Here is a 72,089-nt window from a genome sequence, read left to right as displayed (position 1 = left end):
TATGCCATATTTCTGACATTTACAAATATATATATTTTTCCAATATATATTTTTACAGTACAGTCATCAAGGATCATACCAATTAGGGCACCTATCATATAAGGGTACATACATCTTACTTTAGTGCTTTTTCATTTTCATTTTTATTTACATTTTTGACTTGTATCTTGAATTATTCTCCTCCCCTTACCCTCCTACCCTGTCCTCCAAAACACAATATACAGGGTCTATATAGTACCAAAATTAGCCTAAGTACACTATATCAATTAAATATCCATGATACCATTGTACATACTTTAGAATTATTCATCTGGTAGATAGGGGTTTAAACTAACATCATGTGTATTTGGAGCATTAATTATTATGTGGTAAATCACACTATACTTTTATGGCGTACCTTGCAGTATTTTATACATTTTCTATTTATATATTTTCTATGTAATCTGTGTGGTCTATATGGCCAGTGTCTTTAACACTAATATCATCAACTAATGTTGGCTTTGAGATTATACTACTTTGTAAATGTATTTACTTGCAAATGTATACACATGTGTTGTTTCAGATCCAGGGAATTAAGGGTTAACTCCTTTTCTACCTGTGGAGTGTGGGCGTACTTTGAATTTGTATTTTTGTCCAATCAGATTTTATCACCACCTTTTTAAGTATGTACTCACCTGCATGACACCTATGGCTATGATTACGGCTGCTGGCCGAAACATGTAAGCCCTGGTGTCACGCTCACACACCTTTCCTGTTTTTTCAGTTTGTGCTGCCTGTTTGGCGTTTTAACCAAGCCTAATAAAATTGGATTTTATTTCACTCAAAAGCTGGATCCTGCCTTCTTTGTGATTGTATGTTTTTACAAGAGACACATTGGTTAGCGTCAACCCAGACTCCATACAGGACCCCAGAATATCCTGTAGTGGTCCTAGCTTCTCATACTGAGAAATCTAGAGGAGTAGCGATTGCCATACATAAATCTTTACATTTCGAACATATCCACGCAGAGAGAGATAGCCAAGGGCGATTCCTATTGCTTAACTGTAAACTAAATAGTATACTATTCACTCTGGTTAACATTTATGCCCCAAACCAATTGCAGTCTAAGTTCCTGAAAGGTGCACTGTCTAACATTGAGAAACACAAAACTGGGATGATAATTCTAGGAGGGGACTTTAATATGATATGGGACCCCCTACTAGACAAGAAGGTTCAAAGTGGGAAAACCATAGACGCCTACTCTATAACTACTGCCAATAAGTTCCGGCAACACATTATCCAACACAATCTATATGATATTTGGAGGGCACTACATCACAATGACAGGGACTATACATATTTCTCTAGACCCCATAATTCCTACTCGAGGCTCGACCACTTCTTCACTGACTCATGGACACTCAATAGAGTCCTAACGTCACATATTAGGGTCTGCCCATGGTCGGATCACGATATACTGATGTTCACTCTCTCTACTGACCTAACCACAGAGTCTAGACCTAGCTGGAAATTCCCAAAACAAATGCTCCAAGATAAAGCTTTCAGAACCTCCCTCCAAGCCTCTATTGTAGAGTTTTTGAGAATAAATGACACCCCAGATGTGTCCTCCCAAACAATATGGGCCGCTTTGAAAGCATACATAAGAGGTATATGCATTCGGAGAAAAGCAATGCTACGGCGTCAAGCAGGTCTGCCCCTAGGCCTTCTCATGGCTGAACTGCGCTCTGTAGAACAAGAGAATAAAGACTCTCCAACTACAAGCCTAGCTGACAAAATTAAGGAACTAAGAACACAATTGGCAGATAGAGAACTGCAAATAGTTAAAGACTCCTATGCTAAATTCAGGAAGCTGATGTATTGCCATGGCAATAAGGCCTCCACTCTCCTTGCCCATAAACTAAGGAGCAGGACAGCGGCAGCTAGAATCTTATCTCTTCAAAGAGGTAACACCTCGGTCTCCTCACCCAAGGAAATTGGAGAGACGTTTGCGGCCTATTACTCTGACCTGTACAGCCCTAAGCCCTCGATGGCTACCAAAGAGTCCTCTTCACGTGAAGTAGTAGACTTTTTACAGGCGCTAGGCTTACCAATCCTCCCAGACGAAGATAGAGAAGCACTTAAAGCCCCTTTCTCCTCAAATGAGCTTAGTCTAGCCATTAAACATACCCATAATAACAAGGCTCCGGGTCCTGATGGATACCCGACAGCCTTCTATAAACTGTTTAAAACAGAATTAAACAGGATCCTCCTTAAGGTCTTTGCTGAAGCTAGAGAGGCAGGTTCATTCCACAAAGAATTTTTACAAGCAATAATTCTGCCCATTCCTAAGCCAAACAAAGATCCTTCACAATGTACAAGCTACAGACCAATTTCCCTGATAAACGGGGATGTAAAGCTAAATGCCAAGCTATGGGCTAATCACCTCAATAGCCTGCTCCCGAAGGTGATAAATACAGATCAGGTCGGATTCACGTTTGGCAGGGAGGGCCCAGACAATTCCCGAAAAGTGCTAAACATACTTACTGAAGCTTCCCGTCTGAAGCTTCCCATGCTGGCCCTGTCATTGGATGCAGAAAAAGCGTTTGACAGGGTCAGATGGGAATACGTATGGCACACACTTGCCCAATTTGGCATACCAGAGGTTGTGATTACAGCAATTCGAGCCCTATATTCCTGCCCCTCTGCAGTAGTTAAAGGTCTGAGTTTCGCCTCCCCGGAAATATGTATTACTAACGGCATCAGACAAGGATGCCCCCTGTCACCTCTAATCTTTTCCATGGCCATTGAACCCCTAGCCCAGGCTATCAGGCAATCACACATAATACGAGGTGTCCAACTTGCCGACACGACTGCGAAGATTGCACTATATGCGGACGATGTTACGCTCTTTTTAGCAAACCCAATAGGCTCCCTGCCAGCACTCTTTGATATTATTACTGAGTTCGGAGCGCATAGTTACTACAAAGTAAATGTTGCCAAAACTGAGGCTCTACCAGTATGTATCCCAGCATTTGAATTAGATATATTGCAAGCATCGTACTATTTCCAATGGTCACGAACCACCATTCGACATTTAGGGGTACAACTTGGTCCAGACCCGAAATTAGTTATCACTGTTAACTATACAAACCTTCTTAGAGAGGTTACTGAGCTTACCTCCTCCTGGAGTCTTAAGGAGATTTCATGGCTAGGCCGCATTGCATCTTTCAAAATGACGATCTTGCCTAAAATGCTGTACTATTTTCGTTGTATCCCTCTTAATGTCCCCAACACTTTAATAGATAAAATCCAAGCTCTTGGACAACACTATATTTGGAACAAGTCTAGGCCCCGGATTGCAGCGAAACTACTCCAAAAAAGGTATGAACAGGGAGGAGTTGCAATGCCTAGCATACGTGGGTATTATGAGGCAGCTAGGCTTTCTCACATCACAGCGTGGGCGGAAGGGGAACTTCAGGGCTGGAAAAGTATAGAAGCATTAGCCCTTCCTCTGGGCTTAAAGTTAGCAGACTTACCCTGGATCCCTAGTCACAGCATTGATAGCTTGAGACTAAAAAATGTCATTGTTAGAGATACTTTGAAGGTCTGGTATAGCCTTAGAAATCTACGAGACATTGCCCCACACCCGTCTCCCATTCATTCCATACCAGCCTTACTGGCGGCTCTCCCTGACACACACATACAACAGTGGAGTGAATGGGACCTGAAAATGGTCTCCAGCCTATACCCCTAAGGCATTCTACTCACACCTCATAATATCAGAACAATTATCCCAGAGCCCCCCCCCCCCCGTGGGCCTCTTTTGAATACTCGAGACTTTATGCTTTTATGACATCATGGGGATTCACCAAGGCTCTAAATAGACCCTTGACTAAATCATAAAAAAATTATGGCAGCTTACTATTAAGACTCCTAAGCTCATATCGTTCCACTATGATCTCTTACAGTCGTCTACCAATAGAGACAGACCCTGGCAGTTGAGGGCATGGGAGGGAGACCTATCCAGACCTATTTCAGATAAAGACCTATGTACAGCTATGACGCTAACTAAAAAGACAGTGCACTGTGCAAATACCTTGGAGGCCTATATGAAATTATTCCTAAAATGGTCCTATACTCCCACGAGGCTATCGCAGATGTTCCCTACATCGTCTCCTTTATGCTGGAGAGATTGTATGCAGAGAGGCTCAGACATACATGTTTGGTGGGATTGCCCAAAATTAGCACCTCTCTGGAATCAAGTAAAAACCCTCTGTGCTAACCTTGGGCTCTCTATTCCACTCACTCCTGCAATTGCTCTCCTACACATCTTCCCGAGGAATGTCCCAATCCACGTTTCTAAATTGGTCATCTTTGTCTTAGCGGCCACGAAACTGGCGATAGCAAGGGCCTGGAAGCAAACCCAACCCCCAGATGTTACAGCTATTACATCTATAATGCAGATATACGCCAAAATGGAACAAAGTTTCTATTCCAACTTGGATAAGGAAGAGCTATATTGGCAGATTTGGGAGCCCTGGTTTAACTATCAGGGAAATCACAGCTAAAAATATAGCCATAGTAAAATTTCCGACCACTCCCATTATCATAATTAAACTTTCATATCCAGTTAAAAATGTGCTAATTAACCGAGGGTACCTGCTCTCCTAAACCCCCTACCAAAAACGGATCCCCTCTCTCCTTCATTCCCCCCTTCCCTTCCTTCTTTCCATAAAGGGCCCCCCCGCCTGGGGATGCGCGCTGAGACGACTAGATGAAGTGTATGAACAGATATTTCTAAGCTGACTTTTATAAGTCCCAAGAAAATTGTGATAATTTACAAGACCGAAGTATTACTTGGTCCCTGAGTTTAAAGTTTGTTCTTATTATTTAAAAATGAGGTTTTCATAGATGATATATTTATTCATATTAACCAAAAATGAGGTCTATGCGGCAGACATTTTATTTCATACTTGACATGTTCGATTTATATGCTCTGCATTCTTACCAAGAACTATATGTACTGTATTATTATAACAACCTAATGTCTGCATATATGTATATCTGTTGTAATGCTTAATCCTCAATAAAAAAAAAATATATTTTAAATACAAATACCTACGAATAAATACAATTAAATAAACTAACTAAAGTACAAAAAATAAAAAAGAACTAAGTTACAAAAAATAAAAAAATATTTACAAACATTAGAAAAATATTCCAACAATTTTAAACTAATTACACCTACTCTAAGCCCCCTAATAAAATAACAAAGACCCCCAAAATAAAAAAATGCCCTACCCTATTCTAAATTAAAAAAGTTCAAAGCTCTTTTACCTTACCAGCCCTGAAAAGGGCCATTTGCGGGGCATGCCCCAAATAATTCAGCTCTTTTGCCTGTAAAAAAAACATACAATACCCCCCCAACATTACAACCCACCACCCACATACCCCTAATCTAACCCAAACCCCCCTTAAATAAACCTAACACTAAGCCCCTGAAGATCTTCCTACCTTATCTTCACCATGCCAGGTTCACCGATCCGTCCTCCAAAGTCTTGATCTAAGCGTCCGAAGTCTTCATCCAAGCCCAAGCGGGGGCTGCCATAATCCAGCTGAAGTCTTCTATCAAGCGGTGGCTGAAGAGGTCCAGAAGAGGCTCCAAAGTCTTCATCCTATCCGGGAAGAAGAGGAGATCAGGACCGGCAGCCATCTTGATCCAAGCGGCATCTTCTATCTTCATCCGATGACGAACGGCTCCATCTTGAAGACCTCCAGCGCGGATCCATCCTCTTTGTTTGACGTCCAACTGAAGAATGAAGGTTCCTTTAAGGGACGTCATCCAAGATGGCGTCCCTCGAATTCCGATTGGCTGATAGGATTCTATCAGCCAATCGGAATTAAGGTAGGAAAATTCTGATTGGCTGATGGAATCAGCCAATCAGATTCAAGTTCAATCCGATTGGCTGATTGGATCAGCCAATAGAATGCAAGCTCAATCTGATTGGCTGATTGGATCAGCCAATCGGATTCAACTTGAATCTGATTGGCTGATTCCATCAGCCAATCAGAATTTTCCTACCTTAATTCCGATTGGCTGATAGAATCCTATCAGCCAATCGGAATTCGAGGGACGCCATCTTGGATGACGTCCCTTAAAGGAACCTTCATTCTTCAGTTGGACGTCGAACAAAGAGGATGGATCCGTGCTGGAGGTCTTCAAGATGGAGCCGTTCGTCATCGGATGAAGATAGAAGATGCCGCTTGGATCAAGATGGCTGCCGGTCCTGATCTCCTCTTCTTCCCGGATAGGATGAAGACTTTGGAGCCTCTTCTGGACCTCTTCAGCCGCCGCTTGATAGAAGACTTCAGCCGGATTATGGATCGCCAGCCCCCGCTTGAGCTTGGATGAAGACTTCGGAGGCTTGGATCAAGACTTCAGAGGACGGATCGGTGAACCTGGCAAGGTGAAGATAAGGTAGGAAGATCTTCAGGGGCTTAGTGTTAGGTTTATTTAAGGGGAGTTTGGGTTAGATTAGGGGTATGTGGGTGGTGGGTTGTAATGTTGGGGGGTGTATTGTATGTTTTTTTTTTGCAAGCAAAAGAGCTGAATTCTTTGGGTCATGCCCCGCAAAGGGCCCTGTTCAGGGCTGGTAAGGTAAAAGAGCTTTGAACTTTTGTAATTTAGAATAGGGTAGGGCATTTTTTTATTTTGGGGGTCTTTGTTATTTTATTAGGGGGCTTAGAGTAGGTGTAATTAGTTTAAAATTGTTGTAATATTTTTCTAATGTTTGTAAATATTTTTTTATTTTTTGTAACTTAGTTCTTTTTTATTTTTTGTACTTTAGTTAGTTTATTTAATTGTATTTATTCGTAGGTATTTGTATGTAATTAATTTATTGATAGTGTAGTGTTAGGTTTAATTGTAACTTAGGTTAGGATTTATTTTACAGGTAATTTTGTAATTATTTTAACTATTTTAGCTATTAAATAGTTCTTAACTATTTAATAGCTATTGTACCTGGTTAAAATAAATACAAAGTTGCCTGTAAAATAAATATTAATCCTAAAATAGCTACAATATAATTATTAGTTATATTGTAGCTATATTAGGGTTTATTTTACAGGAAAGTACTTAGCTTTAAATAGGAATAATTTATTTAATAAGAGTTAATTTATTTCGTTAGATTTAAATTATATTTAACTTAGGGGGGTGTTAGTGTTAGGGTTAGACTTAGCTTTAGGGGTTAATACATTTATTAGAGTAGCGGCGAGATCCAGTCGGCAGATTAGGGGTTAATAATTGAAGTTAGGTGTCGGCGATGTTAGGGAGGGCAGATTAGGGGTTAATACTATTTCTTATAGGGTTATTGAGGCGGGAGTGAGGCGGATTAGGGGTTAATAACTTTATTATAGTAGTGGTGAGGTGCGGTCGGCAGATTAGGGGTTAATTATTGTAGGTAGCTGGCGGCGACGTTGTGGGGGGCAGATTAGGGGTTAATAAATATAATATAGGGGTCGGCGGTGTTAGGGGCAGCAGATTAGGGGTACATAGGGATATCGTAGGTTGCGGCGGTGTACGGAGCGGCAGATTAGGGGTTAATAATAAAATGCAGGGGTCAGCGATAGCGGCGGCGGCAGATTAGGGGTTAATAAGTGTAAGGTTAGGGGTGTTTAGACTCGGGGTACATGTTAGAGTGTTAAGTGCAGACGTAGGAAGTGTTTCCCCATAGGAAACAATGGGGCTGCGTTAGGAGCTGAACGCTGCTTTTTTGCAGGTGTTTTTCAGCTCAAACTGCCCCATTGTTTCCTATGGGGGAATCGTGCACGAGCACGTTTTTTAAGCTGGCCGCGTCCGTAAGCACTGCTGGTATTGAGAGTTGCAGTTGCGGTAAATATGCTCTACGCTCCTTTTTTGGAGCCTAACACAGCCCTTCTGTGAACTCTAAATACCAGCGGTATTTAAAAGGTGCGGCCAGAAAAAAGCATGCGTAGCTAACGGACCCCTTTGGCCGCAGAACTCTAAATCTAGCCGATTGGTCTTTCGCTAACTTTTTACTTTCATCTTGTATTAAGCACCCCAACCCAGCCGCAATAACTTTTACTTTGAGGGCAGTTAGTGCATGAGCGAAAAAACATAATTTATGCTTACCTGATAAATTTATTTCTCTTGTAGTGTATCCAGTCCACGGATCATCCATTACTTATGGGATATTAACTCCTCCCCAACAGGAAGTGCAAGAGGATTCACCCAGCAGAGCTGCTATATAGCTCCTCCCCTAACTGCCATTACCAGTCATTCGACCGAAAACATGCAGAGAAAGGAAAACCATAGGGTGCAGTGGTGACTGTAGTTTAATGGAAAAATTACCTGCCTTAAAGTGACAGGGCGGGCCGTGGACTGGATACACTACAAGAGAAATAAATTTATCAGGTAAGCATAAATTATGTTTTCTCTTGTTAAGTGTATCCAGTCCACGGATCATCCATTACTTATGGGATACCAATACCAAAGCTAAAGTACACGGATGACGGGAGGGACAGGCAGGCTCTTTATACGGAAGGAACCACTGCCTGAAGAACCTTTCTCCCAAAAACAGCCTCCGAAGAAGCAAAAGTGTCAAATTTGTAAAATTTGGAAAAAGTATGAAGAGAAGACCAAGTTGCAGCCTTGCAAATCTGTTCAACAGAAGCCTCATTCTTAAAGGCCCTAGTGGAAGCCACAGCTCTAGTAGAATGTGCTGTAATTCTTTCAGGAGGCTGCTGTCCAGCAGTCTCATAGGCTAACCGTATTATGCTACGAAGCCAAAAGGAGAGAGAGGTAGCCGAAGCTTTTTGACCTCTCCTCTGACCAGAATAAACGACAAACAGGGAAGACGTTTGTCGAAAATCCTTAGTTGCCTGTAGATAAAATTTCAGGGCACGGACTACATCTAGATTGTGTAGCAGACGTTCCTTTTTCGAAGAAGGATTAGGACACAAAGATGGAACCACAATCTCTTGATTGATATTCCTGTTAGTGACCACCTTAGGTAGGAACCCAGGTTTAGTACGCAGAACTACCTTGTCTGAATGAAAAATCAGATAAGGAGAATCACAATGTAAGGCAGATAACTCAGAGACTCTTCGAGCCGAGGAAATCGCCATTAAAAACAGAACTTTCCAAGATAACAACTTGATATCAATGGAATGAAGGGGTTCAAACGGAACCCCCTGTAAAACATTAAGAACTAAGTTCAAACTCCATGGTGGAGCAACAGTTTTAAACACAGGCTTGATCCTAGCTAAAGCCTGACAAAAAGCTTGAACGTCCGGAACTTCAGAGCTGAAATCTGTCCCTTTAAGGAGCTAGCGGATAAACCCTTTTCTAAACCTTCTTGTAGAAAAGACAATATCCTCGGAATCCTAACCTTACTCCATGAGTAACTCTTGGATTCGCACCAATATAAGTATTTGCGCCATATCTTATGGTAAATCTTTCTGGTAACAGGCTTCCTAGCCTGTATTAAGGTCAATAACTGACTCATAAAAACCACGTTTTGATAAAATCAAGCGTTCAATTTCCAAACAGTCAGCTTCAGAGAAATTAGATTTTGATGTTTGAAGGGACCCTGGATCAGAAGGTCCTGTTTCAGAGGTAGCGACCAAGGTGGACAGGATGACATGTCCACTAGATCTGCATACCAAGTCCTGCGTGGCCATGCAGGCGCTATTAGAATCACTGATGCTCTCTCCTGTTTGATTCTGGCAATCAATCGAGGAAGCATCGGGAAGGGTGGAAACACATAAGCCATCCCGAAGGTCCAAGGTGCTGTCAAAGCATCTATCAGAACCGCTCCCGGATCCCTGGATCTGGACCCGTAACGAGGAAGCTTGGCGTTCTGTCGAGACGCCATGAGATCTATCTCTGGTTTGCCCCAACGTCGAAGTATTTGGGCAAAGACCTCCGGATGAAGTTCCCACTCCCCCGGATGAAAAGTCTGACGACTTAAGAAATCCGCCTCCCAGTTCTCCACTCCCGGGATGTGGATTGCTGACAGGTGGCAAGAGTGAGACTCTGCCCAGCGAATTATCTTTGATACTTCCATCATTGCTAGGGAGCTTCTTGTCCCTCCCTGATGGTTGATGTAAGCTACAGTTGTGATGTTGTCCGACTGAAACCTGATGAACCCCCGAGTTGTTAACTGGGGCCAAGCCAGAAGGGCATTGAGAACTGCTCTCAATTCCAGAATGTTTATTGGTAGGAGACTCTCCTCCTGATTCCATTGTCCCTGAGCCTTCAGAGAATTCCAGACAGCGCCCCAACCTAGTAGGCTGGCGTCTGTTGTTACAATTGTCCAGTCCGGCCTGCTGAATGGCATCCCCCTGGACAGATGTGGCCGAGAAAGCCACCATAGAAGAGAATTTCTGGTCTCTTGATCCAGATTCAGAGTAGGGGACAAGTCTGAGTAATCCCCATTCCACTGACTTAGCATGCACAATTGCAGCGGTCTGAGATGTAGGCGTGCAAAGGGTACTATGTCCATTGCTGCTACCATTAAGCCGATCACCTCCATGCATTGAGCTACTGACGGGTGTTGAATGGAATGAAGGACACGGCATGCATTTTGAAGCTTTGTTAACCTGTCTTCTGTCAGGTAAATCTTCATTTCTACAGAATCTATAAGAGTCCCCAAGAAGGGAACTCTTGTGAGTGGAAAGAGAGAACTCTTCTTTTCGTTCACCTTCCATCCATGCAACCTTAGAAATGCCAGTACTAACTCTGTATGAGACTTGGCAGTTTGAAAGCTTGAAGCTTGTATCAGAATGTCGTCTAGGTACGGAGCTACCGCAATTCCTCGCGGTCCTAGTACCGCCAGAAGAGCACCCAGAACCTTTGTGAAGATTCTTGGAGCCGTAGCCAATCCGAATGGAAGAGCTACAAACTGGTAATACCTGTCTAGAAAGGCAAACCTTAGATACCGGTAATGATCTTTGTGAATCGGTATGTGAAGGTAAGCATCCTTTAAATCCACTGTGGTCATGTACTGACCCTTTTGGATCATGGGTAAAATTGTCCGAATAGTTTCCATTTTGAACGATGGAACTCTTAGGAATTTGTTTAGGATCTTTAAATCCAAGATTGGCCTGAAAGTTCCCTCTTTTTTGGGAACCACAAACAGATTTGAGTAAAACCCTTGTCCTTGTTCCGACCGCGGAACCGGATGGATCACTCCCATTAATAAAAGATCTTGTACGCAGCGTAGAAACGCCTCATTCTTTATTTGGTTTGTTGACAACCTTGACAGATGAAATCTCCCTCTTGGGGGAGAGAATTTGAAGTCTAGAAGGTATCCCTGAGATATGATCTCTAACGCCCAGGGATCCTGGACATCTCTTGCCCAAGCCTGGGCGAAGAGAGAAAGTCTGCCCCCCACTAGATCCGTTCCCGGATCGGGGGCCCTCGATTCATGCTGTCTTAGGGGCAGCAGCAGGTTTCCTGGCCTGCTTGCCCATGTTCCAGGACTGGTTAGGTCTCCAGCCTTGTCTGTAGCGAGCAACAGCTCCTTCCTGTTTTGGTGCAGAGGAAGTTGATGCTGCTCCTGCTTTGAAATTACGAAAGGAACGAAAATTAGACTGTCTAGCCTTAGGTTTGGCTCTGTCTTGAGGCAGGGCATGGCCTTTACCTCCTGTAATGTCAGCGATAATTTCTTTCAACCCGGGCCCGAATAAGGTCTGCCCTTTGAAAGGTATATTAAGCAATTTAGATTTAGAAGTAACGTCAGCTGACCAGGATTTTAGCCACAGTGCTCTGCGTGCCTGAATGGCGAATCCGGAATTCTTAGCCGTAAGTTTAGTTAAATGTACTACGGCATCTGAAATAAATGAGTTAGCTAACTTAAGGGCTTTAAGCTTGTGTGTAATCTCATCTAATGGAGCTGATTCAAGTGTCTCTTCCAGAGACTCAAACCAAAATGCTGCTGCAGCCGTGAAAGGCGCAATGCATGCAAGAGGTTGCAATATAAAACCTTGTTGAACAAACATTTTCTTAAGGTAACCCTCTAACTTTTTATCCATTGGATCTGAAAAGGCACAGCTATCCTCCACCGGGATAGTGGTACGCTTAGCTAAAGTAGAAACTGCTCCCTCCACCTTAGGGACCGTTTGCCATAAGTCCCGTGTGGTGGCGTCTATTGGAAACATCTTTCTAAATATCGGAGGGGGTGAGAACGGCACACTGGGTCTATCCCACTCCTTAGTAACAATTTCAGTAAGTCTCTTAGGTATAGGAAAAACGTCAGTACTCGCCGGTACCGCAAAATATTTATCCAACCTACACATTTTCTCTGGTATTGCAACTGTGTTACAATCATTCAGAGCCGCTAACACCTCCCCTAGTAATACACAGAGGTTTTCCAGCTTAAATTTAAAATTTGAAATATCTGAATCCAGTTTGTTTGGATCAGAACCGTCACCCGCAGAATGAAGCTCTCCGTCCTCATGTTCTGCAAATTGTGACACAGTGTCTGACATGGCCCTAATATTATCAGCGCACTCTGTTCTCACCCCAGAGTGATCACGCTTACCTTTTAGTTCTGGTAATTTAGCCAAAACTTCAGTCATAACAGTAGCCATATCCTGTAATGTGATTTGTAATGGCCGCCCAGATGTACTCGGCGCTACAATATCACGCACCTCCCGAGCGGGAGATGCAGGTACTGACACGTGAGGCGAGTTAGTCGGCATAACTCTCCCCTCGTTGTTTGGTGAAATATGTTCAATTTGTACAGATTGACTTTTATTTAAAGTAGCATCAATACAGTAAGTACATAAATTTCTATTGGGCTCCACTTTGGCTTTAGCACATATAGCACAGATATCTTCCTCTGAATCAGACATGTTTAACACACTAGCAAATAAACTAGCAACTTGGAAATACTTTTCAAGTAATTTACTATAATATGAAAACGTACTGTGCCTATAAGAAGCACAGAAAAAGTTATGACAGTTGAAAATTAATAAACTGAAAAGTTATAGCATCAAATCTTTGTAAAAAAACACAATTTTAGCAAAGGATTGCTCCCATTAGCAAAGGATAACTAACCCTGATAGCAGAAAAAAAAAAAAAAAATACAGAAATAAACGTTTTTTTTTTTTTTATCACAGTCAACTACAATCTCACAGCTCTGCTGTGAGTGATTACCTCCCTCAAAACAAGTTTTGAAGACCCCTGAGTTCTGTAGAGATGAACCGGATCATGCAGGGAAGACAATAAACTTCTGACTGAATTTTTTGATGCGTAGCAAAAGCGTCAAAAAAAGGCCCCTTCCCCTCACACATAACAGTGAGAGAGATCAGTAAACTGTCATAAATTAAATAAAACGACTGCCAAGTGGAAAAAAATAGTGCCCAAAACATTTTTTCACCCAGTACCTCAGAAAATTAAACGATTTTACATGCCAGCAAAAAACGTTTAACATTAATAAATTGAGTGTTATTAAAAAGCCTGTTGCTAGTCCCTGCAAATTAGGCTAAAGTTTTATGCATACAGTATAATTCCAGTGAAGTGCCATTCCCCAGAATACTGAAGTGTAAAATATACATACATGACAGCCTGATACCAGTTGCTGCTACTGCATTTAAGGCTGAGTTTACATTATATCGGTATGGCAGAATTTTCTCATCAATTCCATTGTCAGAAAATAATAAGCTGCTACATACCTCTTTGCAGATTAATCTGCCCGCTGTCCCCTCTCCTCAGATGGCCGAGAAACAGCAATATGATCTTAACTACTCCGGCTAAAATCATAGAAAAACTCAGGTAGATTCTTCTTCAAATTCTACCAGAGAAGGAATAACACACTCCGGTGCTATTATAAAATAACAAACTTTTGATTGAAGGTATGAAACTAAGTATAATCACCACAGTCCTCTCACACATCCTATCTATTCGTTGGGTGCAAGAGAATGACTGGTAATGGCAGTTAGGGGAGGAGCTATATAGCAGCTCTGCTGGGTGAATCCTCTTGCACTTCCTGTTGGGGAGGAGTTAATATCCCATAAGTAATGGATGATCCGTTGACTGGATACACGTAACAAGAGAAAGTTATCTAGCGCGCCACTTTATGTGTTTCATAGATCAAAGCAAAATATAAATAAAAGCCATATTAATTATAGAAATTAGAAACATACAAATCAATTATATTATGCAATTTTATTTGCATTCTGCTTTGATTATGAAACTCAAATAGTTTATTGCTTATTCTATATTTCTTTGACCTAACATCCTGGATTCCCCTGGGTGGACATTTAAATTCTCCTAAGCACTACAACCAAATAAGCACACAAATTACTAGATAGATAGATAGATAGATAGATAGATAGATAGATAGATAGGTAGATAGATAGGTAGGTAGGCAGATAGATACCTACTCTTCTTAACACATATAGTCCAGCTTCTTGGTTTTCATGGTGTTGTGTCTTGCAGAGGCACACAGCTCATATCTAGGTTCTGGAAATGCTGTACTGATTCTTTAATTTAGTGGGATCTAAATTTGTATGACTGGAAAATGCCACCTCAATATGCTTGATGAGTATTTTTAATGTTTGCCTTTTAGACTTAAGGGGCATTTTTAACAATGTGCAAGCGGACATGATACGAAGTAGCGTATCATGTCCGCTGCACATCGCTGCCCATTGATAAATGCCGACAGCATTAAATATGATAAATATGCCCCAAAGGCAGAATATAGAGGTAAATAATTTTTAGTGACAGCAAAACATCATAGAAGTTATTTTCTCTGATGATCTAATAGAAGAAACTGTAAATCAGCAAAAAAAAAGTGAGAATGATGCATGGATTTAGAAAAAGACAACTGCAATGTATAAAGGTATACTAATATCTCATTATAGATTTAAACAGGAAATACCTTTAATGTTGTAAGCAGTCTTTACTTAAAGGGGTACTAAACACATTTTTTTTTTTTTCATGATCCAGATAGAGCATGCAATTTTAAGCAACTTTCTAATTTACTCCTATTATCAATTTATCTTTGTGTTTATCTTCATTTGAAAAAGCAGGAATCTAAGCTAAGAAGCTGGCCCATTTTTGGTTCAGCACCTTGGATGCGCTTGCTGATTGGTGGCTAAATGTAGATAACGAAGAAAAATTGATAACAGGAGTAAATTAGAAAGTTTCTTAAAATTGCATGTTTTATCTGAATCAATTTAATTTTGGACATACTGGGCTTGATTACGTGTGGAGAGCTAACAGTTATGAGTGAGCGATAAGGATTTTTCGCTGGTGTTTGAAAGCGTCGGGTTTTCCGCTGGTTGGGTTAGCGTGTCTTCAGAGCTCTGGTTAACTGTTTCAAGAAACAAAAAAGTGTCACAAAACGCATCAAAATACATTTAAAAGTAATGTTACACTTATAATAACACTATCTAATAAAAATGATTTAAATAAAATTGAAATGTGAAATATTCATATTTATTCATGTGTATATATATATCATGTCGGATTAGCTCCCTTGAGATTTTGCAATTGTGTTTGCACGCGAGTAGGGTGTTCTATGGGGGAATAGGTTATCGTGCGCGTGATATTATAAGTTCAACTTTTCACGCTTGTTGGTTTAGCACAGTTTACTTTCAAATCATACTTCTAGCTTCTAGCACAGTTAATGCTAGAAACTTTAGTTTTATTATTTTAATAAAAAATAGCAGAATCTGGTCTACAATTATTAGAGTGCATCTTGCAAGATTCAGAATCCTAACAATGCTGTGCGCAGAAAGCGATTGCTTAGAGCAGGAGCTCATTTTTATATTTGCTCCTAATTGACTACAGAGTGGAGATCAGATAATCAATATCAAGAGGGTCCATGGACAGCAAAACAATACAAAATACTGATCTAAATGCTTTTAACTTGTCTATTTTGTATGTTGTTTTTTTGCATTGTGACAGAAAAACAAAAAAGTTTAGCTATGCATTATAAAACAAATTTGCAATATATTGTCATTATTTATTTTGCCCCCTTTATATGTAATTTAGCTCTGAAAATTGAGCAATTTCAGAACTTCAGATGCACCCTACAAGATCAACCCTGCTACATACATGTCCCTAAGTGGCTTTATACAAAATAATGCATTCTATACTAACTTTATGACAGTTGCTAACCTTGTTGTCTGCAGACTAAAAACACAGTTTGGCGCCTCCAAGCGAGAGTGGAAAAAACTAATATATCTATAGAAAGAGATATAAAAAAGTTACATTATTTCCCCCTCCATAGCGCTGCCATTACGAGTTACTGAAAAGCCTCCTTGTGCGTGCGATATGGTTCATTAAGCTCCATACCGCACAAAAGCCAAGGACTGACTTGACATGCTCGTGCACGCTTTCCCCTATAGACATCAATGGGGAGAAGGTGTTAGAAAAAAAACTTAACACCTGAAGTGCGGGATGGCGATCGCCGTAATGCAACCCCATTGATGTCTATGGGGAAAAGAAAGTTACATTTAATCCTAACACCCTAACATAAACCCCAAGTCTAAACACCCCTAATTTGCTGCCCCCGACATTGCCACCACTATAATAAAGTCATTAACCCCTAATCTGCCGCCCCCGGCATCACCAACACTAATAAAAGTTATTAACCCCTATTCCGCCACTCCCCAACATCACCGCCACTATAATACAGTAATTAACCCCTAATCTGCCGTCCCCGACATTGCCGACACTAATAAAAGTTATTAACCCCTATTCCACCGCTCCCAACATCGACACCTCTAAATAAAGTTATTAACCCCTACACCACTGGCCCCCCACATTGCAAAACACAAAATTAAACTATTAACCCCTTAACCTAACACCCCCCATAACTTTAAATTGAAATTACAATATAACTCTATTTAAATAAATAAAAACTTACCTGTGAAATAAACGTAAACTTAACATTAAACTATAAATTAACCTAACATAACTAATCTAATAAAAAAGAAAATACTGCCAATTAAAAAATCTAAATTACAACTAAAAAAAAACAAATCCTATGAAAAATTAATAAGTTTACCAAAAATAATTAACACTAAAGTCACAAAAAATAAAAAAACACTAAGATTACAAAAATAAATAAATACAATTTAAAAGCAATTACACCTAATCTAATAGCGCTATAAAAATAAAAAAGCCCCCCAAAATAAACCACACCCCCTAGCATACAATAAACTATCAATAGCCCTTAACCCTTTGAGTACTAAGCACTTTCCCACCTGGGTACTAAGCTGATTTGAGGGTTTTTAACATTATAATTTTTTTAAATATATTTTTTTTAACTTTTTTTTTTCTTTCAGATCCCCAAGTCTTATACCATTGGATAGGTTAGGCGATTACAGGCTTCTAAGCAGCATGCCCCCTTTCCCTATACTTGTCATTATCTGTTTTAAATAAAGCTGTGCGGTGACGTCATCATGTCATTGCATGTGATTTCACCACGCAAAACGTGAAGCCCCAGCGATGCCTGTCACTATGCAGGCCCGATCGCTGGGGTAGGAGCTGGGGGGAGCCCCCAAATCTCCCTCAAGGTGGGAGAGTGCTAGCGAAGGCTCTGAGCCGTCGTTAGCACCTGAGTGGGAAACTCTGCGATGGCTCAGAGCCATCGTTAGCACTCAAGGGGTTAAAAGGGCCTTTTGTAGTGCATTGCCCTAAAGAAATCAGCTATTTTACCTGTACAAAAATACAAAGTCCCCCCAACAGTAAAACCTACCACCCAACCAACCCCCCAAAATAAAAAACCTAACTCTAAAAAAAGGAAATTTATGCTTGCCTGATAAATTTATTTCTTTTACAATATGATGAGTCCACGGTTTTCATCTTTACTTATGGGATATCGCCTCCTGGTCAACACGAGGAGGCAAAGAGCACCACAGCAGAGCTGTATATATAGCTCCTCCCTTCCCTCCCACTCCAGTCATTCGACCGAAGTTAGGAAGAGAAAGGAAAAGCCAAGGTGCAGAGGTGACTGGAGTTTAAACAAAAAATAAAGATCTGTCTTAGAAAATGACATTGTGGGCCGTGGACTCGTAATATCGTAAAATAAATAGTTTTATCAGGTAAGCATAAATTTCCTTTTCTTTTACAAGATATGACGAGTCCACGGATTTCATACTTACTTATTGGATATAATACCAAAGCTATAGGACACGGATGAAAGGGAGGGACAAGACAGGAACCTAAACAGAAGGCACCACTGCTTGAAGAACCTTTCTCCCAAAAACAGCCTCGGACGAGGCAAAAGTATCAAATTTGGAAAAAGTGTGAAGAGACAACCAAGTTGCAGCCTTGCAAATCTGTTCAACAGAAGCATCATTTTTAAATGCCCATGAGGAAGCCACAGCCCTAGTAGAATGAGCCGTAATTCTTTCAGGAGGCTGCTGTCCAGCAGTCTCATATGCAAAACGGATAATACTCTTCAGCCAAAAAGAAAGGGAGGTAGCCGTAGCTTTCTGACCCCTACGTTTTCCGGAAAAAACAACAAATAATGAAGATGATTGACGAAATTCTTTAGTCGCCTGCAAGTAGAACTTCAAGGCACGGACTACGTCCAAATTATGTAACATACGCTCCTTCTTAGAAGGGTTGCACAAGGAAGGAACAACAATTTCCTGATTAATATTTTTGTTAAAAACAACCTTAGGAAGAAAACCAGGTTTGGTACATAACACCACCTTATCAGAATGGAAAATAAGATAAGGAGAATCACATTGTAATGCCGAAAGCTCAGAAACTCTGCGAGCAGAAGAAATAGCAACCAAAAATAAAACTTTCCAAGATAATAACTTAATATCTATGGAATGCATAGGTTCAAATGGAACCCCTTGAAGAACATTAAGAACTAAATTCAAACTCCAAGGAGGAGCAATTGGTCTAAACACAGGCCGGATTCTAGTCAGAGCCTGAAAAAAAGATTGAACATCTGGAACATCTGCCAGACGCTTGTGTAGCAAAATAGACGAAGCAGAAATCTGTCCCTTTAAGGAACTCGCTGACAACCCTTTCTCCAATCCTTCTTGGAGAAAAGATAAAATCCTGGGAATCCTAATCACCGAAGCCCTCTCCTGTTTCATCCGTGCAATCATCCGGATAAGGAGAGCAAACGGTGGAAACACATAAGCTAGGTTGAACGACCAAGGCACTGCCAAGGCATCTATCAGTTCGGCCTGAGGATCCCTGGACCTGGATCCATATCTTGGGAGCTTGGCATTCTGACGAGACCCCATCAGATCCAATTCCGGTCTGCCCCACCTGAGAATCAGGGTGGCAAAGACCTCCGGATGGAGTTCCCATTCCCCCGGATGAAACGTCTGTCTGCTCAAAAAATCCGCCTCCCAGTTGTCCACTCCTGGGATGTAGATTGCTGACAGATAACAAGAGTGAGCCTCCGCCCACCGAATTATCTTGGATACTTCTGTCATCGCTAAGGAACTCCTTGTTCCTCCCTGATGATTGATGTAAGCCACAGTCGTGATGTTGTCCGACTGAAATCGGATGAATTTGGCCGAAGCCAACTGAGGCCAAGCCTGAAGCGCATTGAATATTGCTCTCAATTTCAGAATATTGATTGGAAGTAGAGACTCCGACCGAGTCCACACACCCTGAGCCTTCAGGGAATTCCAAACTGCACCCCATCCTAGTAGACTGGCATCCGTTGTCACTATCACCCATGAAGGTCTGCGGAAACACGTCCCTTGGGACAGATGATCCAGCAACAACCACCAAAGAAGAGAGTCTCTTGTCTCCTGATCCAGATCTATCTGAGGAGACAAATTTGCATAATCTCCATTCCACTGTCTGAGCATGCTCAGTTGTAGAGGTCTGAGATGAAAACGAGCAAACAGAATGATGTCCATTGCCACTACCATCAATCCAATTACCTCCATGCACTGAGCCACTGATGGCCGAGGATTGGACTGAAGGGCTCGACATGTATTCAGAATCTTTAACTTTCTGACTTCTGTCAAAAAAAATTTCATGGATATAGAGTCTATTAGAGTTCCCAGGAAAGGAACCCTTGTCTGTGGTATTAGTGAACTCTTTTCTAGATTCACCTTCCACCCGTGAGTCTTTAGAAAGGACAGAACCATGTCGGTATGAGACTTTTTCAGTTGATAAGACGACGCCTGGATCAGAATATCATCCAGATAAGTCGCCACTGCAATGCACCACGGCCTAAGAACCGCCAGCAGAGACCCTAGAACCTTCGTGAAAATCCTGGGTGTCGTGGCCAGCCCGAAAGGAAGAGCCATGAACTGAAAATGTTTGTCCAGGAAGGCAAACCTTAGGAACTGGTGATGATCTTTGTGGATAGGAATATGAAGATATTCATCCTTTAAGTCCACGGTAGTCATATATTGACCCTCCTGGATCAATGGAAGAATTGTCAGAATAGTCTCCATCTTGAAAGATGGAACTCTGATAAACTTGTTTAGACTCTTGAGATCTAAAATAGTCGGAAAGTTCCCTCTTTTTTGGGAACCACGAAAAGGTTTGAGCAAAACCCCCGCCCCTGTTCCTGTTTTGGAACGGGACAAATTACTCCCACAGTGGAGAGGTCTTTTACACAACGTAAAAATGCCTCTCTTTTTATCTGGTCTACAGACAATCGTGAAAGAAGAAACCTTCCCCTTGGGAAGGAATTTTTTAACTTGAGACACAATTTCTAGTGTCCAGGGATCCTGAACATCTCTCATCCACGCCTGGACAAAGAGAGAAAGTCTGCCTCCTACTAGATCCTGTCCCGGATCGGGGGCCGCCCCTTCATGCTGTTTTGGTAGCAGCTGCAGGCTTCTTGGGTTGTTTACCCTTATTCCAACCCCGGTTAGGTTTCCAGGTGACTTTGGCTTGAGAATAATTCCCTTCCTGTTTAACGGAAGAGGGGATTCCCTTGAAGTTTCGAAAGGAACAAAAATTACTCTGTCGTCCCCTTTGCTTAGCTGTTTTGTCCTGAGGGAGGAGATGACCCTTACCTCCCGTAATGTCAGAAATGATCTCCTTCAAGTCAGGCCCGAACAGGGTCTTACCCTTTAAAGGAATCGCCAAGAGCTTTGATTTAGAGGACACATCCGCAGACCAAGAATTTAACCATAAGGCTCTGCGCGCTAAAATGGAAAATCCTGAATTCTTAGCCGCCAATTTGGCAATCTGAAAGGCGGCATCTGTAATAAAGAATTAGCCAGCTTAAGGGCCTTAATTCTATCCATTATTTCTTCTAAAGGAGTCTCAGTCTTAAGGGACTCTTCTAGAGCATCAAACCAAAAGGCAGCCGCAGTTGTGACTGTTACAATGCAGGCCGTTGGTTGAAACAGAAACCCTTGATGAATATATAGCTTTTTTAGAAGACCCTCCAATTTTTTATCCATAGGGTCCTTGAAAGCACAACTGTCCTCAATAGGGATAGTCATACACTTAGCAAGGGTAGAAATAACTCCTTCCACCTTAGGGACCGTCTGCCAAGAGTCCCGAATGGTATCAGCTATAGGGTACATTTTCCTAAAAATAGGGGAAGGGGAGAACGGGATACCCGGTCTCTCCCATTCCCTTGTAATAATTTCCAAAATTCTCTTAGGAACTGGAAACACATCGGAATAAGAAGGGACCTATATGTATTTGTCCATCTTACTCAATTTCTCTGGCAGGACCACAATAGAGTCACAGTCGTACAGAGTTACCAAAACCTCTCGTAGCAAAAGGCGGAGGTTTTCAAATTTAAATCTGAAGGACATGACGTCCGAATCTGTCTGGGGTAATGCACATCCAGAGTCAGACAGTTCCCCCTCAGACAGGGCCTCCCTACCCCCCAATTCAGAGCCCTGGGAAGGTATATCGGAGATAGCCATTAAAGCATCAGAAGTTGCAGGGACCATGTGGGCCTCTGTCCTGCTGCGTTTGCCTTGTAATACTGGCAACTTAGATAAAACTTCTTTAAGAGTGGATGACATGACTGCAGCCATATCCTACAGAGTAAATGAAGCAGACGCCATTGAAGAACATGGCGTCACTTGCGCGGGCGTTAAAGGCTGTGACGCTTGGGGAGAAATATGCGGCATACCCTGAATCTCATCAGTCTGAGGACATTCATTAGACATATCTTTATTAAAGAAAATTTGCTCTTTACACTGTAAAGCCCTCTCAAGTCTCAATACATGGGGGACAAAGCGTAACTGGGGGTTCCACAATGGCATCTAAACACATAGGGCATGTACTTTGTTCAAGGTCCTCCATGATAACCTAAACAAAAAGCAATCTTGGTCCAAATCATTGTTAATATATTTTAACGTTACTGTAGCTTTAAGGAAAAAAAGCAATCTGAATTAAACCTTGATATATGAGGCAGAGTGCAAATTTCACATTGCACGATGGTCTCAGAAATAATCCACAGGTATACTTTTGAAAAAAAAAAGACCTCCCAGTCACCTCGCCGCAGCTCTGCTGCGGCTCCTACCTGCCTCCTTGTAACCAAACTTAACTCCACAAGCACGGCGCACCTAAAGTCGCTTGTAAAATATCACCACAAGCAGACTTAGGAGCCATCAGGAGATGCTGCCAACTGGGACTGAAATAGAAACTGCGCTGTCAAAGCGCGCGAAACACTACGTCCCGCCCTTCATGGGCGTAAACAACCAGTCAATCACAACAGAATACCGCCATGTACCTAATAAAAAAACTGCGCTGTCAAAGCGCGCAAAACACTACGTCCCGCCCTTCATGGGCGTAAACAACCAGTCAATCACAACAGAATACCGCCATGTACCTAATAAAAAACATATTCCTTCCGGAACTGTCCCCAGCATCAGCCAGCCCATTCTAGTGCAACCCCACACAGTATTTCCCAGCGCTTCAAGGCCCAACAATAAAACGCCAGAGTGTCCGGTTACAGTACATCCCCACACAATATTTCCCAGCGCTTCTAGGCCAATAAAACAATGCCAGAGTGTGTGGATAAATAAACTATGTTGGTTTTGTACCCATATCCCAGCGCTTCTATGCTATTAAACTGCCAGAATGTCTGGATATTACACTGTCTGTTAAAGGGAAGCCCCAATTCTAGCCCCCAATATAATATATGCTGCAGCGTCCCAGAATAGAAAACTGCACTTACCTCCATGCTGAGGAACAGCATGACAACTTCACAGTGTCAAGAGGTCCACTCTTCCTCCTGAGGTCCTGTGACAGCAGAAGGGTCTTAGTTACAACCTCTAAGACCATACACAGAGAACGAAGCTCAATCATGGGAGGCGCAGTGGAGGCAAAAATCCACCAGTTCCCATAGTCTAAAAAGACTGCTCTGTAATAAAATAGTACATTTTGGCACCATTTAAAAATAAAAAACTCTCACCTCACTTTACCTCTTCCTATCACTAACGCAGGCAAAGAGAATGACTGGAGTGGGAGGGAAGGGAGGAGCTATATATATATACAGCTCTGCTGTGGTGCTCTTTGCCTCCTCCTGCTGACCAGGAGGCGATATCCCATAAGTAAGGATGAAATCCGTGGACTCGTCATATCTTGTAAAAGAAAAACCTAAACTACCTATTGCCCCTAAAGGGGCATTTGTATGGGCATTGCCTTTAAAATGGCATTTAGCTCTATTGCATTGCCCTTAAAATGGCATTCAGCTCTTTTTCCAAGCCCAAAAGCTCTAATCTAAAAAAAAAAAACACCCAAAAAAACTAAAAAAAACCTAACACTAATCCCTGCTCATGGTTTCTGAAGTTCGGACATCCATCTCCATCCAGGTGGCGAGGTCTTCGTCCAGGCGGTGAGGTCTTCATTTATCCCGGGGGCGTCTTCTATCTTCATCCTGGCGGCACTGAGAAGAGCCATACTGGAAGCCGAAGACATCCTGCGCAGGACATCCTCTTCAAATTCAAATCAGCCAATAGGATGAGAGCTTCTAAAATCCTATTGGCTGTTCAAAACAGCCAATAAGATGAGACCTACTGAAATCCTATTGGCTGATTTGAACAACCAATAGGATTTCAATAGATCTCATCCCATTGGCTGTTTTGAACAGCCAATAGGATTTCAGAAGCTCTCATCCTATTAACTGATTTGAATTGGAAGAATCAAATCAGCTAATAGGAATTCAAGGTACACCATTAGGAAACTGTTACCTTGCATTCAACTTCAGTGTACAGCGGCGACGGTATGAAGAGGATGCTCCGTGCAGGATGGCATCGGCTTCCAGGATGGCTCCGCTCTGTGCCGCCAGGAGGAAGATAGATCACGCCCCTGGAATGGATGAAGACCTCGCCACCTGGATAAAGACCTCACCGCCTGGATGGAGATGGATGTATGGACTTCAGAAACCATGAGTAGATCTTCTGGGATTAGTGTTAGGGGTGTTTTTTTAAATTCTTTTGGGTGTTTTTTTTTTTTTTAGATTAGGGCTTTGGTCTTGGAAAAAGAGCGGAATGCCCTTTAAAGGGCAATGCAAAAGAGCTAAATGCCATTTTAAGGGAAATGCCCATACACATGCCCCTTTAGGGGCAATGGGTAGCTTAGGTTTTTTTATTTTGGGGTTTTTTTTTGGATGGTGGGTTTTACTGTTCGGGGGACTTTGTAATTTTATACAGGTATATGAGCTAATTTCCTCTCATCCATTGCTATCCCCTGAACCCCCTTAGCATGTAAGCCTAAGAGTCCAGCTGTTTGTAGATCACCTTCTTAAGAGCTGACTACAACAGTGCAACTCTTGACAGGGCCCTCTACCCATTTGATCCCTATAATTGTTTTGTTGTACTCCCCCTTTGTTTATAGCACTGCGGAATCTGTTGGTGCTCTACAAATAACCGATAATAATAATAATGATTTCTTTAGGGCAATGCCCTACAAAAGGCCCTTTTAAGGGCTATTGGTAGTTTATTGTAGGCTAGAGGGTGTTTTTATTTTGAGGGTGCTTTTTTATTTTTATAGGGCTATTAGATTAGGTGTAATTGTTTTTATTTTTGATAATTTAGTTTATTTTTTTGTAATCTAAGTATTTTTTATTTTTACTAATTTTAGTGTTAATTATTTTTGGTAAACTTAGATTTTTTAAATTTTTCGTAGGATTTTTTTTTTTTTAGTTGTAATTTTTATTTTTTTATTTTTTTCATAGTGTTAGGTTTTTTAAATTTGTATTTAGATTTTTTAATTGGTAGTACTTTTTATTTTCATAATAGTTATGTTAGGTTACTTTATAGTTTAATGTTAGGTTTATATTTATTTCACAGGTACGTTTTTATTTTTATTTAAGTAGAGTTATATTGTAATTTTAATTTAAAGTTAGGGGGGGTGTTAGGTTTAGGGGTTAATAGTTTAATTTAGTAGCGGCGATGTTGGGGAGCGGTGGAATAGGGGTTAATAACTTTATTATAGTTGCGGGGATGTCAGGGTGTGGGGGAATAGGGGTTAATATATTTAAATAGTGTTAGCGATGTGGGTGGGCAGCAGATTAGGAGTTAATAAATTTATTTAATAGTTGTGATGTGGGTGGGCGGGCAGATTAGGGATTAATAGGTTTAATATAGTATTTGCAATGCAGGAGGGTGGCGGTTTAGAGGTTAATAGATAGTTTATGGGTGTTATTGTACTTTGTAACACTTTAGTTATGAGTTTTGTGAAACATTTTTGTTACACAAAATCCATAACTACTGGTCTCAAATGGCGGTATGGATCGTGTCGGTATAGGCTGTAAGCAAGCATTTTAGCCTCACCACACAACCTGTAATACCGGCACTATGGAAATTCCACGCAGAAACTTCATTTTTTTGAGTGCGGGATTGATGTTGCGTTACAGGCTAAAATGCTTGCGGTATAGCTATAGTGACACGACTCCCAATAGCGGTGTTACTGCTTTTACGCTGAAGTTGCAATTTGTTTTCTGAGTTAAAAGCCGCAACGCAAACTCATAATCTAGACGTAAGAGAGTAATTTGCAGAATAAAATATGCTATGGTTTATTCACACATATGTAGGAATTATATATATGGTAAAATCAAATATTCACTATACCACCGGTGGTTTCACAAAATAAAATCAATCTATAAAATAAATAAATCTATAGAGAATCTTGTTTTAAAATTTGGATTATTTCCCTAATGTGGAGATATCTTAATAGCAGCAAAAATAGCATCAAATGTTAGCAGCAAAGAACCTGGAATAAAAGTCCTTTAAATATATCGGGCATAAAGGAAACTCTTGTTTCAAAAGGGGACAAAGTATCTATAGTTCCATTCACGTGTATGTAAGGTCCAATGTTTACAAGTGCCCTATAGCCACTCTGATACTCTCACCCCACTTGTTATTTAGGGTAATGCAGGTATCCCAAAAGATAAACACCAACCTCCAAGGCAATTTCGTGGCCGTTATGCTCACCACCTCTTTTGGCGTGTTGGTGTAGTGCTGGGGCGTGGGTGAAGTGCTGTGAACATAATTATGTTCTGGGGGTAATTACGTTCACAGCACTTCACCCACGAGGAGAGAGATTGTTTGGGAGGAATACATGGAAGCTGCACAAGAAGAGGTGGTCAGCAAAATTGCTGTGAGAGGTTGGTGTTTATCTTTTGGGATACCTGCATTTCCCGGAATAACAAGTGGGGTGAAAGTGAGTGTATCAGAGTGGCTATAGGGCACTTGCAAACATCGGACCCTACATACCAAGACTTATACACGTGAATGGAACTATAGATACTTTGTCTCCTTTTGAAACAAGAGTTTCTTTTATGCCCGATACATTTAAAGGACTTTTATTCCAGGTTCTTTGCTGCAAACTTTTGCTGCTTTTTTTGCTGCTATTTTTTTTTTTTGCTGTTATTTACACATTAGGGAAATATTTCCAATTTTAAAACAAGATTCTTGTATTTGATTTTAACATATACTTAATTCCTACATATATGTAAATAAACCATAATATATTTTATTCTGAAAATAACTCTCTTAGTGTTTCTTCTGTCTCCAAGCGAGACTTGTGGGAGGGACTTTGAATGTTCTGTGGGTGGATTCAATACTGATGGGTAGGTATTCCACAGGTGGGTTGCGTATGCCAAGGACAGTTATACATGGACCACAGATGGAGTCGGGCAGCCCATGGACGATGTTGGGACAATCACTAGTTTTGATTTAGAAGCCAGGACATCTGTAGTAAAAGAAAGCTGAGGGAGGGATAGTGCTTCAAATTGTGACAGTCCTAAAATATATAGGACGGATGTTAGGTCTGGAAATGACAGTGCAACCTCCTCAGACAGCAACTGGATAGCTAATTATACACCTGTTATCATATTACTAAAAATCTGGCTTACTGGGAACCCAGAGAGTATGCTTGGTAGGTGGGTTTTTGCCTCAAATCCTTATGGGCTATAAGGATTGGAAGCCACCTAACAAGGGTACTCTCTAGAAAAATTCTAAATTCTAAGAAGCACAAATGCTTTCATAGGAAAGATGTTACAGATGTCTCTGAATTAAACAAACTGCATATATTTATGCGCATTCAGCAAAATTGTTTTTGTTAGAAGGAGATTTAGGTAAATTTCCCTCTTCTGCTATTTATTTAAAACAATCACAAATGATGCTTATTCAACTCCTTAATGATGTGGAAAGTACTAAAGAAAAAAAACAGAAGATCAAAATATTCAAAGCTGGATCCAGTTAGAAGAAAAAAATAATAATGTGTTTGTAGTGTTATGCTAAAAATAAACAACATCTGATTATTGTGACTCTCCCACCCAAGGCGAACATTAATGCAGAGAAGGATTGCTGTTTCCTGTTTTCACTAAACATTGCAGAACACCAGTCTATTTTGGATAGTTTGGAAACTATTTGGAGGATCATCCGGTTGTCTTTTGTTTTATTCACAAACAAACCAGACATGTTTGTATGTCCCAGCAGAAAATGAAATACTCCAAAAATAATACAAAAACAAAACATCTGAAATATGCAGCATATCATTCATTATACAGTTACCATGTCAGCAAAACATAAAAACAGTTTTTAACATGACATTTGTCAGTGAATGCACCCTGGAATTTAAAGTTAGTGATGTTTTGTCTGACATTAAAATAAAGCTAAGGCACAATGCCTTTATTTATAGTATTGGAGTGCCAAAAGATAACTCAATAGTGCATGTCTACACTCTCTTCACTGCTTTTGGGGCCTGGAGCGGCAATGACAGGGTTTAGAATAAAGTTGTGCCAGAAGCTTAGCGTAAACACAATTAGCAGGCAACAATTATGTGGAAGTCAGCTGTAAATTGTCATAGAAAGTAATTATTTGTGATTGTACTTTTCCATACATCTTTGGAATGCAGTGTACAGTACAACATCCTGGTTTTGTACTGTATTTCACATCACAAGGAATAATTATTTAAAGGGACTTTGGCCAAGGTTCCATTCTAATGTTTGAGAAAACATAGATCTCAACTCACCTAGTTTTTGGCTTCCTTTCCATCTATATTCCATTTGGTTATGTTTCAGTTCAGAAGCTCATCCAAGTTTTGTCATTGATATCTGGATTAAAGGGACAGAAAATGTGTGGAATATTTATTTCATGCATATAGAGCATTTTTTTAAATATGTACTACACAAACAAAGAACAATCAAGGTAGCTAAATGAAGAATTATCGCAGCATCAGAGATAGATTCCAAAACATCCGTTATGGTTTTATCAAGTAGTCGAAAACCGGAAGTGACGTTACATTCCCACTTCCGGTACATTCTGAACCTGAATCAAGCCGGTCATGAAAGGTCATATATATATATATATAGTTTTATATATAACAATATACAATCATCAAGCTACCAACTCTTACCGCATCTCTCTGTATAAATTAAGCCTACTCCTTGTAGAAACACTTCCGTTTTTTGCCGAAACCGGAAGTGATGTCAGCAAAACAATATATAAAACATCGTTTAAGAAGAATTAGATATACTTTTAGTAAAATTACACACAATTTTAATCAGATATACTATTTAGGATATCATCTTTTAAATATGTCTCAATTTTTTTAAATTTTTTAACATTTTATTTATGCAATTTTGACATCCTTTCCCATGATGCATTCTAAACAGGAAGTAGGCGGTCAAAAAGAGATAATTTTGGTGCCGAAACACACCCAACCCCTTACCCTTTATAAGGCCACTTATGCCAAAAAAATGTATTGTCTTGAAAAAGGCCTTGCAGAGGCCGAAACGCGTCGACAGTGGGTAAGCACATTTCCAATAATTATACTTTCATTTGTACGTTCTACACTATGTTGTTTTAATTTTTTATAGGACACTCACTATTTATTTCAACTTTAAAAGACACTGAACACTACTAGGATCACACTTGGAGGATTCTTTACCATCACTTTTTATAATCAACACTGTTCTTAATTTTTTCTTCATTTTTTCTCAATTTTTCTTCATTTTTATATTTTTTCATATTTTTTCATTTTTAATTTTTCACATCCACCTTTATTATATATTTTTTTGGATTTGTTACATATATATTTTTTGGATTTGCTTCACATTTTTTCACTTCAACACACCAGTTTATTGGTGCACCAGTATTCATAATTTGGCACCCTTCTCTGGATTCAGGAATTGCAATTATTGATTTTTGGATATTTGCATTTTGGACACTAATCCTGCTGGACATTCCGTTTATTGGACATCATTTGGAGAGACTATTTTTATAACATTTATTATGGATCCTTAAATATATTTTTACTGTAATTTTAAACTGTATTTTTAACTACATACATTTGTTTTTTGGGAATTCCCATTGTTTGTTTTTATGTACATTCATTGTATAATTGCATTTTATTATTTGTTGTATTAAATCTAATATTTAATAGATATTATTAGAACCATTGTGTATACATTTTTAGTGGTCTTAGGATCTCCTTATATTTGATCAGGGTTTATGGTTTGTCTATACCCCAGCCTTTTTTAGGCGCTTTATACATCCACCCAATTTTCATACTCTCTTTTGGGCCGACTAGGAGGCCTTTGTATAAAGCTAGGGGGCACTCCCGTGGAGCTTAGTCTAACCCTTGACATTTCCAATTTACCTATCCCTAGTATAGACCTGAGCAGCCAGGGACTCTTTTCATTTCATTTTTAGCCCACCTCCCTGCTAATCGTGTGGTTAATTAATTCTCTATCTGTGGAGATGGAGTCCCTCAAAACCCTCAGACAGTAGATTAATTTGTACGCCGCCTGTAATGAAGGAGACATGGAAGTAGATGATTGTATAGATGCACAAACTTTATTTAAAGAATTAGAAAAACTACTAATTACAAAGGTGAAATATAAAGCAGATATCTCTTTTTTGAAGAAATGTATAGAACTAGATATTGTACGCAAAGGTTTGGTGGTGACCAAAGAATGTGCATTCCCAATATCACACTCCATATTATCTAATAGATGGAAAGATGCTCTTAAACAAGTATCTAAAGTACTAATGGGCATTATTGTAGACTATAGAGAGGGACTCATCAAACAGACTGATAACGATATTAAAGAGGATGAGGAAATTTTAATGAACTTAGAAAGTTCAGGGATTGACATCACAGAGAGAAAAACTAATTTAGTTAAGAAAGTAACAAAAGTGAGAGAAGTCATTATGAAAAAAACTAAAAAACTAAAAAGGGAGATAGAAAAGAAAAATTATGACTGTTCCAATACTTCTGAAGAAGCTGAGACTATACCAGACACAAACATAAGATCTAAATCTAAGACATATAGGGAAGATACTAAAGAAGAACTAAGAGACTGGCCAAATAGAACATATAGGAGAAGAAATTATTTGACACAAAACTCCTATAGATATACCAATAGGAGACGATATATGAATACACCTATGCAAGATAAAGAATACCTCCAAGATTACCCGAGTAGTGACTCAAGATGGAGAAATAATTATAATCATAATTATAACTATTATAATCCAATATGGGAAAGAAGAAATGATTTTGAATGTCATAATCAGAAAGATTGGAGAGTACCCAATCACAACCATAGACAAAATCAATATAGACAACATTTTTATAAGAATAACCATTATAGGACACCAGATAATGTAACAAGACAAAGAACCATGAGAAACACCAATAGAGGCAATAATTGGAGATACAGAGAGAGATACTATGATGATAAAGATTACTATCCTCGTGACAACTATTGAAGGAACCAGACAAGATGACAAGAAGAAGAAAAACAATATACACAGAGAAATGGCTACAATGGAAGTGATCAATACTCACATCAAAATGAAAGGCGGTCAGATGGTCTAGAGAGAACACCTCCAAGACGAGACATCCCAAGAACACAGGGAGAGAATCACAACACCATTAGGTGGAAAAGCCCTACACACCAAGAAAAAACAAGAGAACTAGGGATTGATGATATACCTCTATATCAGACACCCTCTTCTTCGACTTTTTTAGAGACCAACATACCCGTGGCAAAGAACAAAGGGAAGGTACAAACCGGAAGGAAGGAAGCGGATTTGAGAAAAACACCTCCCACAAATCCAAAAAGAAAATGCACAGAGGGAAGAGAGGAGGAATCGGAATAAGAAAAGAAAAAGCAAAAACCATATGTCCAACACAAGAGGACTCTACAATCGATAACATCATAAAGGACGGAATATTTAATCTTAGCTCATATAATTTAACAAAGGAAGAGAAAGAAGTATTAAGCTATGGTTTGACTTTTGCACCAGCTAGGAGTCTGGATAAGTTCCAATCCTATGTTAACACGAAAGAGTTTATAAGGAAACTTACGTTGAAAAGGTTCTTTTCAAAATCCCAACTTGAAACACAGATACATAGAAGTTATACAACAGACATCGGGCAAGATGAATTCAAACATACAGACCTTAAACCAAGATCTACATTTTATCCTATCTCTATGAAGGGGACTGCCATTGAAACCTCCGAGACAATAGTAACTAATGAAATAAGGAATATAAATACTAAAAACCTCAAGAAAGTGAAACAAAATCTGTCCAAAAAACAAAGGGACACTATCAAAAGACTAGAATCAAACAACTTAATAACCATCAAATTCACCAATAAAGGCGGAGGTATTGTGATCCTCAACAGAGTTGATTACAACAAAGAAAATGAGCGCCTATTGAATGATTCAACAACCTATCTAAAGCTACGTAAAAACCCTAGAGGGGAATTTCAAAAAGAATTAAAAGATCTGTTAGGAAAGGCAAAAACACTAGGAATTCTGAATGAAAAAGAATACATATACCTAGATGTTAAACATCCTATTACACCTATTATGTATCACCTGCCTAAAATACATAAATCATTGCAAAATCCTCTGGGCAGACCCATCATCTCCGGGGTCGGGTCGCTAACTAGCAACCTCTCGGAGTATGTGGACAAGCTACTACAGAAATATGTGAGGCAACTCCCTTTGTTTTTAAAAGACTCGACACAGGTACTAAATGTATTAAATTCGATCCCATGGGAAGAGGGATTTATAATGGTAACGTGTGACGTTACTGCGCTCTACACAAGTATTCCCCATAAGCAGGGGTGTGAAGCAGTCAGTTATTTCCTAGAGAATGATCCAGAGATACCTAAAGAGCAATCCGACTTCATTGTGGACAGTATACAACATATTCTGACCCACAATTATTTCTGCAATGAGGGGAAATATTATAAACAGATCTGAGGTACAGCTATGGGGACCAGGTTCGCCCCTAGCTATGCAAACCTCTATATGGGCAGATGGGAGAAGATATTTTGGGACTCCTGCCCTGCTGGCGCGGACCTGGTCCTGTACCGCAGATATATAGATGACATTTTGATCATCTGGAAGGGTACATTGGAAGACCTAGAATTCACCATGGAAGTTATGAATAAGAACGTTTTAAATCTGAAATTTACACACCTTTGGAGCAAGACAGAGATTGTATTTCTAGATCTCAAGATAGAAGTAAGGGACGCTAAATGGGAAACATCGACTCACTTCAAGGATGTCGACAGTAACAATTACGTCCATAATTTCAGTTGTCATCATGAAAAATGGAGAAAAAACATTCCTAAAGGACAGCTTCTAAGAATTCGGAAAAACTGCTCAAATTATGACAAATGGGAAGAACAAGCATTACTACTTAAAAACAAATTTATGGAAAGAGGCTATCAGGAAGATCTATTAGGCCTCAAAATAGAAGAAGTAAGAGGCATGGAAAGACAAGACCTGATAAAATATAAAGAAAAAAAGAAAACAGTTAAAGTTGATTTAATAAATATTCACATGATCACTGAGTACAGCAGCAACAAACACATAATTGAAAAGATATTCAGGAAACATTGGGTTCTGCTTAAAGAGGACGATCTGATTGGAGACAAACTTCCCTCAAATCCAACTTTTGTTTATAGAAAAACAAACAATTTAAAAAACCGATTGTCGCCAAGCCTACAAAGACCAAAAAAAGTGGAGACAAATAATATATATGGAAAGAAAATTAAAGGATTCTTTCCTTGCCCCAAATGTAAAGCTTGTAAGTGTGGAAACAAAACAAATATGTTCCAATCACATCACAAAAAGAAATTTACCAAATCCAGGAGCTTATCAAATGCCAAGATAAGAATGTAATCTATCTAATAGAGTGCCAATGTGGCCTACAGTATATCAGCCAAACATCAAGACCCTTAAAGGATAGGATAAGGGAACTGTCAATAGAGAAACTGAATATGGATACTATACAAACACTTTTCAACCATACACAAAGGGAACATCAAAGATCTAAAATATACAGGCATCCAAAAAGTCAATAAAAACTGGAGAGGTGGTAACCACGAGAAAAATCTTTTAACAACAGAATCCAAATGGATATTCCTGTTAGATTTTTTACACCCAAAAGGACTCAATAACAAAGATGATCTTATCCATCTACTATAACTTTGTCTTTTTATATTTAAACCCAATTTATATGTTTAATCCTACTAATTTTTTGGGGCTATTTAATTTTGAGACATCCCGTGCTGCTGTGCTTTCACTGTCACTATGCTGTGTTCACAGCATCTTTTCGCTGGTTCCTTATATTTACTAGCCTACATATCTTTAATTTGGACGACACATTGAAACTACCCATTTAGTTTTGTTCTTCCCTCACCCCAGTGAAAATTTACCCTCTATTTCCTTCCTACCTTTGGTCACCACCAATTACCGATTAGAATTATCTGTCTCAGACTAGAAATGAAGACCTAATGGAAGACAGCCTCCACATAGGTCTCTCAGTATCTGACCACAAGATACTGTTACTTTTGGTTACATATCCTAAACGATTTTGCTCGACTGTTGATGCTACTATTAATTTACCATCTACCCTCTCTTTGGTCACTACCAATGACCCATTAGAACACAATTATCTAAAATTATCTATCTCACACTAAGTACTAACAACCCTCATCTATTTCTCATTATATTTAACATGATACTACCACTCTCATATATTACGAATTCCCTCTACCTTAGATGTAATCATTTATCCTATGTTTATTCTTTAGTATTTTTAATCCATTTTTATTTTTGACTCATCACAAGTTAATTTCTACCCCAAAGTCATTCATAAATTGTCCAATTGGCCACATCTATTTCATTGAAACTATTACTGATGAGATTGTGGCAATAATGTGTTATTTACCCCTAGTGGTTGTTACTACCATTCTATATTTATACAATTTCTCTTTGATATATAATTCCTCGTTGATATAGACACTCCTTATTTCATGGAATATGATCCCTAGACACATGCACAATATATCTGTAGACATTATTCCGGTCTTACTATTATATGTTAGAACCGATAGGCATATTTGAAATGGCTGTGTAACAATGGGCTTGTTCTTTATAAATATCATGATCTCTTATAATTATTATTTATACCATTGTAAGATATGTGTGTTTATGTATAAAATTTCACGATCCTCTGTGTTAGGCATAACCGGAAATGATCGTTTACCCACTTCCGGTCTGACGAAAATGATGATCACTAAATTTGTTTTACCACGTCTGAATATCTAGAAGTAAGACACCTTAGACAATGAATTCAAGGAGTTTTTATAAAGCAAAGCTTTAATTTTAATTTTAAGTTTAAATTGATGCACCTTTATTGTTACGATGCTGGCCACAAAAGGAAATAACGATCCATTTGAACTTCCGGTTCACCGATACTGACCCCTACCTTTCAGTTTCTCCATATTAAAGCACAAAATCAATGTAGTACGTACACAAACAAAGAACAATCAAGGTAGCTAAATTGAAAATTATTGCCGCCTTAGAGATAGATTCCAAAACATCCGTTATGGTTTAATCAAGTAGTCGAAACCGGAAGTGACGTTACGTTCCCACTTCCGATACATTCCGAACCTGAATCAAGCCGGTCATGAAAGGTCATATATATATAGTTTTATATATAACAATATACAATCATCAAGCTACCAACTCTAACCGCATCTCTCTGTATAAATTAAGCCTACTCCTTGTAGAAACACTTCCATTTTTTGCCGAAACTGGAAGTGATATCAGCAAAACAAAACAATATATAAAACATCATTTAAGAAGAATTAGATATACTTTTAGTAAAATTACACACTATTTAGGATATCATCTTTTAAATATGTCTCAATTTTTTTAAATTTTTTAACATTTTATTTATGGAATTTTGACATCCTTTCCCATGATGCATTCTAAACAGGAAGTAGGTGGTCAAAAAGAGATAATTTTGGCGCCCAAACACACCCAACAAAAAAGTAAAGTACAGGAGTCGCAGCGTTGAAGTCAATCATTAGCTTTTATTAATCCATAAAAACAGGTTAACAGGAAAACAGGAAAAACTGCCCTTCAGGTTTCAACAAGCTTACGCGTTTCGGCTTTATGCCGTAATCATAGCTCACAGATATCCCCTGTTACTGATCGGCTTTAAAAGGGGTGTAAAAACATTTCATTGGCTGAACGGCAGTGACCAGTTTAACTACTTCTTCACTGTTTAACTTTTTCAAGTACATGTAGTAAGTAAATCTTAACACTAAACCCATAACCTGATTACTGCATATGAACCTTTGTGCTGTGTAGATAGATAATAATTGGTATTTATAACCACTAATGGAGAGTCAGTGAGTGAGTAATTTTAATTGTTGCATTAATAACTGAGTGATAGTTGATTGCAGCTTTAGCTGGCTTATACTAAATGCCAAATTATCTACAATTATCCCTCACTCACGGACTCTGCTAAGCTGTCCTAGATCACAATTTTTGCGACTAAATAAATTTCAATATTGAAACTTAAAATTTATTCCATAGCTAATTTATTACTATAATATATTGAATTAGATCCCTTGTGTCATAACCATCCTAGGATAGTTTATAGAGGCTGAAATGCCTCTTCCTTTTCAAATTGATCCATAATAATTATACCCATTAAGGGAGAAAACAATAATACCCAAAAAGTAAATGAGAACACATTCAGATTCTTTAAGTTTCAAACATCAATGAATCACTGATGAATATAATCTAAAGATACACCAGTGACTAGGAACACACTGCATTATGTCCAATGGTTTATTAAGTCATAGGCTGAATTCAATCCTGTGGGATATCTTGTTCCCAATTTGAATATCCAGAACACCTCTTTTTTTGCAAGTGCGGACTCTCTGCCCCCCCCCCCCCTTGGCCCTGCATCCACAGTTTCAATAATGGTCCATTTGAAGTGTGTACTTACTTTATTATGGATCAATTTGAAATGCTGGACGAGAGGGGTGGTCAGAGTGCCCGCCTTAATATCCAAGAGGTGCTCTCTGATGCGTACCCGTGTCTCTCTTGTTGTCATACCTAAATACTGTAGGTTGCATGCTACGCAGCCTGCTAGATATACTGAAAAACTGCTCCTACAGTTTATGCATTTTTTGTGGTTGTAAACTTCATTAGTTACACAGCTTCTGAACCCCTCTCCTATCAAAAGATGCTCACATGCCTTGCATGTGATGTTACTACATCTCAGTGATGTGCAGTCACTAGAGGCAGGTGAGGCAGTGCTTCACCTTTCATATGGGCAAAAATATATATTTTTTTATTGGCTTTAAAAAAAAAAATTGTAATTTTTTTCCCCAGCATTTTTTCTCACAGCTATATGTTGTGCAATGGAGAGGCACAAGCAGGTCTGCCCACCATTACACAACATGCTGCGCCATCTACTGGATGAAAGTGGTTAAGATCATTGCATGGCCCATTAACTGCTTATTTGAGGCAGTCCTATTTGGGCTGAACCAATCCAGCGAGAGGCATTAGTAAGTGGAACATAGGGTTGGGGCTGGATGTTAAATCATATAAAACAAAACAAAAACGGAAAAAAACAACTTTCATATATTTTGTTGCTGTCCTGTGAACCTGCTAGCTTTGCTAAAGTGAAAAAGAGAGAGTTCTGTTCTTCCCCTCTAAGTGCAGTGGAATGTGCCACTGTCACTTCCTGAATCCTTATACAGAGCAGGAAGAGAGAGGCACAGAGAGCAATGTTTCTCTTCAGCCACATCTTATTGAAGTAAGATTTTACTGATAGGGATTCTGTTAGTGAAAATGATAATTTAATGAATGTGGTTTAGTGTTTTTTACTCTTTTACAGCAGGGTCGTTTTTGTATTTTGTTTACTCAAACTTTACACCCACTAACTTAGCAGCTTGCCTCTGTACTTCACATTAAATTATAGACTAATTTCATGAACTCTCTGTAGCTCTGCTGTTTTATTACTTTAAAATGCAGTGGTCCCCCCCTTGTGTGTGTGTGTGTGTGTGTCTCTCTCTCTATCCCTCTCTCTCCTTATGTGTTGTTCTCCCCATGGTCTCTTTCTCTCTCTGTCTCTCTTCCTCCCCCTCTGACTCTCATCCCTTATGTAATGAAAGAATCTATAAGCATAATTTGCAGCATTAAAGTAAAAAGTATGTTTTAAACATATTTTAATGGGCATGGATTTCTAGATCTCATAATCAGAGCAAGCATTGTGTTATCTGGCAAGAGTTTGTTACAATCCTTTAAGACTAAAATCAGATGTTTACTAAGTTGACCAGTTTTCCAAGACACCATTTAAAGGGACATGAAACCCATATGCAAATTTAAATAACTTTCCAATTTACATCTAATATCTAATTTTCTTCATTCTTTTGATGTCCTTTGTTGAAAATCATATCTAAATATGCTCAGTAGCTGCTGATTGGTGGCTGCACATAGATACTTCATGTGATTGGCTCACCCATGTGCATTGCTATTTCTTCAACAAAGGATATCTAAAGAATGAAGGCATATCCTAGCCACTGCCTCACCAACCTCTGACGTCACTGCACGTCACTGCTACATCTATATACTCCCTTGAATCTGAGCCAGGAGCTAGGCTCCTCCCTCTGAGTACTTTTTAATTCAATGGGGGCCAGGAGGTTGCCCATAGTAACTCCCTTCCTAAATGAATACTTGCAACCATGTTCTACCACACCAGCCAGCGCATTATCCGCTGCCAACAATTTGAAGTGTTTGTTTATTATCTGGCAAATTTTGTTGTATTGGATGCTATAATCCATTACAAAGTACAAGTTTTCACTTTTAGTAGACTTCATTTTGGCTTTTTCTAGCATTTTATTTCTGCTGGAGGAAGTAACCTCCTCCCTTGCTTTCTGTATCTCATACGATTTATATCCTCTCACCTTCAGGCGTTCTGACAATTGATCAGCATGTTTTTCAAACTGCTCAGGATCGCTGCAATTGCGCTTAAGTCTAGTGAATTGGCCTATTGCGACTGATTTAAACACCTGTTTCGGATAACTGCTCCTGGCGTGGAGTAGTGTGTTACCTGCTATTGGCTTTCTGTAGACCTTGGTTTCAACCCCAACTTTGGGAATCCCCTTCAATGTGAGATCCAAAAAATTGATCTGGTTCTTAGTTCAAAAGTGAACTCCAACCCAAAGTCGTTGTTATTTAACCATTTCACAAAGGTCTCAGCTCTTTCCACTGTACCCCTCCACACCATAAAGCTGAAACGCGTAAGCTTGTTGAAACCTGAAGGGCAGTTTTTCCTGTTTTCCTGTTAACCTGTTTTTATGGATTAATAAAAGCTAATGATTGACTTCAACACTGCGACTCCAGTACTCTGGAGTCAGCAGCTAATTTTCATGACAAGTTCCAGTTTGGATACTAATGAGGTGGACGATTGAGGACCTTCGGTTGAAAATCAAGAATCGGGGACTCCTTACCCCTCCCGTAAGCCGGCGTCTACTGGTGACGTCAGACCTGTGAGCCGGGTGAGTCATTGTGGCGGCGACAGACGGAGTGGCTTGTTTGAGCGTGGAGGCTCCAAGCGAAATTACATGGACCGACGGCCACCTGGAGTGAATCCATACTCAAGGCTACTATAGCACAGGTACACACCGGGATCACGAGCCGTGAAGAGGAGGGGGGTAAGTGTGCACATACTTCCATCTACGTGTAAACTCTATTTAGAGGTATCCACACTGGCCAACCACAGAGGGGTGTTTCTTTTCCCTAGTTGGGGAACGGACTCTCAAACAAACCCAACCCCTTACCCTTTATAAGGCCACTTATGCCAAACAAATGTATTGTCTTGAAAAAGGCCTTGCAGAGGCCGAAACGCGTCGACAGTGGGTAAGCACATTTCCAATAATTATACTTTCATTTGTACGTTCTACACTATGTTGTTTTAATTTTTTATAGGACACTCAACATTTATTTAAACTTTAAAAGACACTGAACACTACTAGGATCACACTTGGAGGATTCTTTACCATCACTTTTTATAATCAACACTGTTCTTAATTTTTTCTTCATTTTTTCTCAATCTTTCTTCATTTTTCTTAATTTTTATATTTTTTCATTTTTAATTTTTCACATCCACCTTTATTATATACTTTTTTGGATTTGTTACATATATATTTTTTGGATTTGCTTCACATTTTTTCACTTCAACACACCAGTTTATTGTTGCACCAGTATTCATAATTTGGCACCCTTCTCTGGATTCAGGAATTGCAATTATTGATTTTTGGATATTTGCATTTTGGACACTAATCCTGCTGGACATTCCGTTTATTGGACATCATTTGGAGAGACTATTTTTATAACATTTATTATGGATCCTTAAATATAATTTTACTGTAATTTTAAACTGTATTTTTAACTACATACATTTGTTTTTGGGAATTCCCATTGTTTGTATTTATGTACAATCATTGTATAATTGCATTTTATTATTTGTTGTATTAAATCTAATATTTAATAGACATTATTAGAACCATTGTGTATACATTTTTAGTGGTCTTAGGATCTCCTCATATTTGATCAGAGTTTATGGTTCGTCTATACCCCAGCCTTTTTTAGGCGCTTTATACATCCACTCAATTATCATACTCTCTTTTGGGCTGACTAGGAGGCCTTTGTATAAAGCTAGGGGGCACTCCCGTGGTGCTTAGTCTAACCCTTGACATTCCTCCATAGTCACTCAGGTTTTTGTTGACTTCGGTGCTGCGGGCTATTTCATTGACAGTGCTTTTGTATCATTCCTGTTTATCCTTGGTCCGTTCCGCTTGCTATTGAGGCCATTGATGGCAGGCCCCTTCAGCCCGCACTTATTACTCGTTACTCATGAAACCGCTCCGTTAGCCATGGCTGTTGGGGCTCTCCATTTTAAAACCCTCCAGTTCAAGGTGATAAATTCTCTGCATTTTCCAGTTTTTCTGGGTTATCCCTGGCTCCAAAAGCACAATCCCAGTCTCGACTGGCGCAGGTCCAAAAAATTTTCGTGGTCTCCGCAATGTCTTCGGAAACCAGTTTAAGTCTTGTGCACTTCTTTGGTATCTCAATTGCCAGAGAAGTACCGAGAGTTCCTATACATTTTTGACAAGGTGCGTGCCGGTACGTTGCCTCCTCACCGGTCTTACGATTGTGCCATAGAACTGCAACCCGGAGCCATTCCTCCTCGGGGCTGGGTTTACCCTCTGTCTGTTGCGGAGAATTGCTCTATGGAGGAGTATGTTGCCGATGCTCTGTCGCGGGGATCATCCGCAAATCCTGCTCTTGCAGGGGCTGGCTTCTTCTTTGTGAAGAAAAAGGGTGGCAAGTTAAGACCATGCATTGATTATAGGGTCTTAATCATCTTACCATTAAGAATGCTTACCCTATTCCTCTCATTACGGAACTCTTTGATAGCCTCAAGGGAGCTACAGTCTTTTCTAAACTTGATTTGAGAGGAGCGTACAATATCGTTAGGGGGGCCACAAATGGAAAACAGCATTTAACACCAGGAGCGGGCATTATGATTATCTTGTAATGCCCTTTGGCCTATGTAATGCTCCTGCTATTTTCCAGGAATTTATTAATGATGTCCTACGAGATATGTTGCAACAGGTTGTTGTGGTGTATTTAGACGACATCCTCATACACTCACCCACACTTGAGGCTCATCGTTCTGATGTTACACGGGTTCTTCAGAGACTACATAAAAACGGCCTGTTTTTTGTAAACTCAAGAAATGTGAGTTCCATCAGACTCAAGTAACCTTCCTAGGTTATGTTATCTCCGTTGCAGGGTTCTCCATGGATCCTGACAAGTTGTCTGCAGTTCTGCAGTGGCCTCGCCCAGTTGGTCTTCGGTCTATTCAACTTTTTTGGGGTTCACCAATTACTATAGAAAGTTTATTAAAAACTTTTCTTCCTTGGTCAAACCTATCACAGACATGACCCGTAAAGAGAATGATCCACTCCATTGGTCACCTACTGCCATTAAGGCCTTTGATAGTCTTAAGACTGCCTTTGCTGCCACTCCAGTTCTGGCTCATCCTAACCCTGTCCTGCCTTTCGATCTTGAGGTTGATGCGTCTGAGACTGGAGTAGGTGCCCTCTTGTCTCAATGTCCTACGACTGACATTTCCTTGCATCCGTGCGGTTTCTTCTGTAAGAAATTGTCTCCAACAGAGTGCAATTATGAAATTGGCTACAGGGAATTACTGGCCATAAATTTGGCACTCAAGGAATGGAGGCATCTTCTCGAGGGTACTAGCGTACCAGTGCTCATTCTTACTGACCACAAGAATTTAACTTATCAATCTGAAGCAAAATGTTTGTCACCCCGACAGGCCAGATGGGCGCTATTTTTGTCTTGGTTTAATTATGTGGTCTCTTACCTGCCTGGTAGTATGAATGTTAGGTATGATGCCCTCTCTCGACAATTTTTGCCTCTGTCCAAGGAGGAGTCTGTACCTACTCCAGTTATACCTACTGACCATATTTTGGCTACTATACGTACTAATTTGACTTCTCCCTTGGGGGAGGAGATCCTGGCTGCACAAACCAATGCACCTCCTGAGAAACCTAGTGGTAAGTGTTTTGTTCCTGAGAATCTTCTAACTAAACTTTTGCACACTTACCACTATCCTAAAGCTGCAGGTCACCCAGGCAAGAACCAAATGATTTGGTCTGTCCCTCGACAATTCTGGTGGCCAGGTCTTTGTTCTGATGTTGCTGCGTATGTTGCCTCCTGCTCAGTTTGTGCACAGAATAAGACTCCTCAACATCTTCCTGTGGGTCTTCTTCAACCTATTGCTAATGATGAGCGTCCTTGGACACATCTTTCCATGGACTTCATTGTCGAGCTCCATGTTTCCAATGGCAATACTGTTATCCTTATGGTGGTTGACTGTTTTTCTAAAATGTCACATAGCATTCCCTTGAAGAAGTTGCCTACCGCTCAGGAGCTTGCTTCAATTTTTGCCCGGGAGGTCTTCCGTTTACATGGGTTACCCAAGGAGATAGTGTCGGACCGGGGTAGCCAGTTTGTTTCCAGATTTTGGTGTTCCTTTTGTGCTCAAATGGGGATCCCGCTTTCCTTCTCCTCGGCACCTTCAATCCAATGGGGCTGCGGAATGGTCTAATAAAGCTCTGGAACAGTTCCTCCGTTGCTATGTCTCAGATAACCACAATAATTGGTCTGAACTGTCACCTTGGGCAGAGTTTGCTCGTAATAGTGCTATTAATGCTTTATGGCGAATTATGGGTTTCAACCATCCTTGTTGCCCAATTCATTCATGTCTCAGGGTATTCCGGCTTTGGAGGAGCATCTCCGGCAACTCCGTTCCACGTGGCTGCAGATTCAGGATTGCCTTCATTGTTCTATGCAGCGCCAAAAGTTCTAGGCTGATCGTAGGCGTCTGCCCGCGCCTTCGTACCAGGTTGGTGAGAGGGTTTGACTGTCCTCCCACAACTTGAACCTTTGTGTGCCTTCCAATAAACTGGCTCCCCGTTATGTTGGTCCTTTTCGAATACTCCAACGGGTCAATCCTGTGGCCTACGCTCTTGACCTTCCTCCAGCAATGCGCATCTCCAATGTTTTCATGTCTCCCTCTTGAAACCATTGGTTTGTAATCGGTTTACCACTGTGTTACCTCGTCTCCATCCTATCTTTGTTGACAACCATGAAGAATATGAGGTCAGCAGCATTATTGACTCTCATATGTCCAGGGGCCACGTACAGTATTTGGTTCACTGGAGGGGCTATGGTCCAGAGGAGCGTTCATGGGTTCCCTCCTCTGATGTTCATTCTTCGGCCCTCCTCTGTCTCTTCCATGCCAGTTTCCCCAATAAGCCTTTTGTCCTCCCACGGGAGAGGGGTCGTTGAGGGGAGGGTACTGTCAGGGTTTTTTCCCTGCTTTGTTTGCCATGTGCTGCTGGCAACCATTTTAATTACCTCTCTTGCTGACTCTGGAGCATAGTGTGTGATGCTGCTCCTTTCCTGCACACCCTTTTATGGCCAGATTGGTGTACATCATCCATGTGAGACAGGTTGCAGTCTTAGAATTGTGATGTTATCACTTATTATTAAAAGGGCCTCTGTTCAGTATGCTTTGCCCTTGCGTTGTCTCAGACCTGTTTGTGAGTTCCAGTTCCTATGTATTACCTGGCTGTCGGACTTCCCTTCTGGTTCCTGATCCCTGGCTTGTTCCTGACTCTGCTCTTCTCCTTGATCCTGATTCCAGCTTATCTGACTACTCGATTTGGCTCCTGACTCGGCTCGTCTGATTATTCGCTTTGGCTCCTAACTCGGCTCGTCTGACTACCAGCTCTGGTTTTGACTCCTGGCTTGTTATTTGACTTGTGGACATATAATTATTTTTTGCTATTAATAAAGGTGTGATTATTTTTGAACTTCTCATCCCAGTCTGATTCCTGGCACCCTGACACAATCAAACACATTGAATGGTAAGTTTTTATCACATTTTAAGATATCCTAAATATTTAAAGACAATCATGAATCAAATAATGTGTAAATCAAGATCAAAACAAAAGAACACAGTTACCAAGCATGAGTGAGCGAGACTGATAGATAACTGAAGTGACAATAAAGGCAAGTGTGGGCAAAAAGGCTCAATTCCTCATACACCTTGATTAATTTAAAGGAATGATATGGGGATAACCAGGGTTAAGTACCGACATAAGCAGCTGCTCGTTTGCTCACTCTAATAGGTATCAGCGTAGGAGCTCTAACAGCACTGTCCCATATGCACCACCACACAATAATGCCACAGCATAGACTTCAAATTAATTCACCCACCCATCGGTAACAGCGTCAAACGTCCTCACATAATCAGCATTTCCATGCTAGGTCCGCTCGGATGCTGAGACACAAAACAGCATTGAAGCAAACAGCTTTCCAAGAACGCTGTCCGGCTCCTCCTATGTTCTACCTCTGCATGCCTCCGATGGAGGACCAATCCCCACTGCTTCACATCCTGACATCAGTAGCTGGAGGGCAATAGTGAAGAAGAATAATAGGCTGTGTGCGTCCTGCAGGCAAACTTAGGCTCAGTTTGTAGAGAACGGACCCCTGAAGTCCAGAAAAGTATTTGTGAAAAAAGAAAGTTAAAAAACGGAGCAGGAAAATGGATATACAATCCTAAGCCAATCCTTGCACAAAACCGGTCAGACTAGCCTTTTGGTTTAGGATTGTATATCCATTTTCCTACTAAATTTTTAAGATGATGGAATAAAGTATTATATTTTTTATATTTGATGCCCATTTTGAACTTTTTTTTTCACTAATCCCAATTATTTCTCAATATCTTTGGCAGTTCTTTTTTGTCAGGTGTGAATTCTGTAGAAAACACCAACCTCTTGTGTGTTTGTACATTTATCTTCTTCTCAAGTGCTTGTTCCTGAGTCATTATCAAGGATTCATCAAATGATTTTTGCAAGTGCTGTCTGCCATAACCTCTTTGTTGGAATTTTGAAAACATGTCCCTCCATTGACATTCCTTAGCAGAGAAGTCTGTGTTGTTCCTCACAACCCTTCTAAACTAGGAGTGTGACAAAACTTTTTTTCAAACCCGGAGGGTGACAACTGGTTACATCCAGTAAGGAGTTGCAGTCCGTCTCCTTATGAAACAATGTGGTATTCAGGTGGTTCTCCATTTTCTGTATCCTGAGGTCTAGGAAGTCAATCTGGGTCAAGTCATATGTCATCTTGAACTTCAGATTTTCATTTTGTTGGTTCAATTCTGAATAATATGGCCCCAATTTATCAAAGTCTGGCAGACCTGATCCGACAGTGCGGATCAGGTTGGCCAGACCTCACTAAATACGGCGAGCAATATGCTCGCCGTATTCAGCATTGCACCAGCAGCTCACAAGAGCTGCTGGTGCAATGCCGCCCCCTGCAGACTCGCAGCCAATTGGCTGCCAGCAGGGGGGTGTCTATCAACCCGATTGTACTCGATTGGGTTGATTTCCGGCGATGTCTGTCCGCCTGCTCTGAGCAGGCGGACAGGTTATGGAGCAGCGGTCTTTGTGACCACTGCTTTATAACTGCTGTTTCTGGCGAGCCTGCAGGCTCACCAGAAACACGGGTCATCAAGCTCCATTCGGAGCTTGATAGATAGGCCCCCAAGTCTCCAGATCTTCTGTGGTACCCCTCCAGATCAAAAATAGATTGTCTATATATCTCCTAAACAATCTGATTCTGGGGTCCTTAAATAGCAAAGTATCCTCTTCCTCAAAGCATGCCATAAATAGATTGGCATATGATAGGGTCACATTTGACAAAATCGCAGTGCCGGAGGTTTGCAAATAATAACCATTCTAAAATTTGAAATAGTTATATTTCAAGCAATATTCCATCAGTTCTAAAATGACCTTACAAGGTAGACCAACATAAAAATATTTAATTAGTCTCCTCCTGATAGCAGATATTCCATCCCCATGGGGGATCACTGTAAAGAGGCTGGTGACATCCAGGGTAACTAGTAAGTCACCCTCCTCCATATCCTGCAAATCCTTGGTGATTTTAATCACCTCCATGGAATAGAGTAGGAATGATGCCACATTTCGTACCAATGGTTGTAAAAGCACATCTAAGTATGTGGCTATAGGTTGTAAGATTGAACCCCTAGATGACACTATAGGCCTCCCCGGAGGACAGGTGGGATTTTTATGCACCTTGGGGAGTGTATAAAGCACTGGAATGATGGGAAATTCTACCATTTTATAATCCCCTAGAGCTTTTTTTTTTTTTTTTTAAATATTTTTATTGAGGCAAATAATAAAACAGTACAGAGCATAGTAACCACAAACATAGGCCCTTAACCCGTAAGGGCAATTGTCAAAAGTATATACCGCTGCCAAAACAGTAAGCATGACATGCCATATTTTGAATCATTAATGAAAACTTACATTTCAAAAACAATAGGTGTTATAGAACAAATAGTCAAACATAATGAATAGAATTGCAATGCTTCCTGTGTGGTTAAAAAAAAACAAAAAAAAATTGACCTCAAGATTTTTAGATTAACAGCATATAGGGCCCTTTTTGGGTCCTCCAGACTATAAACATGTACATATATTATAGAAAAATTTATTAACCGTAACTATAATGAAGGACTCATGTAGTTTTTAGGGGGTCATCGATGGGATCTGTGTCCCTTAGCTTAATAAATAAGCTCCAAAAAGGGGGGGGGGGCGGAGCCTAGTAATATAAAAACAAACTAAAAACCAAAAGTATAAGATAGTAGAGTTGGACCTGGACTAGTAGTAGGAGTGTATGCAGGGCTGGGCAAATTTCATCTGAAGTCTATACTACATCTATATTAACATTTTATTCTCCCCCAAGCAGGAGGGTCCGACCCTAGACAAATTATCTAGCTCAGTACTAGTCAGAAGGCAAGCATGGAAACGTTTAGAAAATAAGCTCCCTGGGGGGGGGGGGGGGCAGGCGGGGTCTATTGATATAAAAGAATAATCTAGAAACAAAACAAAAGATAAATTAGACTTGGACATGAACCAGTTCTAGCGGAATAAATGCTAACAAGTGACCAATTATAATCATTATTATTATTATCAATAGCAACAGCATTTCCTACTAGTTTTTGACTATTTCTATCATTTCACAATACTATAAAGCTGTACAACTTTCTCCGAACTTAACATATAGGGCCTATCCGCAGCAAGAGACTTATAAGGGATCTGCTGCCCCGGCCGCTGGCAGCATCATAATTGACCACACAAAATCATTCTTGCTATAGTATTGTTATGTAGACAAGTTAAGTCTGGGGTTTTTATCTGATAGTATAAAGAAATAATAACATATGCAGATGTTCTATATCTGAAATATATCATATAATATATCATGAAACCTTATATTGTATCCGAGTCTACAATAGAGTAAACATAAGCCAACACACATCCACCAGGGAGCAAACTATATATATATATAGGGAAGCACTGCTGCGTCTGATCGCATGTATTATATTGGAGCTATCAAAACAATTGTAATTTCGCCTGGGAGGGAAACATCATATAACCACTACCTAAGACAGATAAGGTAATGTATCATATAAAACAATCTTATGTGAACAGAGAGAAACCTGCTGGAATGCGCTATATTAAAACAACTAACATTCTATCTATACAATGGGGAGCTATTTATAACTTAGCTCCATTATAGTAATCACCCTTAATGCTGAAGTAACGTATAAACAAATTTAGAGGCAAAATATGGTAACCTAATTTGGCATATCTAACTATACATGTCAGCATAAGACCTGGATGTAGTCATGTCCACAGTCCTGTGAAGAAAAAATTATACTTGTATGAAAACATTTCTGACCAGCATGAGATCAGACTATGTGGTGTTATGAAGGACATAGCTGCGCTCTAATGTCCAAGAGCAGGATATTTATCCTACCCCAGCTTTTTGTACAGTTCCTGGGGTCAAATCAGCCATCCCAACAGTACTACAGTCATGTCTATGAGGAGGGCTAGTGTCCGTGCCTGTAAGTCCCTTTGAGCTTTTACCATCCATTATTTCAAGCTTAGATGTTGCCGGTGTTGAAGCCCTTATCTCGTGAACTTTGTATGCCTCCAGGCTAGTGAAGCATGATCTCTGCAGCGCTATCCAATATAGCAAGCTAGCCCTCCCAACTATGTCCATGCTATGGAGCGCATCTGGAGGTCTTTTCGGGATTAAAGTTGTTCCTTCACCATAATAGCTCTCTGCCTTCCCGCCTGCTCCCATCTCAAATACATCTGACTCCAGCGTTGAGGCATTGTCTCCCAGCTCCTGAATCACGATTTGTGCTAGCAAACCTGTAACCTTGATCGTTGCTTCCACAGCAAGTGTCTGCAAGGCCGGAGCAACTCCCCTTGATTTGCGCTCCGGTCTGACCATCCGTTCCGATTCAGAATCGACATCCACCCGCAGTAGGGCACAAAGCTGTTGCTCCTTCAGGCTCCGTGGCTCACAATCTTCAGCGCTATTCACTGACTTCTTCTCCAGTCTCACTCGATGCTCGCTAGTGAAGCACGGAGGGGAAGTATACACACATGCACAGGGAAACAAGAGGGGAGTACTTATAAGGTGGTAAGTTGAATCTGTGTCTGAGGACAGGTGTATGCCCGAAAATGTTCATGCAGCTTATGCAGTAAAGTATTTGTTGACTGAAATACCGGAGAGTGCCTTTCTTTGTGAAAAATTATATTTATATATATACTGTATATATATATATATATATATATATATATATATAGTTATATATTAACATTTGTATGAGTGTATGAATACATGTCTATATACAGTATGTCTCTATATGTTTATACATGAGTTTATAGGTGTAAGAATGTATTTGCACAAACACACACACATATATATATATATATATATATATATATATATATATATGTATATATATATATATATATATATATATATGCACACAAATATGAACACATATATACACATATTTATACAATGTTGAACCCTTCCCAGTCAAATACCATGAAGCATGCAATACAATATTTATTCATTTTTAATGTTTTAATGTGATTTGAAAACTGCTCTACAGGGAGTGCAGAATTATTAGGCAAGTTGTATTTTTGAGGATTAATTTTATTATTGAACAACAACCATGTTCTCAATGAACCCAAAAAACTCATTAATATCAAAGCTAAATAGTTTTGGAAGTAGTTTTTAGTTTGGTTTTAGTTATAGCTATTTTAGGGGGATATCTGTGTGTGAAGGTGACTATTACTGTGCATAATTATTAGGCAACTTAACAAAAAACAAATATATACCCATTTCAATTATTTATTTTTACCAGTGAAACCAATATAACATCTCAACATTCTCAAATATACATTTCTGACATTCAAAAACAAAACAAAAACAAATCAGTGACCAATATAGCCACCTTTCTTTGCAAGGACACTCAAAAGCCTGCCATCCATGGATTCTGTCAGTGTTTTGATCTGTTCACCATCAACATTGTGTGCAGCAGCAACCACAGCCTCCCAGACACTGTTCAGAGAGGTGTACTGTTTTCCCTCCTTGTAAATCTCACATTTGATGATGGACCACAGGTTCTCAATGGGGTTCAGATAAGGTGAACAAGGAGGCCTTGTCATTAGATTTTCTTCTTTTATACCCTTTCTTGCCAGCCACGCTGTGGAGTACTTGGACGCGTGTGATGGAGCATTGTCCTGCATGAAAATCATGTTTTTCTTGAAGGATGCAGACTTCTTCCTGTACCACTGCTTGAAGAAGGTGTCTTCCAGAAACTGGCAGTAGGACTGGGAGTTGAGCTTGACTCCATCCTCAACCCGAAAAGGCCCCACAAGCTCATCTTTGATGATACGAGCCCAAATCAGTACTCCACCTCCACCTTGCTGGCGTCTGAGTCGGACTGGAGCTCTCTGCCCTTTACCAATCCAGCCACTGGCCCATCCATCTGGCCCATCAAGACTCACTCTCATTTCATCAGTCCATAAAACCTTAGAAAAATCAGTCTTGAGATATTTCTTGGCCCAGTCTTGATGTTTCAGCTTGTGTGTCTTGTTCAGTGGTGGTCGTCTTTCAGCCTTTCTTACCTTGGCCATGTCTCTGAGTATTGCACACCTTGTGCTTTTGGGCACTCCAGTGATGTTGCAGCTCTGAAATATGGCCAAACTGGTGGCAAGTGGCATCTTGGCAGCTGCATGCTTGACTTTTCTCAGTTCATGGGCAGTTATTTTGCGCCTTGGTTTTTCCACACGCTTCTTGCGACCCTGTTGACTATTTTGAATGAAACGCTTGATTGTTCGATGATCACGCTTCAGAAGCTTTGCAATTTTAAGAGTGCTGCATCCCTCTGCAAGATATCTCACTATTTTTTACTTTTCTGAGCCTGTCAAGTCCTTCTTTTGACCCATTTTGCCAAAGGAAAGGAAGTTGCCTAATAATTATGCACACCTGATATAGGGTGTTGATGTCATTAGACCACACCCCTTCTCATTACAGAGATGCACATCACCTAATATGCTTAATTGGTAGTAGGCTTTCGAGCCTATACAGCTTGGAGTAAGACAACATGCATAAAGAGGAAGATGTGGTCAAAATACTCATTTGCCTAATAATTCTGCACTACCTGTAGACCAACTGCTCTAAAGCCTAAAGGTTCATTAGGAATTCTTTACATTCCAATGTTCTTCACTTAGAATTTTTATTTTAATATATTTATATAAAAATTTATATATATATATATATATATATATATATATATACACCCTGTTCCAAATTATTATGCCAATGATATCTTTCTCATTTACCTAAATAATTGATGTAAACAACAGTCAGCATAATTCTTATGTTATCAACTATTAAGAGTACAATTCAAATTTTATCTAACAAACCTCCTAATGATAACAGTATTTTTTTTCAAAATAAAAAACTTACAATGCACTGTTCCAAATTATTACGCACAGTAAGTTTCAAAACACTTTATAGGTTGTAAAGAACTGAAAATTGTCATTTGTCGTGTTTGCAGCATATTTACTGAAATCAAAAGCTATTTCAATCAAACTTGGAACAACATTTTAACTTTTAAACATTTTAACAGGTCACGTTACGTTTTAACATAGGCCCCTTATTTGATAGCAGCGTCATAAGTCTTGCATCCATTGAACTTGTGAGTTTTTGGACAGTTTCTGCTTGAATTTGTTTGCAAGATGTCAGAATAGCCTCCCAGAGCTGCTGCTTGGATGTAAACTGCCTCCCACCCTCATAGATCTTTTGCTTGAGGATGCTCCAAAGGTTCTCAATAGGATGGAGGTCAGGGGAAGATGGAGGCCACACCATGACTTTCTCTCCTTTTATCCCCATAGCAGCATGAGATGGTGCATTGTCATGCATGAAGATGATTTTATTACGAAAGCATAGTTCTTCCTTCTGTACCAGGGAAGGAAGTGGTCAGTCAGGAACTCCACATACTTTGCAGAGATCATCTTTACACCTTCAGGGACCCTAAAGGGGCCGACCAGCTTTCTTCCCATGATTCCGGCCCAAAACATGACTCCACCACCGCCTTGCTGACTTTGCAGCCTGTTGGAACAGGGTGACTGTCCACCAACCATCCACTACTCCATCAATCTGAACCATCCAGGGTTGAACAGCACTCATCAGTGAACAGGACTGTTTGAAAATTAGTCTTCATGTATTTTTCTGCCCAATCCAGCCATTTCTGCTTGTGAGCATTGGTTAGTGGTGGCCGAATGGAAGGTTTATGCACAGTTGCAAGACTCTGGAGGACTCTACACCTTGATGTCCGTGGGACTCCAGAGGCACCAGCAGCTTCAAATATCTGTTTGCTGCTATGTAATGATATTTTAGAAGCTGCTCTCTTGATCTGATGCATGGATCCGGCAGAAATATTCCTCAATGTGCCTTTATCTGCACAAACCCCTCTGTGCTCTGAATTAGCCACAAATCTCTTAATAGTGCGATGATCACGCTTAAGTTTTCGTGAAATATCTAATGTTTTCATACCTCATCCAAGGCATTGAACTATTTTACTCTTTTCAACAGCAGAGAGATCCTTTTTCTTCCCCATATTGCTTGAAAATGGTGCTCTGCTTAATAATGTGAAACACCCTCCTTTAGTAGTTTTTCCTTTAATTAGGCTCACCTGGCAATCAAATTATCACAGGTGTCCGAGATTGAGGCACAATGCCATCCGTGAATTAAACTGAAAAAAAATTAATATTTAATCTTTGTGACACTGAAATAGAATTTGCATAATAATTATATATATATATATATATATATATATTTATATATATATATATATATATATATATATTTATATATATTCATACAGATATATAGATATTTAAAAAATACATACATACATATTTGTTTTCTTTCATGTAATTGGCAATAGTCCATGAGCTAGTGACGTATGTGATATACAATCCTACCAGGAGGGGAAAAGTTTCCCAAACCTCAAAATGCCTATAAATACACCCCTCACCACACCCACAATTCAGTTTTACAAACTTTGCCTCCTATGGAGGTGGTGAAGTAAGTTTGTGCTAAGATTTCTACGTTGACATGCGCTTCTCAGCATTTTGAAGCCCGATTCCTCTCAGAGTACAGCGAATGTCAGAGGGACGTGGAGAGTATTACCTATTGAATGCAATGATTTTCCTAATGGGGGTCTTTTTTATAGGTTCTCTGTTATCGGTCGTAGAGATTCATCTCCTACCTCCCTTTTCAGATCGACGATATACTCTCATATACCATTACCTCTACTGATAACTGTTTCAGTACTGGTTTGGCTATCTGCTATATGTGGATGGGTATCTTTTGGTAAGTATGTTTTTATTTATTAAGACACCTCAGCTATGGTTTGGCACTTTATGCATTTATATAAAGTTCTAAATATATGTATTGTACTTATATTTGCCATGAGTCAGGTTCATGTATTTCCTTTTGCAGATTGTCAGTTTCATATTTGGGGAAAGTTAATATTAAGAAATATTTTTCTTACCTGGGGTTTAGTCTTTTTTTAAATTGACAACATTGTTTCGAATTGCGGGCTGACTTAGGTTCGCGGGTGCGCCAAATGCTACACTTTATTGCATCATTCTTGGCGCGAGAATTTTTTGGCACGAAAGGCACGTCCGTTGATGCAAGTTTGTCATTTCCGGCGGCGTAATTGACGCAGAGGTTTCACACAGGGTTGCGTCGTTAGTGACGCGAGTGTGTCATTTCCGGACATTTATTATTTATTGCCCCATTGCTTTTGCCTCTTGCCTTTTTCTATGTCAGAGGGCTATGCTATTTGCATTTTTTCCCATTCCTGAAACTGTCATATAAGGAAATTTATAATTTTGCTTTATATGTTGTTTTTTCTTTTACATTTTGCAAGATGTCTCAATCTGATCCTGCCTCAGAAGTATCTGTTGGAACTTTGCTGCCTGACATCGGTTCTACCAAAGCTAAGTACATTTATTGTAAAATTGTGGAGATTATATATCCTAATGTCATTAGTTGTCATGATAAACTTTTACATGCAGATAGTGTGTCCATCAGTAATAGTACATTGCCGGTTGCAGTTCCTTCCACTTCTAATGTACATGATATACCTATGAATTTTAAAAAAATTGTTACTGATTCTATTCAGAAGGCTTTGTCTGCATTTCCACCTTCTAATAAGCGTAAGAGGTCTTTTAAAACTTCTCATAAAGTTGATGAAATTTGAAATGACCGACCACATAATGAATTATCCCCCTCTGTTGAGGATCTATCTGATTCAGAAGATCCTTCCTCAGAGATTGACACTGACAAATCTACTTATTTATTTAAAATGGAGTATATGCGTTCTTTGTTAAAATAAGTGTTAATTACTTTGGATATTAAGGAAGCTAGTCCTCTTGATATTAAAACCAGTAAACGTTTAAATTCTGTTTTTAAACCTCCTGTGGTTACTCCAGAGGTTTTTCCTATCCCTGGTGCTATTTCTGATATGATTTCTAAGGAATGGAATAAGCCGGGTATTCCTTTTAATCCTTCTGCAAGGTTTAAAAAATTGTATCCTTTACCAGCAATTTCAATAAAGTTTTGGGAAAAGATCCCTAAAGTTGATGGGGCTATTTCTACTCTTGCTAAACGAACCACTATTCCTATGGAAGATAGTACTTCCTTTAAAGATCCTTTAGATAGGAAGCTTGAATCTTATCTAAGGAAAGCCTATTTATATTCATGTTATCTTCTTAGGCCTGCAATTTCTTTGGCTGATGTTGCAGCTGCTTCAACTTTTTGGTTGGAGAATTTACGCAACAAGAATTGGATTCTGACTTATATAGCATTGTTCGTTTACTGCAACATGCTAATCATTTTATTTGTGATGCTATTTTTGATATTATCAAAATTGATGTTAGATCCATGTCTTTAGCTATTTTAGCTAGTAGAGCTTTGTGGCTTAAATCTTGGAATGCTGATATAACATCTAAGTCTAGATTACTATCTCTTTCTTTCCAAGGTAATAATTTATTTGGTTCTCAGTTGGATTCTATTATTTCAACTGTTACTGGGGGGAAGGTTTTTTTTTTGCCTCAGGATAAAAAACCTAATGGTAAATCTAAGGCTTCTAATAGTTTTTGTTCCTTTCATCAAAATAAGGAACAAAAACCTAATCCTTCCCCCAAGGAATCTGTTTCCAATTGGAAGCCTTCCTCAAATTGGAATAAATCCAAGCCTTTTAAGAAACCAAAGTCAGCTACTAAGTCTGCATGAAGATGCGGCCCTCATTCCAGCTCAGCTGGTAGGGGGCAGATTAAGGTTTTTCAAGGATGTTTGGGCAAATTCTGTCCAAAATCAATGGATTCAGAGCATTGTCTCTCAGGGGTACCGAATAGGATTCAGAGTAAGACCTCCTGTGAGAAGATTTTTTCTCTCACGCATCCCAGTGAATCCAGTAAAAGCCCAGGCTTTCCTGGAGTGTGTTTCAGACCTGGAGGTTTCAGGGGTAATCATGCCGGTTCCTTTTCAGGAACAAGGTCTGGGATTTTATTCAAATCTATTCATTGTCCCAAAGAAAGAAAATTCATTCAGACCAGTTCTGCATCTGAAAATTTTGAATCGTTATGTAAGAGTACCAACTTTTAAGATGGTGACTATAAGGACTATTCTGCCTTTTGTTCAGCAAGGACATTATATGTCTACAATAGACTTGCAGGATGCTTACCTTCATATTCATCCAGAACATTATTAGTTCCTGAGATTCTCTTTTCTAGAACAAGCATTACCAATGTGTTGCTCTTCCATTTGGCCTAGCAACAGCTCCAAGAATCTTTTCAAAGGTTCTGGGTGCCCTACTCTCTGTAATCAGAGAACAGGGTATTGCGGTGTTTCCTTATTTAGGCAATATATTGGTACTAGCTCAGTGTTTACATTCTGCAGAATATCACACGAATCAACTAGTGTTGTTTCTTCGAAAACATGGTTGAATGATCAATTTACCAAAAAGTTTTTTGATTCCTCAGAAAAGGGTCACCTTTTTAGGTTTCCAGATAGATTCAGTGTCCATGACTCTGTCTCTAACAGACAAGAGACATTTGAAATTGGTTGCAGCATGTCGGCACCTTCAGTCTCAGTCATTCCCTTCAGTGGCTATGTGCATGGAAGTTTTAGGCCTCATGACTACAGCATCGGACGCGATTCCATTTGCTCGTTTTCACATGAGACCTCTCCAGCTTTGCACACTGAATCAATGGTGCCGGGATTATATGAAGATATCACAATTATTATCCTTAAATCCCAATGTTCGACACTCTCTGACGTGGTGGTTAAATTACCAGTGTTTAGTTCAAGGGGCCTCTTTTGTTCGGCCAACCTGGACTGTGATCACAACAGATGCAAGTCTTTCAGGTTGGGGAGCTGTCTGGGGATCTCTAACAGCACATGGGGTGTGGAAACCTCAAGAGGCGAGATTACCTATCCATATTTTAGAACTCTGTGCATGTCTCAGAGCTCTTCAGTTTTGGCCTCTGTTGAAGAGAGAACCGTTCATTTGTTTTCAGACAGACAATATCACAACGGTGGCATATGTCAATCATCAAGGTGGGACCCACAGTCCCCAAGCTATGAAAGAAGTATCTTGGATACTTGTTTTGGCAGAATCCAGCTCCTGTCTAATTTCTGCAGTTCATATCCCAGGTGTAGACAATTGGGAGGCGGATTATCTCAGCCGTCAGACTTTACATCCAGGGGAGTGGTCTCTCCATCCGGATGTGTTTTCTCAGATGTGGGGTCTTCCAGAAATAGATCTGATGGCTTCTAATCTAAACAAGAAACTTCCCAGATACCTGTCCAGGTCCAGGGATTCTCAGGCGGAAGCAGTAGATGCACTGACACTTCCTTGGTGTTATCAACCTGCTTAAATCTTCCTGCCTCTAGTTCTTATTTCAAGAGTGATCTCCAAGATCATCATGGAACAATCATTTGTGTTGCTGGTGGCTCCAGCATGGCCCCACAGGTTTTGGTATGCGGATCTTGTTCGGATGTCCAGTTGCCAACCATGGCCACTTCCGTTAAGGCCGGACCTACTGTCTCAAGGTCCATTTTTCCATCAGGATCTCAAATCATTAAATTTGAAGGTATGGAAATTGAACGCTTAGTACTAAGTCATAGAGGTTTCTCTGACTAAGTAATTAATACTATGTTACAAGCTCGTAAATCTGTCTCTAGGAAGATTTATTATCGAGTTTAGAAGACTTACATTTCATGGTGTTCTCATAAATTCTCTTGGCATTCTTTTAGAATTCCTAGAATTTTACAGTTTCTCCAGGATGGTTTGGATAAGGGTTTGTCTGCAAGTTCCTTGAAGGGACAAATCTCTGCTCTTTCTGTTTTATTTCACAGAAAGATTGCTAATCTTCCTGATATTCACTGTTTTGTACAGGTTTTAGTTCATATTAAGCCTGTCATTAAATCAATTTCTCCTCCTTTGAGTCTTAATTTGGTTTTGAAGGCGTTACAGACTCCTCCTTTTGAGCCTATGCATTCTTTGGATATTAAACTACTTTCTTGGAAAGTGTTGTTCCTTTTGGCTATCTCTTCTGCTAGATGAGTTTCTGAGCTATCTGCTCTTTCCTGTGAATTTCCTTTTCTGATTTTTCCTCAGGATAAGGCGGTTTTGCAGACTTCATTTGAATTTTTACCTAAGGTTGTGAATTCTAACAACATTAGTATAAAAATTGTTGTCCCTTCCTTGTGTCCTAATCCTAAGAATTCTTTGGAAAGATCCTTACATTCTTTGGATGTGGTGAGAGCTTTGAAATATTATGTTGAAGCTACTAAAGATTTCAGGAAGACTTCTAGTCTATTTGTTATATTTTCTGGTCCTAGGAAAGGTCAGAAGGCCTCTGCTATTTCATTGGCCTCTTGGTTAAAGCTTTTGATTCATCAAGTTTATTTGGAGTTGGGTCAAGCCCCGCCTCAGAGAATTACAGCTCATTCTACTAGATCAGTCTCCACTTCGTGGGCTTTTAAGAATGAAGCTTCAGTTGATCAGATTTGCAAAGAAGCGACTTGGTCCTCTTTGCATACATTTACTAAATTCTACCGTTTTGATGTATTTGCTTCTTCTGAAGCATTTTTTGGTAGAAAAGTTCTTCAGGCAGCTGTTTCAGTTTGATTCTTCTGCTGATGTTTTAAGTTTTTCTTTTCTTCATGAGAATAACTTATATTTTGGGTTGTGGATTATTTTTTTCAGCATTTGACTGTTTTTATCCCTCCCTCTCTAGTGACTCTTGCGTGGAGTTCCACATCTTGGGTATTGATATCCCATACGTCACTAGCGTGCCATCTGTAATCTGGCCCATGGTGGAGTCATTTTATAGTTTTTTTTTTCCCCATGTGCAAACTAATGCTACATTTGTTGACTTTTTTTAATGGATGCACAGTAATATGTTATCGATTTCACAAATTTATTTACGTTTGGTGACGCAGCTTCCAAATATCATCCAATATAAAATATGGATATATAAAAAAAAGTTATTAACTTTACTGCATCTGTAATAATATGGATTCTGAAGAATAATAAATACTAATATCAATGAAATGACTGCTTGGATAATTGTAAATAAAGTGTTTCGGGGGAATAAAAAAAAAAATAATCAGTGATTATTTTCTGAAGTTTTATCTGGTTACTCTTTTCTCCCTGAACTCCCTTTAGTTCTATTGACTGAAACAATAAAAAAAAAAAACATTCTATATGTTTGCACTGATGTTAAAATTATCAGATTATATCAATGTTTTCTTGTTTTCCTGTGGTTACAAAGAAATGGATAAAAATAGGTTTCCTGAGTATCATCCAGGCAGGCCCTTGGGGCAATATTGACTTTTATGGTTGATTTCCCAAATAGTCATGAACAGAACAAATCAGATTTCTAAAACTTGTTATTATTTTATAACAGACTTTGTAAAGGTATTGTTTAATATTTTACACATTCTCAATAATATTAATAATAATAATAATAATATGTCACCTTTGACTGTTACTGTAAATTCATTTAAGAATGTTTAAGAATGGAAGTTTGGATATGCATCATAAAATGGAAACCTTGTCATCAAAGTAGCAGTTCACAACTCACGTCTTTGCTTCTTCATGGACACTTAACCAGGGCTCTCTGGATACTAATTTTCTGGAATCACTGTTGATGGGAGTTATGTCATAGGGATATTAACGTCACATATGAATCCAGAATAAATCACTGCATTGCAAAATACTATGGGGCCTATCTATCAAGCTCAGAAAGGAGCTTGAGGGCCCGTGTTTCTGGCAAGTCTTCAGACTCGCCAGAAACAGCAGTTATGAAGCAGCGGTCACAAAGACCGCGGCTCCATAACCTGTCCGCCTGCTCTGAGCAGGCGGACAGACATCACCGGATATCAACCCGATCGAGTACGATCGGGTTGATTGACACCCCCTACTGGCGGCCGATTGTCCGTGAGTCTGCAGGGGGAGGGGTTGCACCAGCAGCTCTTGTGAGCTGCTGGTGCAATGCTGAATACGGAGAGCGTATTGCTCTCCGTATTCAGCGAGATCTGGCGGACCTGATCCGCACTATTGGATCAGGTCCGCCAGACTATGATAAATAGAGGCCTATAGATGCTTTGAAAGCAGTGGGTAAATTGCAATTCAAAGGTTTTAATTTAATCTTCTAGCCAATAAATAACAAACATATCTGGCAAAATTATTTCTTTGTGCATAAAAATGTTTATCTGGAAATGCATTATGATTTTAATGTCCCTTTAATTCAAAAATAATTTATTGAATACCCTGTAGTTTGAAAACTAATGTTTATCGTCCCCTCAGGTGATGCGGAATATGGGTGCAGGGTCTGTCTGCATACAACTATTATTCATAATCCAGATGTGGCAAAGGGGATATAACCTGGTGCATCCTAGGTCAAGAGCTGTAACTAAGTACACCTTTGGTGCACTAAGTCACAGTTGTTTTTTTTATAGTTCACAGGGAATACTCCTATATTGTCCCCAAAAGGTCAGTGGCATAATTTTAGTCTGCTATTGCTTACACAATTTTTCATAGGGCAATAGCCTTTTGAAGAAAGTTGATGTAGATTTTGATAAGGAGACTGAACCACATTATGGGTATAATGACATCTAAGGGGGCAGCCAAGTTTGAAATAAATTCATTAATGTTCTCTTCCATGGTATGTGGTTATATATCACACTGAAGGTACTAATTTTATATCAATGATATGTGAAATAATGTCCTGTACCATGCACTGCTTACATGTGTATAAAATCTCACCTAAATGTATCCATGTTGTGGGATCTCTTTAAAAACTCATTACGAAAGGGTATAAATGCATAGTACGTGTTCACAAAATGATGTTTGCTCAACAAGTAGTTTCAAAGTTAAAAATGTTTAATAAAAAAAAATAAAAAAAATTAATATACTCAACTTCAAGTACACTTCCTATATTAGTTTGCATGTGTTAGCTGTACATTGTTGGTGAAAAAGAATTCACAGTTTAATAAATACTTGTGCAAAACATTTAATACAAAATACCAACTATTACAATAAGTTTTAAAGGTACAGGGACCTATTTATGAAAGGCCTGCCGGACATGATCCGACATTGCAGATTATGTCCGACTGACCTCGCTGAATGCGGAGAGCAATACGCTCTCCGCATTCAGCATTGCACCAGCAGCTCTTGTGAACTGCTGGTGCAACGCCACCCCCTGCAGATTTGCGGCCAATGTTATTGTTTAAAAAGATAGATAACGCCTTTACTACCCATTCTCCAGCTTTGTTAGATTAATATACTTTATAACATTTAAACCTCTAAATTTCTGCTTGTTTCAAAGGCTCTATTCACAGCCTCTTAATAACATGCTTTTGAATTTGCTTTTCACAACAGGAGACTGATAGTTCATGTGCGTCATATAGATAACATTGTGTTCACACCCGGGAAGTTATTTAAGAGTTAGCACAACACAGTACTAAATGCAACTCAATAGATTTCAAATAGTCACAGTCATGTGATCAGGGGGCATGTCAGAAGATGCTTAGATACAATGTAATCACAGGTAAGGTGAGAAGTATCCTAAAATATAAAAAGGCCAAGTGTGTTTGTCCGAAGCTGTCATGCACAGCAGAGACTATGAGAGGACAAACACACCTGGCCTTCAACAAACTGATCTGGCACCTGATCCGTGAAGGGGATGAGGCTGACCGGCCATAAAGGGGGCAGGGCTGGCCGGACATGATGGGGTTCAGGGCCGGGATGTGACATGGGGCAGGGCTGGGCATGATGAGGGTGGACGGGCGTGGTGAGGTCGGGCGGGAGCGTGCGTCTGCCATGAGAGAGAGAGAGCGCACAAGAGGGGGGATATAGAGCAAAAAAGGGGTGAGATAGAGCAAAAGAGAGGGGTGAGAGAGAGAGCAAAAGAGAGGGGTGAGAGAGCAATAGAGAGGGGTGTGAGAGAGCAAAAGAGAGGGGTGAGAGAGAGCAAAAGAGAGGGGGGAGAGAGAGCAAAACAGAGGGGGAGAGAGAACAAAAGAGAGGGGGGAGAGAGAGCAAAAGAGAGGGGAGAGAGCAAAAGAGAGGGGAGAGAGAGCAAAAGAGGGGGAGAGAGAGAGAGAGCAAAAGAGAGGGTGAGAGAGAGAGCACACAAGAGGGGTGAGATAGAGCAAAAGAGAGGGGTGAGAGAGAGAAAAAGAGAGGGGTGAGAGAGCAATAGAGAGGGGTCTGAGAGAGCAAAAGAGAGGGGTGAGAGAGAGCAAAAGAGAGGGGAAGAGAGAGCAAAACAGAGGGGGTGAGATAGAAAAAGATGGGGGAGAGAGAGCAAAAGAGAGGTGGGAGAGAGAGCAAAAGAGGGGGAGAGAGAGCAAAAGAGAGGGGAGAGAGAGCAAAAGAGGAGGGAGAGAGAGCAAAAGAGAGGAGAGAGAGCAAATGGGGGGGGGGGAGAGAGAGAGAGCAAAAAAGAGAGGAGAGAGCAAAAGAGAGAGGGAAAGAGAGCAAAATAGAGGGGGGAGAGAGAGAAAAAGAGAGGAGAGAGAGAGCAAAAGAGGGGGGGAGATAGAGCAAAAGAGAGGGGAGAGAGAGAGCAAAAGAGAGGGGAGAGAGAGAGCAAAAGAGAGGGGGAGAGAGCAAAAGAGAGGGTGAGAGATAGAGAGAGAGCAAAAGAGAGGGTGAGAGAGAGAGCGCAAAAGAGAGGGAAGAGTGCAAAAGAGAGGGGGAGAGAAAGAGAGCGCAAAAGAGAGGGGGAGAGAGACCAAAAGAGAAGAGGAAGAGAGAGCAAAAAAGAGGGGGAGAGAGAGAGAGCAAAAGAGATGGGAAGAGCGCAAAAGAGAAGGGGAGAGAGAGAGAGAGCAAAAGAGAGGGGATAGAGAGAGAGAGCAAAAGAGAGGGGGGAGAGAGAGCAAAAGAGAGGGAGGAGAGAGAAAGCAAAAGAGAGGTGGGAGAGAGAGAGCGGGGGGAGAGAGAGAGCAAAAGAGAGGTGAGAGAAAGATTGCAAAATAGGGGGGGAGAGAGAGAGCAAGAGAGGGGAGATAGAGCAAAAGAGATGGGGGAGAGAGAGAGAGAGCAAGAGAGGGGAGAGAGAGCAAAAGAGAAGGTGGAGAGAGAAAAATAGAGGGGGAGAGAGAGCAAAAGAGAGGCGGGAGAGAGAGAGCAAAAGAGAGGGGTAGAGAGAGAGCAAAAGAGAGGGGAAGAGAGAGCAAAACAGAGGTGGGAGAGAGCAAAAGAGGGGGGAGAGAGAGCAAAAGAGAGGGGAGAGAGAGCAAAAGAGAGGGGAGAGAGAGCAAAAGAGGGGGGAGAGAGAGCAAAAGAGAGGAGGGAGAGAATGCAAACAAGGGGGGGAGAGAGAGAGCAAGCAAAAGAGAGAGGAGAGAGAGAGCAAAAGAGAGGGGTAGAGAGAGCAAAACAGAGGGGGAGAGAGAGCAAAACAGAGGTTGGAGAGAGCAAAAGAGGGGGGAGAGAGAGCAAAAGAGAGGGGAGAGAGAGCAAAAGAGAGGGGAGAGAGAGCAAAAGAGGGGGGAGAGAGAGCAAAAGAGAGGAGGGAGAGAATGCAAACAAGGGGGGGAGAGAGAGAGCAAGCAAAAGAGAGAGGAGACAGAGCAAAAGAGAGAGGGGAGAGAGAGCAAAATAGAGGGGAGAGAGAGAGAGCAAAAGAGAGGGGGGAGAGAGCAAAAGAGAGGGGAGAGAGAGCAAAAGAGAGGGTGATAGATAGAGAGAGCAAAAGAGAGGGTGAGAGAGAGAGCACACAAGAGGGGTGAGATAGAGCAAAAGAGAGGGGTGAGAGAGAGAAAAAGAGAGGGGTGAGAGAGAGCAATAGAGAGGGGTCTGAGAGAGCAAAAGAGAGGGGTGTGAGAGAGCAAAAGAGAGGGGGAAGAGAGAGCAAAACAGAGGGGGTGAGATAGAAAAAGATGGGGGAGAGAGAGCAAAAGAGAGGTGGGAGAGAGAGCAAAAGAGGAGGGAGAGATAGCAAAAGAGAGGGGAGAGAGAGCCAAAGAGGAGGGAGAGAGCAAAAGAGAGGAGAGAGAGCAAACGAGGGGGGGGGGAGAGAGAGAGCAAAAAAGAGAGGAGAGAGCAAAAGAGAGAGGGGAAAGAGAGCAAAATAGAGGGGAGAGAGAGAAAAAGAGAGGAGAGAGAGAGAGCAAAAGAGGGGGGAGATAGAGCAAAAGAGAGGGGAGAGAGAGAGCAAAAGAGAGGGGGAGAGAGCAAAAGAGAGGGTGAGAGATAGAGAGAGAGCAAAAGAGAGGGTGAGAGAGAGCACAAAAGAGAGGGAAGAGTGCAAAAGAGAGGGTGAGAGAGAGAGCACAAAAGAGAAGGAAGAGTGCAAAAGAGAGGGGGAGAGAGAGAGAGCAAAATAGAGGGGGAGAGAGACCAAAAGAGAAGAGGAAGAGAGAGCAAAAAAGAGGGGGAGAGAGAGAGAGCAAAAGAGATGGGGAGAGAGCAAAATAAAAGGGGAGAAAGAGAGCAAAAGAGAGGGGGGGAGAGAGAGAGAGAGAGAGAGAGAGAGCAAAAGAGAGAGGGGAGAGAGAGCAAAAGAGAGGGAGGAGAGAGAGTGCAAAAGAGAGGGGTAGAGATAGAGCAAAAGAGAGGTGGGAGAGAGAAAGCAAAAGAGAGGTGGGAGAGAGAAAGCAAAAGAGAGGTGGGAGAAAGATTGCAAAATAGGGGGGGAAGAGAGAGAGCAAGAGAGGGGGAGATAGAGCAAAAGAGATGGGGGAGAGAGAGAGAGAGAGCAAGAGAGGGGAGAGAGAGCAAAAGAGAAGGTGAAGAGAGAAAAATAGAGGGGGGAGAGAGAGCAAAAGAGAGGCGGGAGAGAGAGAGCAAAAGAGAGGGGTAGAGAGAGAGCAAAAGAGAGGGGAAGAGAGAGATTAAAATGGAGGGTGGAGAGAGAGAGAGAAAGAGAGAGAGAGCAAAAGAGAGGGGAGAGAGAGAGAAAAAGAGAGGGGGGAGAGAGAGACCAAAAGAGAGGGGGGGAGAGAGAGCATAAAGAGAGAGGGAGAGGGAGAGCGCAGAAGAGGGGGAGAGAGCGCAAAAGAGAGGGGAGAGAGAGAGCAAAAGAGTAGACTTGTGCAGCTTCGAAAAATTCGGTTCGGATCGATTCGGAACGATTCAAATTTTGGTTCGGATCGATTCGAATTCAGAAGAAATCGAATGAATTCGTTTCGGATTCATTCAGATTCTTTCGGATTCGTGAAAAATTTGGTTCAAAACGATTTGATTCAGTTTGAATTGATTCGGAATTTCGGTAAGTGTTAAGTGGGATGTGCTGTGTATTACACTAGTATACTGTACAATTCTAGTGCAATACACGGCCATCCGAATCCATCCGAATCTACCGAATAAATTCAAATCGATTCTGATTTATTCGGTAGATTCGGCACTTCTGCAATTTGAAAATTCAAATCGATCCGAATCTCCGAATTTGACAAATTTGTCCGAATTTCGATTCGGACCGAATCGAATCGCACATGTCTACAAAAGAGAGGGGAGAGAGAGAGCAAAAGAGAGGGGGAGAGATAGAGCAAAAGAGAGGGGATAGAGAGAGAGCAAGGGGTGGGGCCGCTGTACTGCAACAAATGGCCCGTGTACATGGGCTTTAGGACTAGTATTAATATAACTGTGTTGGTTGTGCAAAACTGGGGAATGGGTAATAACTAATAAAGGGATTATCTATCTTTTAAAACAATAAAAATTAGTTTGTAGACTGTCCCTTTAAACAAAAATATATATTAACAATTTTGTGATTACATACAGTAGGGATTTTTCTGAATAGATTTTCTGAATTAAAAATAATTTTCAAATTATGTGTATTAACACATAGGGGTAGATTTATCAAGCAGTGAATGCTGCAATCTACTTTTGCAGGAAACAAGGATTAAGAAGCAGCAGTTGTAAGACCGCTGCTCCTTAACTCATCTGCCACCTCTGAGGTGGCAGACTGCAATCAGATGATTGACACCCCCTGCTAGCAGCCGATTGGCCGCAAATGTGCAGGGGCAAGAAATGCTTGTGCAATGATAAATACTGACAGCGTATGCTACAGTAAATCATGCCCGCCCGCAAGTTGATAAATCAATCCCTCAGTAACAACATGTTACTGATTAAGTTTTAAATGCTATGTCCATTCTCTTCCTCTCTTTTAGCAATATGGTAGAAATGTGATGCAGCACAAGTATTGGTTGCATTCCCTATGAAGGCTGCAAGTCAACTGGTAAACAAGTCCTTGGGTGATGCTCAAACATCCAAATGATGGCTTGCTGGATGAAAACATACACACATTCATTCATAGTTGACATCAGGATCTAGATCTAGAGTTGGAGAGATAGGGAAACAAACACACCTAGTTGTGTTCAAAGCATTATAAACCACAACACTTACATGTTTGTTAAGAACAATACTCATGTATCATACAGTGGAGAACACAAAGAGAAGAGCAAAATGCATAATTTAAGGACATAATATGCTAACCACTACTCACTAATGTGTCTTGCTGGTCATTACAGCTACTATGGCCTTTGCCTGATCTGCACCTACTACAGTGCTTTGCTGGCCATTGCTTGCTACTGTGTCCTACTGGCCATTAACTGCTGCTATAACCTGTGGACAATTACTCTCCAAATTCCCTGTCATCCATTGCTTTGACATTACCTACTATGGTGCTTTGTTGGTCATTATGTATTTATGTGTCCTGTTGGCAACTAATCCTTGTTTCCCCCCCCGGCCGTGAAATTTATGTAAAGGTAATGAATGCCCCGGGGGGGGAACAAGGATTAGTTGTTTTATGAATCGTCATCTGTCAATCAATTAGACAAGATGCGGGCGGGAGAGATGCGCTTATCGGCGGAGCTGTAAAAATTAGCAAAATAAATAAATCTAAAACATTTCATGACAAACTATAGCTCATTTTTAAAAGTCTATACAATGCCGTGAGGCACTCGGGGTAACTTTGCATTCACTTTAAGTGGTAAGCTAATTCATGTCTGATTTATGAGACAGAAAAACAACAAATAACATTAACTAGAATGCTGACTTACTCACCGCCAACCATTGTTGTGAAGGGAATCTTGAAGAATGAATAACCTTTAAAGGACCAGTCAACACATTTGATTTGCATAATCAACAAATGCAAGATAACAAGACAATGCAATAGCACTTAGTTTGAACTTCAAATGAGTAGTAGATTTTTTTATAACAAATTTCAATGTTATGTATATTTCCACTCCCCTTGTACCATGTGATAGCAATCAGCCAATCACAAATGCATATACGTATAGTCTGTGAATTCCTGCACATGCTCAGTAGGATCTGGTGACTCAAAAATTGTAAATATAAAAGACTGTGCACATTTTTTTTAATGGAAGTAAATTGGAAAGTTGTTTAAAATGACGTGCTGTATCTGAATCATGAAAATGTAATTTAACCAGAGTGTCCCTTTAAGAATCTAATGAAATTACAAATAAAGCAACTTAAAGGATGCCAAAAGTGTTAATCATGCTCAAGTACTATAAATAGATTATGTTAACAGTTTCCCATAGCTCTAACATGTAAAATATGTATTTATATACATGATAATGATGAGATATACAATAAGAATTTAAAGTTTTAAAAGTCACACCCACTTTATATCTATTTAAAAAAACAACTCTTTTGACTCTCCTCAGGGCCTTCTTGTTTCATTTTTCAGCAAGACACATGAGAGCATAATACTCTCCCTCTGCTTACACTGTACTTCTGCAATTTGAATGTTGTCTTTCACATTTTATTCTGACTGTAGTAATAAAGTTCTGTGAAAACCCATCACATGACAGCTGTGGTATTGTTTTTTTTATAATATAACTGCAAAATCAAGTTAAACACATGAAAAACTGATGAAAAACAAGGCTGTTACAGGCAGTTCTAGGGAATTTCACAAACCTTTACAGAAGTAAAGAAAGTCTGGCAAAAGTAAAAAATTGATGACTAATATGTTTAAAATCAAATTTCTCACCTAACTAATATATATCAGCTATAACCTTTGCGGTTGATAATTTAATATCATTTTTCAAAAGAAATGTTTTGAAATCATTTAAAACTTTAGTTTTGGGCTGATTACAATCTTGTCAATCATGTTTTTGCCTGTCTTTGGACTCCCAATACACTTGCGCGAGCGATAGTCTAAGGTCTGCTAGCATCTGCATGTTAGATATCGAGTCCGCTAAATCCTTTACATAATAGACTTCTATGGGGAAACACAGTAAATTCAAGACAAATATTGCTCAAGTGCATAGCCGATGGTGAGGTAAGCTGATGATGCGCAAGTAGTAGATTTCTTCATGTAGTTTTGTGTAGTACTATTTTAAGGAAACGTAAATACAAATATACACACGCACACACACACACACACGCACACACACACACACACACACACACACACACACACACATATATATATATATATATATATATATATATATATATATATATATACACATACAACTTTAATCCCCTCCTAGTCCTGTCCCTTGTCATATAACATGTAGATTTAAATCTGCCACAAAACCTTTTTTGGATCGCTAAATATCGCTTTCATGAAACACATATTAACACATAAATATATATGTAAATAAGCATATACATATATATTTACTGGGAACACACAGTTCCCCATACACCGCAGTGTAAAGGCACTTTTCACCCCACACACTCCAACTTTAGCCCCCAAAAACTACCTGGTGCAGTTATTTTATTAAAAAATAAAAATGCTACAATTTTTATTTTTTTTAAAAATACACACCACAGAATTTGGGGAGCTTTTGGAGCACATTATCATGGGGTCAGGGGTGCCCTCTTACCTGGTCGCCGGTGGTTAAGGCGAAGGGCGCCATCACAAGTTTCTCCTGCGGCTGTGATGGCACCTGGCAGTGCGGTGTGCGCGCATGTGCTCGTGTGCGCGGGGAGTGTTTTAGGTGCTTTCCATCAGCGATAAGGATCTCAGTTACACGCCTCTCTCTTTCCTACCTTCCCATTGGTTACTAGATATCTGATGCTTCATGTTGCCTTGGATACAGGGACATTTCTGGATCCTGTTAGGTTTAAATTCAAGTCTGAGCCCTGACTTGTTGCTGACTTATTCGGCCAGTTTATCTTCAAAACTACGCATTCGTATCTACTCCTGTTCCTGTTCCCTTTTCCTACTATTTGGATTTCCTGGTTTTGACCTTTGGCCTGACTCTCATTTATGATACATTCTGCCTGGAGTGACCCGTTTTATTTTGACAACGCCTTTTGGATCTTCCCTATCTGTACCTTATCTTGGATTTTTTTGCTATTTGCCATAGGGTTTCACTTCCTGCATACAGGGTAGCCCTGCTCCCTGACACATATTCCAGAGATCTGACCTCTGGTTAATTTTATAAGCCCTAATTGCTCCTGCGAGCTCGCAGTAGAAATAACCAGCCACATGTAATGGCTGATTATTTATCGTGCGCCCGCAAATGGGCAACTTTGCCCTTTTGCGGGCTTGCAATAAATTAGCGCTCCACTTGTAATCTAGCCCTTAGTGTGCACTAAAAAGGTTTTAGCCATGTTAAGATTGTTTTCTTTAAGTATTTAACAATCCACTTGCTACTGATTGTGTTCCACGTGTAATCTAGTTCTTAATACTTACTGGATAAATATATATCCATGTATACTCCACACATAGTTATGCATTCTAATAGGACTCATGTATGATAAGTGAGATCTTGTGGCTCTTTGAGTCTTGTAAAATGCAGTTGATTAAAACAATTTTATCCGCAGATGCAGGAGTGGTTTAAATTCCTGGTATCATAAAGGAAATGAGAAAGAACATCCCTTAACCTCTTTTACCCTTATCATTGTTATCACAGGTTAACAACAAAAACCTCCAGCAATATTCTAACTGAATTTCCAAGGACATGATAGTTAAGCTGAAAACAGTCATCCTGTCCCTTATACAGTTATATCTCATATATTTTGTATATCAGAATATTCATATAAACAAGAACACATGCTTTATTATTTGTTTAAAATAGCACAGCTTAAATTAAAGCAAGTTATGAACGAATCTTTTTTAAAATAAAAAAAATGTGTTTAAAAAAATGCTAGGAACTATAACTAACATTTCTTAAAATAGCATCCACCTGAACAGTTCAAAACTTTAGGTATTAATGTGGCTGATGCATGAGTATAACATATATTTATAACGTATATTATTGAAACCGATTAACAGGTTCATACACGTTTTTTTCTTTGAAATTTGTCCTCCTAAAAAGCCTTTTGTAGAAGAAAAGATCTCCAAAGACAACATATTAATTATGGACTTCCAGAAGGAAGACATGTCTTTAGGCTGACTCTAAGGATATGCAGTAAAATAGCGCTTAAATGGCACTGTCTTCTTTTGAACCTCTTTTAAATGATTATGACAGCAGTTTTTTTGTACATAATGTATTCTACCTGCATTAATGTGCTATTTACTAGTAAATCTGATTGCCATTCATCCAACAGATAGATAAAACATGTCAGAAAATTACAGATTGTACAATCTGAGACGGAAACCCATAGTCAAAAATCATATGGATGTCAATAACAGTCATAGATTACGACTGGCATGCTAACTGTTGTGCACAAGCGAAAAGGGCTATTTTGCAGCTCTTTGCACTTGTCAGAAGTAGCGCAGTATTAATAGTTAAAAGTAAACATGTTCACTTGAGCGCAACTGAATTTAATGCACGGCCAGATAGCGCAAACTCAAAGCTCTGGTTAACAAAAAAGTTGCACAAAACACACGCTGTAGCGTATCATGTCCGACAGACATCATTGAATGCCAACAGCATACACTGTCGGCATTTATTATTACACAAGCAGTTCATCAGAATGCCGCCCCCTACAGATTTGTGGCCAATCCGCCACTAGCAAGGGATGTCAATCAGCCCGATCGCATAGGATCGAGCGTATTGAAGACCGCAGCCTCAGAGCAGACGGACAAGTTATGGAGCAGCAGTCTTTAGACCGCTGCTTCATAACTGCTGTTTCCGGCGATCCTGAAGGAATCTACCCCAATAACTTCCCCAAAAAAACAGAGCATTTTTAGCATTTTTGCCATCACTACATTTAAACAGAAATAGAGCCTTTTTTATATATATATTTACCTATCAAAACTATAGATTCTTTTAAGTAGACAACCTAAAGTATTGATCTAGGCCCATTTTGGTATATTTTATGCCACCATTTCACCGCCAAATGTTATTTAAAAAAAAATGTTTTTAACTTTTTCACAAACGTTAGGTTTCTCACTGAAATGATTTACAAACAGCTTGTGCAATCATGGCACAAATGGTTATACAAGCTTCTCTGGGATCCCCTTTATTCAGAAATAGCAGACATATATGGCTTTGCCATTGCTTTTTGGTAATTAGAAGGCCACTAATTGCAGCTACGCACTTTAATTATTTGCAGCAGTGAAGGGGTTAATCAGGTAGTTTGTAAGGTTAATTTTAGCTTTAGTGTAGATATTACCCTCCACATGATACTTCCCACCCCTGATCCCTAACTGATCCCTCTTATATAGTTCTCTTGCCTCCCCCACCCCCCAATTGTCCCCCCCATCTTAAGTACTGGCAGATAGTCTGCCAGTATAAAAATATAAGGCATTTTTTTTTATAAACATTTTTTTTTTAAATATATGTTCTGCAGTGTAGGATCCCCCTTGACCCCAAACCTCCCTGATTGCCCCCCCAAACAGCTCTCTAAACATCCCCCCTCTACCTATTAGCTGCCATATTAGGTACTGGCAGCTGTCTGCTAGTAACTAGTTTGCTATAATTTTTATTTATTTTACAAAAAAAAACTTTTACCTGTAGTGTAGCTGCCCCCCTCATTACCATACCCCCCTCTCAGATCGCTTTCCCACCCTCTACCCAACTTTCCACTTTAGGAACCCCCTCTCCATGCTTCCCCCTCCTCCATCTCCCTCCTTCCCACTCACTGCCACGCTACACTTTTCTTTTTCCGTAGCATAGTGGTCCTGCCCCTCTCACTCAGCTCACGGCCACCTCCAGTGAAAAAACATTATATATATAGAAATATGTATTTATTAATAAATAGAACATATTCTTCTATGTGAAGAACATGGGAATGTGAAATATTCATATTTTCATGATGGGTGCAATCATATTTGTTCCATTGAAGATTATGGGGAATAGGTTAGTGCGGTTACGATATTCGGAGTTTTGTTTTTTGCATGCATTGGGTTGTGCTAATGAAAACTTTTTTCTTTCAACTTGTAATACGCACGCAATCCAACATGCGCAATAAGCCGATGTCTAGTGGGGTTAACACATGAGCAGGAGTGTAAACTGCCCCACAAGTTGCGGTCTGTGACAGTCTTTTCTGGTAGTATATCTGTTTTTTATTGCTACGTGATTCCTTCTGGAAGATATGCACTCTACATTCCTTGTAAATAGCCACATTCTACAGAAAATGTTTGTGGATAAGAGGCTGAAGGAGGCATCTTTGAGGGTTCACTGAGATTGTAGGAGGAAATCAGAGGTCTCTCATTAATTAGGTGCTACAAGCTTTTGATCTCTAACTTAGTATTTTTCCACCACTCCATTTTTTTCTTTTGTTTTCATTTCCTTTCCCTTCCTTCTCTTTTGTATCATTTACTTTCCTTCTAACACTCTCCTGATTTGGTGGATGGATGTTAAGATAGCTCTAATATATATTAAAACAATGGTACGTAAGTAGTAAATGCCAGT

General features: G+C 40.0%; 1 long non-coding RNA gene across 1 annotated transcript; it reads right to left on the bottom strand.

The window, feature by feature from the left end:
* Positions 1-15,207: 15,207 nt before the first annotated feature.
* Positions 15,208-66,508, bottom strand: LOC128652052 (uncharacterized). The gene is made up of 3 exons (XR_008401253.1): positions 66,373-66,508; positions 28,412-28,493; positions 15,208-15,323 (listed from the first exon to the last, which is right to left on the bottom strand). It is a non-coding gene; the product is annotated as an uncharacterized LOC128652052 (long non-coding RNA).
* Positions 66,509-72,089: the final 5,581 nt, after the last annotated feature.

Source organism: Bombina bombina, chromosome 3 (genome assembly GCF_027579735.1).
Source record: "Bombina bombina isolate aBomBom1 chromosome 3, aBomBom1.pri, whole genome shotgun sequence".
Taxonomy (NCBI): Eukaryota; Metazoa; Chordata; class Amphibia; order Anura; family Bombinatoridae; genus Bombina; species Bombina bombina.
This window is presented reverse-complemented; position numbering and strand designations above follow the sequence as displayed.